Below are 69582 nucleotides of genomic sequence, written 5' to 3' on the forward strand. Positions count from 1 at the left end.
TCTGTAAACCACCATGTCAGTTAGTTCTCTGGTGTTCGCTGATCTTCTGGAAGTATCACGTAAACTTCCTCTGCGACGTATTCTGAATTCGAAATCACAGTAGTGTACGTGTTTACTCTTCGCTACGTCTTGACTCTTCTACAGGCAACATAACTAGGCTGAAGCGATACCGGTTCCCAGCATTTTACGATACTTGTCCCGTTGCTTTTGTCAAAGGTTGCTCTGCTTTACAATAAGCTACTTTTCAACACTGTAACATTAAACGAAATCAGGGTTTTTGTCTATCATCTTCGTTCCCGATTTTTAGTATTTTGGTACATATTCCTTAGCCATTTCCCCTCCCAACGCTGACTCACTGCTCCTGAATGTTAACAGGTGCTGAAGTATTATCAACAGCCGATGATTGCGTTGGTATATGACCTCGAGTCTTGACTCCGAAATCACGTGTTTAGCTAAGACTATGTTCGAAGAATTTAGTGTACTGGTAGGGATAACTGAGGTCATTTTCGATGGCGTCATGTTTCTGCTTTTTAAGTTCTGTCTGTGGTTTTTCTATACATTGTCGGCAAATGTACCCTAAACACGTAGAGAGGCGATTTTACATAACCCCGAAGTACGGTCTAGGTACTGCTGCATCACAGTGACAGTGGACCCGGCCACTACAGAAATCACATGCAGATGCCGAGTCACCGATTTTAACGAGTGACGAGTACGAAATACAATCACTGTTTTTTGTTCCGTTCCTCCCCACTATATGCCCTCAGCAGGGTAGGTCAGGACACTCTTTTTCTCCTATTTCTTCGTTGCTTTCTAGTCTTACTTGAAGTAAGAACCTGTGTAGAAGTGTGCTACTGATTACTTAGTGCCAGAGTCAGTATCGGTGTTTGGGTTAAGTGATCCACATCGTACAAATTACTTGAAAACTATTTTATGGTGCCGTTTTTATTATGTCTTTATGACTTGTTAATATATGTCGTGACACAACCCCAGTTAGGACACTGACTTATTGACCAGACCAGTTACGTATAAACCAGTACGAGTAGCCTAGAATCAACTCTGAGTTCACCGAGAAAGTAGCTTCTATCCAAATCCAGCCGGTATAGTCCAGAACACCACTACCAGCCTCCGCCATGCGGATCATGCATTTCAGACATAGTTTTATATGCAAACAAACCAGACCACATCATAATATAAAATGGGAAACAACAATTATACGAAATCATGCCGAAATGTGGCTGTGAGTGTGAGATACTGTAACTAATAAATTCAGAATAACTTAAGAATCGTAAATCGTGCAATAGTAGTCAATAGGTGAAATAAAAGCCTATAATGAAAGGAATATGAATACATGTATGTATAATATAGTCACTTAACAGTTAAATAATAAGAAAATACACAATAACAGTACATGAACAAATCATATTGGTAATTATTCACATATTCTTCGTCTGGGTATAACAGTTGTGAGCTTTCTTGTGGTCCTTTCACCTGATACGAGGGTTCTCGAATTATTAACGAACTCTAAATTAGGAGTACTTCCTTCGCTAGTCGTCCTTGTCGTTATAATATAAGTACTGGTGGCAATGCTATTCTGTGAATACTGATCAATAAATTAAAGTGTGAAGTGTGAGACAGTTCAAAGAGGTAGTAGGCTCTTCAAAAGTTTCGAAGGAGGAAAAATAATAGATATGTGTGAGTATATACTGCAAAAATATAGAACCTGAGAGACATGTAAAAGACTCTAGCGTAACCATTGGCCACCATAGTGAGTAAATTCACATGCATCCAGTTACTTATCTGTGTTTGCAGAAAAATAAATGCCTAGTTTCGACAGGAATCCTAGTTTTTCCTTCTCAAAGGAAAACTTTAATATAAGTCTCCAATTTATAGGTGAACGAACATCAGACGTAATCAGAAATCGTCTAACAACAACAACTAAAAGAACGTTTAATACGGCTAAACTGTGAATAACCTTCACTAATAAAAACTTGTTTTCTGTAAAATTAAAACACGAAGTTTAGCGAAGGGATCTCTTTTCAATGAATTTATTATCAAGCTGTACAATCGTATATATATGTATGAAAATGTTTTGTTAAAGTACTAATTCCGTGAAGAAATGTGAACACTAATAACCAAGATTATAATACTAGATTATGTAATACGAGTAGTTACAATAGATTTAAAGAATATAATAAGATGAATAAAACAAATAAAATGTTTTGGTTGCAATAATTAAAGGTCATTAAAGGTCATAGAGGTTTAAAAATAGATAAGGTGATATGATGAATATTCATGAATAAAATAATGAGGATATAAGATATAAGTAAAGGGGAATGAAGTAATAATAATAATAATAATGATAATAATAGAATGATAATAATAATATCAAGGCCATGGTAACGATAATGATAAGACGTACTTCTTTTCCGTATCCATAAAAGATAAGCTTCCACTTCTAGTAGCCTCCGCCGGCATCTACCAGTTCACCTGCTCTTGTGGAGCAAGGTACATTGGCAGAAGCCAGCGCTCGCCTTCAACTCGGATACGGAAACATATCCCAGTTCGGTTCTATAAGGGTGAAAGAAAAGCTGTTAGGGGTTCTATACTTGAACACCTAATCGACTGTAATCCACAGTTTGATTTTAAGGTTGTTTATATGATTCGTTCAAAGCTACCTAGATTTCTTCGTATCCAACTCTTAAAAATGGCATTGGATCTTACCATCCATGAGCTTAAACTAGAACTATGCGTACAAATGAAGCACATTTAGACCGTATTTTGCTGCAGTAAATTCACGAAATCAGTGCGTAAAGCATTATTTTCTCTTTCTCTGTTTTGTAGTGTACACGTTGGCTCTATTGTTGCTTCGTAACTTGAGCTTGCATACCGACTACTCTGCTGAACCTCACTGTTCTTGCTTAAAATTTGGTGGGTTCCTCGAAACAGCGTATTGAGAATAACTTAATAGTTAAAGATACGCGAAGTTTGTGTGAATCGCTGTTTTACGCAAGGATTAAGACGAAATGTCAAGTAACCAGTAATTCTTAAATGTTTGTAGTACTTTCTTCAGTTATTAAAGCACATTTACAAAGAATAACCCTTTTTAATAATTAATAAGTGCTGTCTGTAGTGCTCCGTGTTCAAGTGACATTTCAGTCGACTTAAGGGAGGTTTTCGGGAGCTGGATTGAATTTGATGGTGTGTTGAAGAAATTCCAAAAGGTATGGAAGGATAATTTTATTCACTCTCAGACTACCCATACCAATTACACTCACAACGAGAGTAAACTGCTGAAGGATATGAGATCTAAATACATGTTTGTGGTGTTTCATCGCACATTTGGTTATAAGCCTAAACCACAAGGTCTAAAAGTGAAACAAAAACGGTGAGAACACTAACTAGCATGTGACGTTTAAGGTCTAAGTATTTAAGCTGCCAATCAAGGTTTCGTGTAAAATTGGACAGTGAGAAATATGTTGTCAAATCATACAAGCTGTTCCACAATCATCCTTGTAGTAGTTCATGAATGGTTTATGATCCATAGACCAGAAGGTTGTCCTCAGGAGAAAAACGAAATTTGAAGCCAGTGATACTACAATCAACATCAACAGATGAATTAATAGAAAGTTATAAGGATCTGTAGATGGAGTCGAGTCGCGATTGACTATGATCACCACTACAGGAAGATTACGTGCCAGGTATCGACTTGAGTCCCTCGGTAGGTCAAAAACCAGAAAGGCTGTTGATGGTTGCAATGAGATATATTTGTTGGCGATCTCGTGGTATCGAAAGAATACCGAGACGTGCCGAAGTTTACGGGCAGAACTGCCGAGCGTAAGCAAGTTCGTGCAAGGCCACAGGCAACGGAAGAAGAAGTGCTTTTGACACAGTTAATCAAATAAGTACAATAAAATAATCACTGGTACAATTGGTTATGATAATAATAATTGTTTCTATTATACCAATCGCGCTCTCATCATAAAAGTTGGTCACTACAGATCGAACTGGTAAGCAGGTCACTGCTGCTGATGTGAAGACTGTGAAAGCTCAACTCTCCACAGGTAAATGTACAGAAGTATATTTTTCAGGTTCTTATACGCGACTGCAAGTATTTGATGTATTGCGGCAAAACTGTGAACTGAGAAAGTATTCAGAATAGGAATATATCACTAGAATCTGCTTTATTACTTATGAGCAGACAGAATTATATAACAAATATCCAGAAGTCGTTTGTATTGATTCTACTTACAACACCAATAATGAGAGGATTCGTTTTTTTAATTCTGCTTTGTAGATATTCGTTATTCCTGTTGGTATTAATGGATAGTTTTGGACAGGAGCGTCCTGTTCTGTTTTCATGGACACTAAAAGAATTTCGGACAGATGTAACCTCGATCATGGATAAATTCAGAGAAATAATCGGGAATATGTCAAACACGCAAACTTTTGTTATGGATTGCACACGAGCGGAAAGCGCGGCTGTCTGTATTGCACGCGGCAGTGCAAGTATAATTCTGTGCGTCTTTCACGTACGGTGCGCTTTCCATAAAAGGTTACGCCAATCCTGATCCAGCGGGGCCAGAAGATGAACATACAAAAGATTATTGAGGAATATGGTGAACAATTCGCGATGACGGCGGAAACGAAAATCGAAACTTTTTACTTAAGAATCATCATTAACTAGGTAAGACTGCAGTTTCTCAAACACATATCTTTGTGCGGTCCTCTTTACAATCAAAAATACGGTTCGGAATATAACAAGGTGTGGAGACGTGACAAGAAGTGTTTACAATAAAAAGTTCTTTGTCGTCGTATTTTTGACTTCACTATATATGCAACTTGTTAATTTATCTTTCTGTATTACATTTTGTTCTTCCCTTAGCAGTAGTAGTGATGCATCAATAAACTTTTGCCCTATTTTTGTTTTCATTTTCTTCATAGTTTCATGGGGAAGCATACAGATAATTTTAACGGGTGACTGTTGGTGAAGACTAAAAACAACTTAATGTTGGCTTTATAAGTACTCATTTCGTCAAGAAAACTCGCAGTACTGCATCATTTTAGAAACTTCGCCAAAATTTAGACTTTTATGTATAATTTTCACAGTTTCGGGACTAGTATTAATACCGAACTAGACTATAATTCTACATACTAACAACATTCATAGTGCAAAAGACAGAGCATACTTGTTCTACATATATTTAAATAATTCATTAGATGAATAAACGTGGCGGTAGTCAATATAAAACACAGTTTTCGGTAACTTGTAAATTGAACTTCCGTATAATCTTCTATATTCAGAAATTTACTATGTTGTTCACCAGCATAGATTTGATTACTAGAAAGGTTTGAACTTTTCAATTAGATGACAGAAGCTATAGATTGCATACCAGTAAACGTATGAGGACCGTTTCAGCTTAATATGATTCTGAAAAACAACAAATCAATCATGAAACAACCGATTAAACTTTGTTATCAGTGTTAAATTCAATAAGTAAATGGAATAGCAGCTAACAGATTGTACTTATAAGTGTTTTGCTTGTTGTGAATAGTGCTATTCATTTTCTAACCCTTCTATGATTTCACCTAACCATTTGGTACTAAAAAAACTACAGGCACCAAACAAACTATTCGGACACTTCAAAAAGTAATATAAAATTAAAAAAATCCAACTACAACCTTCATAATACCATTAGCAATTCACTCTTTACATACAATAATGACATCGCCGTTAAGCGCTCTTTAGATATTTCTCGTTAATATGCATTAAAACTTTGTTTATAATTTAGTAGTGATTGCGGATTCTCTTTACAGAAATTTATTCGTAAACCTTATAAACTAGTATTTGTTATGACATGATTTTGTTACCATGCGCAAAACAAACACGCATCGCTCTACTTATGAAGAATATGTGACTAATTATTGTGGCACTTACAGTAATGTTATACACAGTTCCTGTAAATGTTCAGAAAGCGGGCAGAAAATGCTATCAACGTCAATTGTTACTCAAATAATTTTTCTCAGATACGATGCACAATAATGTGTCACTTCAGTCGAGAACGTTGATACTTATGGCAGATAGAACTGTTTATGGTTGTATATTAGCAAGTTATATAATATCCATAAACAGTTGAGCGCTTAATTGCTTCAAACTATATTTCATTAACAACTAATAACACCCATGTTCATCAACACCATCATTAGGGAGGTGAGCCATTTGTAAACGGTTTTAAAGCTCATTTTTGCCTAAAACTCTGAATGCGGTCTATTTTTGACTTGATGAATGGTGAATTTCACTTGCCTGAATTCGGATTGTTACGGATAACCAAATTAGGCTGAACAAACATTCACCCAAGTTGTGAGCAAAAATTACTAATAGACTGAAATAAAAGCTATGTAACAAGCACAAAGATTAGGAATATTGACGTGTGGAGGAAAATTGCCGTTAATAGCTGATAAATAACAACATCTAAAACCCTCGACATCGTGTAACACGTGAGTGAGACCCCGTGCTATGACTTCTTGACCGTCCCATCAATGGGGCCACGTTAAAACCGAGGAGCGCGCCTATCCAATATTCATTATCTTTGTGATGAGTTGCCGTAAAACTCACACAACCTCCTTGGGGTTGTCTCGTGATCTTAATTAGTGATTTCTGATTTTCGGTTGCCTTAGTGCGATATATCAGACCGTTTGCATTTGAGAGCTTAACAGATTGGCAGTTCCAAGTTTGTTTCCTCTTTATTTTTTCTCGTATATTAATCTCGTATCTAACGCTTGCAACAAGCTCAGGATATCCCCAACGACCCGCTTGTGCGTGTTCTTTCAAAAGACCATATGCCGATTTTACTATAAAGGTTTAAACAGACATAAACCTATGGCGACAGATAATCCGAAAGATACATAAATTTAAAGACATCTGGAGATAATTGTGACCGAACCAGTTCTAATGAAGCTACTAGCTAATGATGCTCTGTAAAGCCCTGCCACTAGATCGGGCACTACCAGATTTTAGGCACTTCTCTTCTAGACAATCAACTCAATAACCTCACGTTTTCCTCTGCTTACAGTCAAATATGTTTTTCCTACAAATTATCCTAGACTTCTTATTTGATTGGTTTTGGTGTGCTCATCAAAGATTTGACCGACTTTGTCATATACAAAGTGTTTTTATCAAGTAAATTGCCCACAAACATGTGCTGTGGAATATTGACAACAATGACCTCCACGATTCTAGCCTTGATAAATTAGAGCAATGACGTAACCGAACGGAGTGAACAACGGTAGTAGCAAATAAATAACTAGAAAAGTTATTTCGGAGTATCTAACACGTCGTGGATAACTAACGATGACTAACTAGTTGCATGTCATGAACTTGTCCATTCAGCGGCTGTTCAACCCAGAACTCCTTTAATTTCTTTTCCCTGATACTTGAGGTTGCTGCAGTAAGATTCCAATCGATTTATCTAGTTACCAATGCGGATGATTCACCTAGCTATCGCAAGGTTATGTATTAACTGCGAATTCTGATTTTAAAGTGAGCTACTGGTTCACTCCATTCCCGTGAAACTGGAGTAAACGATCATTCACATATGTGATCTATAGACTCTTCTACTACTAGTTGCCATAAATTCAGCTTTTGTTTAAATGGTCGCTCGTTATTAAAAACGTATGGGACATCTGCTAAGACTTTGCCACCTTTTCATCACCTTTCTAGTAATTAAGTGGTGAGGATGAAGCTCCAAGTGCGTCCGATACTCGTTGTCTTGTGTGGCTAGTTTACACATTGATCTTTAAATAACTGTGTCAAGGAAATTATAATATTAGCAAAGCCCGTTTCGTTCAGTTGCAGCGAGGATTTCGCTTCATCATGGTTGAATTTGGAAGAGTGCATAATGGAGTCTGGTGTTTACGTGCATCGTAGACAGTGTGAAAACGGTGGGAAGAATGTCAAATAAAAATTTCAATGTTGTTACTTTGCCGTTGGTCTTCAAACTCTTTTATTTCACTATCTCACTGCCACACATCTGTCATCATGCATAAATGAATAGTGCTTGTGACCATGTAATTCCTACAAACTGCAAGAAACAATGAGTAAAAGGATAGGAGTCCTCGAATAAACTGTTTTGGTCGCTCTTCATTCAAATGGGATTTCTATAATCGTTCGATTAGTTGCAGTCGCCGTACAGAAACACCCAAGCAATATTCCTTGCCAACATCGGGCTACCGAGTGTAGTGAACAGAACACGACTGGTTGAGGACAATCGAATGTATTTAACCAAAAATTACAGACTATCTCAGTAAATTCTGACAACCATACAATGAACAGTCAATTTGCAAATTAACAACCAATAGTCTCGATCTTCACTGTTTCTTCTCTAATTCCATTGTTCGTCCATTTTCCTTCCGATTGCGCTTCGTTTCAGTTCTTTCCTCATCGGTCTTCTGCGAAAATACATTCTATGTCTGACCAACACCATATACTACTTATATGGATATAAGTAGACCACACCACACGAGTATTCGTTTCCAGCGTAAATGATGAACCGTTCCGTCAGATGGACAGTAACAAATAGACGTAAATCCGAAACCATTCGAATCAACTCACGCCACGGCACGGATTTATCAGACCTACCTGTACACCATAATTTATAATATCTAGGACTCACAACTACCTATACGGAGGAAGAGAAAGATCGGTATATTACAAACGCAAAGCAGTCAGAAAAATCCAATCAAAATATAATTTGAATAGGGATAACGACCTGAAGTGGGAACACTACTCAACATTTATTTAATGTATTTCAATCACCAAACTACGTAAATAAAATTTAATATTAAGGATAAAGCGATTTCTTCAATTATCTGGTCAAATAAACTGAAACTACGACAAATGGTCACAGCACAAGTAGTTCATGAAAGACAAATTCCACAATTCAAACGGGATCGAGATTCACGAAAGGAACCTGATGTTCACTGCACAACTGAACAGGAATCTAAAGCTAATTTCCCCTGCTAGCGTCTAATTAATTATAGAACAGCTCGGTACTTAGGAGTTAAATTTCTATTACCTCACTGATGGGAACGACCTCCAAGTATAGCGACCGCTGAATATATCCTACTGGCTCCTCCACCTCCCTACTTTATGAGCAAATCCTGTACGGGGCCTATCACCATTATTTTTTCCTTCTTGTTCACACACGCTTTATTTATCTAACTGGGAATTTTATGAATCTGTGTGGAACTATATTGTATGATGCATTTTACTAGTGAAGTAGACCTACTGGAGTTTATTCAGAATCATTGTTGTTGTGGTTGTACGAAGCTTGTCTTAATGACCATTTTAAACATCATTGACCGTTAGATCTGTTTGCAAGCTCTCGTTTTGGCTTATTGACCTAATTGCCTGTGAATTTTTTATATTCCGAATTTGTTCTTTAACTTGATAAATGTTTATCTATTACACAGGCCTTCCAAACATTAGGAATCATCTTGCGCTCCTCTCATTTCAATGGCTTTATTTAGAACCTGGTCTACCAACATGACAAACATCATGACAAGCGTCATTTTAACGAGTTCAAGACGGTCAGTAATGACAGACCAAACACTGTAGGAGGTCACGTCGGAATTCACTTTTTCTTCTGCCTTTGAGTTTGGAACAAGTAATACGACAAGACTCCTTATGGTGTTATAATTGGAACACTTGAGGATCTTGTCTGATAAGAGAACCTTGAAGCTTCTCAGATCATTTCTAAATCCGACTGCATAACAATGTCGAACTGACTACTGATCTCGAGAACTTGATCAAAAAATTTAACTTGTCTAAAAATTTAACTTTCGTCTAAAAAACGAGCTTCCAGACCAGACTATATAGTTACCGATCAGGCTAAGCAAGCAATTAGTCTATACAAACGTAACTAGGACATTGGATACATCTTGAGTGTTGATTGAGGTCGTTATTAGACATGCTACACTGATGAATCTTGAATAAGGCGTTATTTAGCTTTAAACTTTACACAATGGCATTGTTTTTTGAAATCACGTTTACTGTTTATAGCCTGGCGGCTTTCTTGAATTTCGGCTATTTGTCCTGAAAAGCATGTAGTGAATTCTTATGACTGAAAAATCTAACTTGCATCTTGTATTTTATGTTGAAAGTTAACAAAACACACCCATAATGATCCATTTCTTCTCATAATATGTCTTTAGAAAGCATGGAATGTAATGAAATGTGTGGAATACTACCCCCTAGAAAGATGTGTTTGGATCAAACCTCTGAACTTTTCTCACTGGAGGAGCTTGGACAGATACTTAGTTTATGCTCTTATAGTCAGGATCTCGGGGTCGTTAATCAAGAACTAGATTTGCTAGATGATGTAAGTACGAGTTATGTGGCGGACAAAATTGCCGGACTTACAAATGGACAACAACATACTTCTTACAATTCAGCGCGTGTTGCGGATTTTTCGCCCGGCACACACTCTATTTTTATTCCACGTCCGAAAGAAGACAAGACTGTACAAGATGTCCAGGTTCCTGAGGAATGTGAACTACCATCTAAGAACGAAGCTGTTCCCTCCTGCCAGGAAATCGTGCTAGATGCCAAACGAGAGGCTTCTGTTTTGCAGCAAGTATCAAGACTGCATAAAAAAGGCTTGTGGTCATCTGATCGTTTACCGAAAGTCATGGAGCCAAAGTGCGGAAGACTACACTACACACATCTCCTAAATGAAGCAATTTGGTTGTCAGTTGATTTTTGTGAAGAAATGAAGTGGAAGAAATATATGGCAAGTAAGGTAAGTAGTTTAAACTGCATATTTCTTGTGCAAACGTTTGAGCAATGGGAATCTATCCGTTTTTGTCAGTAATTTTTTTGTCGTTTGTTTCAATAGTTGTTTATCGATTGCCTGTAGACCCAATGAGCCTTGTCAGTATATTTGTTAGTATGAATAAATTGTGTACGACTTGTCGTATTTTGAGTCGACCAGGAGATCACTAATAATGTTTTCATTTCTTAACTGCCTTTCTGAATGTCGTCTAATTACATAGTTCAGCATAATCCGAGTTCATGTTCATTACGTTTCAGTAAAATGATAGCTATCAAGTGATCTAAACCGAGACTTTATTTTTTGAGATCATAACCTGTATTCGTTAGTACACAGATCAACTAGTAATACTTATTCATTTCTGTGTAACTACAAGTCTCCAGTGTCCGTATGGCCTCTAAAAATAAGTCATGTTGATTTACAGTCTTCTATATATTTCTACCGAATGTCTTTTAATACATGGCTTTTTTGTCACTGGAATATGTTTCAGTCTCTGTAGCGAGGCTATCCACGACATTCGAATAGACCAAAATCCAGATTGTTTCTACCATGTTCATGATTGTGACATGTTACAATTCTTACTAATCACTTGCATACAGTCTCCTGAGCATCATCTGCTTCCCTACCTGCTATTGGATAAGCTAAGTCACATGTTATTTTCACGTAAACGCTGTTCGATAACCTACGAACTATAAGACGTTTCTGGTAATTTGGACTTTGGTTATGAAAAAGCGTGATACACTTTTCAACATATGATATTTAGACGTATTAGAACATTCATCCTTTGTAACTAGGTGTAACGTGTTTCCTTGGTAAGCTATTTTAGCATTTATGCATACAACCGTTTGACTAAAAACCTTTCAATCATATTTTTCACTGAAATATATTTTCTGCGCACTTGTTAGAAGGGATGTTTTTCGAATAAATCCCTTGTTGAAGAAGTTGATGAGTTTAATTATTTTTTCGCTCGCCCTTCTCAGTGATTAAATTTTGTCTGTCTTTTTAATTTAGCTGGCTCGAGCTGCGCAACTTTACCTTATTACGCGCCACGAATGGAATCAACAGCTTCAGCGTTTTGAAGAGCAGCTGAGAATGGGAAATGCTGCTCGTGTGGCAAAGATGATCAAAGATTGGTGGGGTGATGTAGGTCAAGTAAGTCAACTCTTGTTTTATATCCGTCAACACAAACAGACTTCCAGTCGTCGGTCCATTCATTTCATCATGAAGTATTTAATCCAGTTTTGTGTGTAATCTCATTAGAAGCTACTTAGTGTAGTTGATGGTCTATGTGGATGCCCCGATGGGCTTACGTATCTGATTTCCCAGCCATGTTTTAGGCTCACATTAAATGACAAGTACCATGCACCAGTAATTTTAAAGGATCAAAATGAATGAGACAGTGTTTTAGATTATTAGAAGGTTTCAAGACAAAAACAATAACCAATACTTCGGGTATTTTGTTTTAAAGACTACTGGTGATTGTGTATTCTTCAGATTTACGGACTTGTACATATTTTGTATTACGTTACTATGTTACATTTGTCCGCTTCCTTTTGCTCATTTGTCCTAATTGTAATATTGTAAGTGTAACATGCATAGTTTCAGTACTATACTAAGTTTCAGTAGTTGAAGTGATGGATATGTTGGCTAGAGTCTGGGAGTTGAATGTAATCTCACCTAACTGATCTCGTTCACTGATCTTCCCAGTCTATAAGAAAAGACAAAAACTCTTGTGATAACCACAGTGAAATCTGTTTGGCTAATATGGTATCTAAATTTTCAACCTCTCAAATCGTCCAACAATTATTTGATACTCGTAAGTAAAACTAAAAAAAGGCTGGTTTCAGACTTGGACGTAGTTGTGTTAATTAAATATTCATTTTCCGTCAGGCCTTATAATGTAGACATACTTACCGACATCCGACAATAGTCACATTTCTTGACTTGAGAGTAGCATTCAGTTTAGTAGACCAAGAAGTTTTGCGGGGATGCTTGTCATTAAAAGGTATACCAAAGAAGCACATAAACCTAGTGGTTGACTTATTTTCTAGTGATTAACCCACTTTTTATTTCACTTCAGGACTTGAATCTTGTAAGTTTGAAAACTTCACAGAGACGTTGGGATTATGCTTATAAAGAGAACCAACATTCTATAGCTCACTTCTCTGATATGGGTCCAAGCTGGTTAGCTGCTGTAAAGTTTGACCTAGAAGATGCAGGTTTCCACGAATCTTCAGATATATCACATAATCTGGATGATGAAAGAACCATGTTATATATTGATGGCGATGGAGATATTGATGATAAAGATTGGAAACCAGATGTAGATGAAAGTTCTACTGGACCACATAGTTGCAGCCGGTCAACTAGCAGTAGTCTGGCAGCTAGTTTCGTGGATGATAGCGATATGAGTGGTTTTGGAGTCTCTGTTTATTCACCCACCGATCCTATATCTCCAGAATACCGTCCTGAAATCAACCTGCCTTCGTTTTCCAAAGCTTGCAATCAAGTCAACAAACATCTTGGATCAGACAGAAGACGAAAGAGTCAAAGCGAGCATTCATACACTTCCGATTGTGGACATTGGGAAGATGCTTCTGAAGAGACTCATGACATCACTTCAGAAGCTAGGATAAATTCGAATTCACCAGAGTCGTGCGACCAAAGTGTTGAAAGCAATGAAGTGCAAGGTTTAATATCTGACATGGAAGTTCCATTGAATCGCTTTCTTGAACCCTATATCGACCAAGGATGGTGTATCAAAAATAGAGTCACACCTAGGTCTGGATATCGTTCTTCAGATTCGGATATTTCAAACTGTGAACTTGATTGCTGTTCCTTCAATATGATTTCTCAAGTAAGCTAACTTTAGTTTGTGATAGGTTTATAGTCTTCTAGAGGTAGAAATAATCAGATCTAGGATTGTTTCTTTTTTAGTCTTCCCTATTTTCGAGATTCAGTGTATACGAATGCTTTTAGACCTCCAGAAAAAACAGCAAATAGTTTAAACAGCTAAAATCGTGGTCAATTACCAACCTTCCTATCGCATAATGTACGGAACTCTCCGTACAAACTCGGCTTCATTGCTACAGTACTTCTGTCTTTTTAATTAATTAGCGATAGTATGTCTGACCACTCATTTTGATGCTCAGTCTTATTTGGAATAGGAGTAGGTTGGGAAAAACCTTAAATGGATTAAATCAGGACATCTTTGGGTGTATCGCGTTTATTTATTTATTTAAACATAAATATTGGTACAAAGGGGCACCAGATACATATGCATCACACAAATCTCATTTGATTTGTGTGAGCACTGTGATACTACCCAGGTGCCCAAACCGAAGCAGGTGGTTTTCTTAGGGGAGCCACACCCGGAGCCTTTAACCTAGAGGTCCGATCCACAAGACAGTGGAGCATCGTGAGTAGATGCAGTCTCATGGTAGCCGGTGACCAACGATTGATTCATTCGCCATTTGCTCCCTTAGGATACTGGAGCCCATGTACACCATTGGTTTGGAATCAGGGTTTTCCAACTCGCCTAGGTGGACTTTCCATGTCTATCAATCCGACTAAAGCGCCGGACATTCGCTTTTCGTCATTTCAATTTCGTAAACAACAGTAGTGCCACGAAAAGGCTATGAGTAGGACTTCCCTGTCAGAGGCTACATACGCATGGCCATTTGAGAGCATTTCGAGAAGAGCCGACTCTCCCCACTCTCAAGCGTATCGTGATCATTTGTCTATTAAAGCATCGTTGTGTTTTGCGCGATAGCTCCCAACTGCTTGAAGGAGATAAAACCAGGTAGCCCCAGCTCTGCACCTAACACTGTCTGGGAGTATGGTAACATAAAATTATTGTAGATATATTGTGGCGAATGCTACTTATGTTGGCATGTGAGTAGTATGTAGCATCGATTGGAAGTCGAACGCCTGTCAGCAGAAGATTGAATTGAAGAGAATAGGATGGGGAATAGACAGCAATTGTAATAAGAACAAGATTAAAAGAGTCATGAAGCACGTACAGGAGAACTGAAGGAAGATGTACAAATGATATATTTAATGTATGGTTTTCACGTTTCACGAAGGCCCTCTGTAATTTTGCGTTAAACAAAAAATTGGTTTACCGTACCTAAATTCCCGTATACTACAATATAAATAGTTAACCGATTAAATTTATAGACCGAACACCTTTTACTCAGAAAAACTAACTAATAATTTTTGCAACTATCTTTGTACATTATTGAAACCACAGATTTTTTTAAGTGTCATATTGGATTGTTACATAGTTATTGGAGTTTTCGATTAATAGTTTCCCTGTCTTACCGTCCAACATTAACTAATGACTATCGCCAGGATACAGTCGTAAAAGCTTTCTACCTGAATGTCTTAACTGAATATAACATTCAATCATTTGATGATTTTTTTGGGAATTAATTCTTGAAAAAATAACCACTCATCATTTTTCTCTGATGACTAGCTCATGTATGTGATCCAGTTTTTCGGCGTGGCGCTAGTACTTCTCGATTTACTCAAGAATTAACATCTTAGGTACAGTTCTTAAGGATATAGACATGAGTTTCTGAAAAAATCATGAGGTTTTAAAGTCACAGATAACTTGATAGGTATCCAAAAATAAGAATGGTTTTATGTGGTACATACGGGGGAAGTATTAACTATTCGTCCATCTCACGATGCAATAGACTCTACAGTTTATTTTATGCGGCAACTTTAACGAGTACATTATCAAAATCAGAAAACAGTTTTTAAACCATTTACGTTGTTTACACGAAAATTAATTCATCTTCGTACTGTTAGTTATGAAAACATTATGCTTTCATATTTTATCATTAGCATGTTCAAAAAGAAATATCAATTCTTCGGAATGAAGCGGACATGCCTTTACATCAAATACTTCCTAGTGGTTACATAGATTTTCTTGCTAAAATGGATGAGCAAAAATGTTCTACTGTATGTAATCTTCAACTTTCTTCACAAAGTAATCATCATGTGAGTGGATCATCCAAAATTGGTAGCAAAATAGATGGAGATGATAGTGGTTCTTTATCTGCTACAAACGATACCTTATGCTTGGATAATGGTGATGGGGATCTCATGCAACTTGACTCGGTTAGCTCTAAATCGTCTGGAGTGTTGTCTTTGACAGATCGTGATCATAGTGAGTGTGGCAACTTGCCGTCATCAAAAAGCTCATTTCATATGAATTCCCGTATGGTCCTTGCACCCTGGTATTCTTCTCCCCTATCTTCTACACCTAGCCGATTGGCAGACCTACATGCAGCAGCACTAGAATTACTCCCATTAAAGTTAGTATCAATGGCAAGTACTGGTTCACCCCGTCTTATTCCTGAAGTCTGCACTCTTCCCTACAGTCCAACGCTTCGAATCCCTTGTCTTCCAACTCCTAGTCTTGGTGAGTTTGATTAAAAGCTATTTCAACATTATTAAGTAGAATTGTATGTAACATTATCTCATGTTCGTGATTTCTGCTGACTGATGGCTTCTGATCCCGATAGCTGGTTTGAGAGTAGGATAGTTTTACTGCTAGCTCTTCTGTTAATAATATGTAAAGTTATATGATAAAAAGCAACTGTAGCAAAATTATTATTTACTATACATTTGAATTAATCTTCTTTACATGTTCAGCTTCTGTGTTTGAAAAATCTTTTTATTAAGAAGCATTTAAACTCATTGCTCCTAGCTTCTCTTATAATAACTTGTCGATAGACTACTTCATGCTTTTGTCAAATAGACCTATTCTTTATCGAGATATCTAATTTAGTTCCCTGTTCCTGAGTTGTACAATTTCAATGTCGTAACCAGGTTTCCAACTTATTTTTAGGATCATCCGAAAATTTATTTTCATCTGCTTTGTTCTTTCAGGTGCAGCTGTCACCTGGATGCGGCATGCATTTGCACGAGGTGTTCCAGTGCTCTTACTAACTAATAGTCACTTGTCTGGTGATGCTGAATTGGCTGTAGCTGCACATTTCGGACAACTTTCAGTCGTTGATCCTCGACATTACTTACTCTCAGAATCATCTGGTGAAATTTGTAATAATACCGTCACAGGTGTGTGGGGTCCACATTTAATCGTAACTCCACGTTTATGCCTACCGGCTTGGCGGAGGCGTTTACAAATGTGGTGCCCTGGTTTTCGTGTTATATGTTTGGGTCTTGGTCGCAGAAGCGAACGACCTGGGACTGGACATCGCCTTCGTGACAGTGTAGCTCGAGGTTCTGTAAATATTTGTTTGATTAGTTATAGTGCTTTGCGCTCAAAACCCAGTCGTTTCACACGGATTCAGTGGAGTTCAGTCATTTTTGACCAGGTGAGATATCAATGTGGTGATGGATATTGTTTGTTATTCAAATATTTACAACTTTTGTGGATTATAATTTCTGGCTTTTTTTACTCGATAGATGTATGTTGTGAAATAGATCCTAAATGTGTGTATTTAAGTGATACATTGCATTTAAATCAATAATACATTCTTTGAAATTTAGTGAAACGAATATTGCATTAATCATTTGAGCTAGTCAGTGAGTTAAATATAAATACTGGAAATGCATACATATATCAGAATTAGGGTTTGTGGAGATTGTAATAATTTAATGGTTGAATTCATGAGTCGATTTAAGCTAGACCACTATGGAAAACCTGGAAGCACTAGACGGCCGTTTCATCCTAGTATGGGACTCCTCAACCGTGTGTTGTGAGACAGTTACCCACTGAAGACAATGGTGGACGGTCGCACAATATTATGTATTAGTTGAAGTTAGACATTAACACCGTCGGATACCGGCTCAGTGGTCTAGAGGTTAAGTGTTTGCGCACAAAACCGAAGTTCATGTGTTAAAATCCCGTGATCGTGGGTGCGCACTGCCGAGGAGTCCCGTGCTAGGACGAAACGACCGTCCATGGCTTCCAGGTTTTCCATGGTGGTCTAGTTTAAATCGACTCATAAATCCAACCATTAGAATACATATACTTATTTTTAGGTGAACTAAGTCTTTGTTATTTAAATTTAATAAAATACAGTTATCTGTATTAAATGATTCCATTAAGTCATTAAACAAAGAAACATTTATTTTCCGTTAGTTCCTCATAACTCTCAGTCAGTCAGTCAGCGACAACGTAGGACCAGGCACATATATGCATCGGTCCAAGTTGCCATACCTCGTTAGCACAACAAGATGAACACCGGATTCATGGAAGTAATTAATTTAGTGGTGGTAGTATATAAAGAAAGGTTGTATATAAGGATATAGTATAGGAAGGAAAAAAGTTATGAAGCAATTTTAATCTCAAGGTTTAAGGGAAGATAAAGAGTGTCTACACATACGCCATTGTGATCGATTCTGAGCCATGTCAACCAGAGTCTCCAACCATTGGTTACGATAGTCACGTGGACCCCAACCAGGTAGTCTGCATCTGCCAACATGGCTCAGACTAGAAGTTAGTGACTTCAAGCACTGATGCCATGTTTTGGTTTGGCCACCCCTAACTTTTTTCCAACCATCCCCTACACTAGTCAGCATTGCGCGTCGTGGTAATCGGTGCTCAGGCATACGTAACACGTGCCCCAACAATCTCAGTCGATGAAGATTCACAACCTCATCAACTGATTTACCATCATTCCCTAATACCCTGTGTCTAACCTCACTATTACTTACCCGGTTATCCCAGCAGATGCGAGCAATATTTCTAAGGCATCTGTGGTCAAATACTAGTAACCTACGAGTATCTTCTACTCTTAATGGCCATGTTTCACAGCCATAAAGTAGAACAGAGCGAACTGCTGCGCAGTATACTCGTCCCTTAATTGATAGACGGATATCTCGTCTTCGCCATAGGTGACGTAAGTTAGCAAAAGCCAAACGAGCTTTTTGAATCCGTGCTGAGATTTCGTCAGACACCAACCCATTAGGGCTGATCAGACTTCCAAGATAAGTGAAGTTGTCGATGCGTTCGACTACTTCACTCCCTATCCTTAGTTCAGGTGTTGACGCAGACCAGTCCTGGAGTAACAATTTACATTTGAATGGGGAGAAACGCATCCCAAACATCCTGGCATTATTACTCAGTTCTAACAGAAGACTCTGCATTTTGCCAGTGTCTTCACCAAACAGGACTATGTCATCTGCGTATTCTAAGTCGATAAGTGAACCTCCTGGTAGGAGATCAATTCCTGAAAATTCAGTCGACGAGAGTGTTATTTCCAGCAACAGGTCTATAATGAAGTTAAACAAAAATGGGGATAGTGGACAGCCTTGATGGACACCACTTGAGGTTGTAAAATCATATGACAGTTCGCCATAAGCTCTCACTCGACTGGTAGTGTTCAAGTAAAGAGCCTTCACAAGGTTTATGTACTTCTGAGGTACACCTTTCAATGACAGACACTGCCACAGAACCTCTCGGTCTACAGAGTCAAATGCTGCTTTTAAGTCAAGAAAAACTATCATTGTCGGACGCCGATAAGCATGTCTGTGTTCTAAAACTTGACGAATGGTGAATATGTGGTCGATACAGCCACGACCAGGTCTGAAGCCAGCCTGATTTTCTCGTGTTTGCAGTTCACGAGTCTTAGTTAGGCGCCCGATAATTATTGAGGCTAGTATTTTAGATACTATGTTAGTCAGACTAATACCTCTATGGTTATCAAAGTATGATTTTGGCCCCTTCTTATATATTGGGACAATCAGAGATTGTGACCAGTCAGATGGGATTACGTCCGTTTCCCAGATTTTAGCTAGAATATTAGTCAGCCTAATCGCTAAAATTGGACCACCATATTTAAAGACCTCTGGAGCCAATCCATCTGGACCAGCTGCTCTTCCTCGTTTCAGATTACTTATAGCCTTTTGAACTTCAAGTAGGGTCGGAGGGCCTACTTCAATGTTCCGTTCAGACTGTCTGGGAATAGTGGGTAGTTGTGCAGTAGCTGAAGGCCAGCTAAACTGCTCCTTAAAGTGTTCCGCCCATCGTTCTAAACGTTTGGGTTGAGAGCAGATAGGGGTTCCGTCTTTCTCCGAGATTGTCTCACTTACACTTGACTTCTTAATTCCGGTTTCTTTTATTAGTCTGAATAGTTGCCTGGTGTTGCCTACAGCCTCTGCCTTTTCCATCTCTTTTGCTTTCGTTGCCCACCACTGCTCACGATCGTTCCTTAGACTTTTAGTTAACCTAGATCTAATTTGTTTACGCTCTTCGTCGTGTTCAGAGCCTGATGGGATGAGTTTACGCGAATCCATCAGTGAAATAGACTTAGAAGAAATCCACTGGTTTTTTGGAGCCCTATGATTTAAATAACTAATAGATGTTACTGCTGTTTCCACAGCTGTTCGTGTGTCTTTCCAAGCAGCATCTGGGTCAGTCTCGTTTACAGAACTGCCTAGATGTGAACTCAGTTGTTTCTGGAATTCGCATTTGGCTTTCTCGTCCTCCAGTTCAATCCTAATGGGTCTTCTTAGTGTACTTTTCCTGCGTCCATTGAGGCGCAGACAAATGCGCGCTCGTATTAAAGCGTGATCAGAGTCTAAACAAGTATTCCAATACGAGCGACAATCTTCTAATGAGCCTCTCCAACGATGACTGATGACAATATGGTCTATTTGAGTCCATCGTTGGTTTGGTGAAGGTGGTCGCCATGTTAGACGATGTCTCTCCTTATGCTTAAAATTAGTGCTTGCTAAAAATAAACGATTGTCTGAGCATAGTTGCAACAGACGATCACCATTATCGGTTCGTTGAGCCGGAATACTAAAACACCCACCTAAATGTCTTTCTGTTTGATTTAAGCTGCCTACCTGGGCATTAAAGTCACCCGCTACGACTACTATGTCTGAGCGCTTAGCTTTCTGAAGAAGCTCAGAGAGTTTTCTGTAAAAGTCATCTTTTACTTCATCATGGCTGCAGTCAGTGGGAGCGTAGGCAGAAACGACGAAAAAGCAACGACGTGTGTCCCTATCCTTCCGAGTTCTTACGGAGCCATTTAGCCGGACAGCACACAGGCGACTGTTAACGGGGATCCATTCTAATAGTGCCTGTTCTGCCCTTGTACTTAGTGCTATGCCTACACCTGCAAGTCCACGAGAACTAGCCAACGGGTCTCCAGATACACGGAGGGTGTATTTCGTTGGCTGTCCATTTTGGCGAGGTGAGGTCAAGTGAATGACCACACTGGGATCCTGTATGCGTGTTTCGGAGACACAGCATACATCAATGGTACGAGATTCTAGGGTTTTAGCTAAGGAGGCCTGTTGACCGATTTGACTTAAAGTACGTACATTGAAGGCTCCAATGTGTAGTTTGGAGCGAGGTTTTAGTAGACCTGGGACAGCGTTTCGCGCACTAGAATCGTTGGCCATGGTGACACTTGAGGGGGAAACCGGAACAGGAAGTTTAGTGTTGAAAGTCAAGGTAGAAGGAATAGTAGGAAATGAAGGAGATTGATTATGAATACAGTGGTCTTGAGTGCTGTTAGAGGTATGAGGGCAGTTATCACTTCCCGGTTGCCCACACCGTGGAGGGGTTCTTCTAGGGGTACCTGAAAAGGAAATTGGGTTAGAAGTGGTCTTAATGACCTGAGAGCGTGACTGCAGTGCCCAAGGGACAACTGCTTGAGGTCGGTCACACACGACACTTTTGTGGGTAGTTTTTGTGTTAGCTCCGTTCTTCAAAGGACCTTACCGCCGGAGACGGATATCCGTGGGATAAGGCGAGGTGTGCATTTTTAGGGTCGACCCTTTCTAACCCCACCCCTCCTTGTGGGAAGGAAGCATCGTTGTCATGCTGGTTGTCTGAAGGAAACACCTTACTGCCGTCACACCTCTGTACAGTCAATAGTATGACTTCGCCTTCGGACCTTGGGATTGCTGCTTTTAGTCTTACCGCTCTTCAACCGACCTGTCTGGCATGGTAGGACCTTGAGGAACGATTGTTCCAGCCAGTATAGCTCGATTGCTTCATCACGATAGGCAAGCCCGACCACCACGTCAAGGTAGCAGCAACGGTCGGGGCTCATAACTCTACATTAACCTATATTAATTCAAATAGTCTAATTAAATTAACTCATCCATCGGATATTTGTATATGAGCTACACCCCAAGTGTGTGCTAATGATACTATCCAGTTGCTCAGAGCAAAGCAGGTGGGGCAGGGTTTTAACCTGGGACTAATTGGTTGGAAGTCGAACTGCCTAACCACTAGACCAAGGCTCCACCAAAAAAATATGGGACGCTTGACAATTTTACGTATCATTCTTACTCAGCGTCCATGCTAATCTCCTTATTTTAGTATGTGTACCGTTAAAGCGAGTACACAATAACATATTAATATTTAGGCTTCGACAATTAACCACTGAGTCAATACCAAATGCTGTCTGGTGTTTGATCAGTTTAGCAGTTTATATCTCAATATGTTCTCTAAATATAGTAATCAGTAAGTCAAGCAACGGATACTAAATTAAAATAATCGGTTAATTATTGGGACCAGTTGGGTAACTCATAATAGGAGTTGAGTAAATTTGAAATGAAGCAATCGAATATATAGGATAACTATTTATGAGGAAAAATAGACGGATAAAAATAACTGATTGGCGTTATGTTCATGAGGGCAAAAGTTTTAAAACTTTGGCAAAGTATTTCACACAAACGTGCATCTTTTCTAAAAACAACTACAACTTCATGATAATCGTCTTGTATAAAATTAGTTTAGTGATACATACTGAACGATGCTTAAACTACTTTTGAACGTTGTGATTTTGAATTTCGACGTCAAATGTTTGATGAAAATAGGCAGGAATAACGCATCAGCCCAATTTTCGATATGATTTTAAGTGACAGCATTTTATAGTGCCGAATTCTCGAGTCGACCTCCATCAACATTTTTAGGTTGGCCGGTTCTGCTATTAGTCCTTGCACAAACCGTGTTTCGCAAAACCGATTAAATAGACCTATAGTTGTGATACAACGGAGCGAGTAATGTGAAATTACAACTTTTGCAGCTCTGCTACAAAGGATTATTATTCATGTTTCTGTTATATAATTAATAGACTCATGGATTGTCATGTTTATATATTCGCCTATTTCTGAACTTTCTTTTGACCTAGGTATTATTGTCACGTCTTATTTTTTCATATTTGATATCGAGTCACCTAGACTAGTGACCACATTGCAACTTAGTCGATAGGATTCGATCTACACTAAGAAGGACCTGACATAAATGACATTGATCACCACCCAGTGATCAATCGAACTATGAAAGGCTAAAGAATATTCCAGCCAATTAGGAAACACTTTATGAACAACCAATGAAATAAATGAAAGAGATTGCTATAAAAACCAGTCACTTATAACTTAGTTAAAATAACCCAATGTGTCATTGAATAAGAATAGAGAGAATTCAGCGAGGAAATTTCCTTTTCGACGAAATCATCTACTTACATTCGTATTTTACAGGACTGTTCTCTGGAATTGTCTATTGAAGAAGGGTGTGCCTGAGAAGTTCATTAACATCTTAAAGGCCCTGTATACGAACACCTCAGGCAGAGTGAGGGCATACAACCACCTTTCTCCCTTGTTCCATTCGAGCAGTGGGGTTAGGCAGGGTTGCCCAATCTCACCATTCCTCTTCAACTTTACCATCGACGACATCCTGGAAACAGCTCTGATGGATGTAAGTAATGGCGGTGTGGATCTGCTGCCTGGAGAACGACTTCTCGACCTTGAGTATGCGGATGATATTGTCTTACTGTGCGATAATGCCCAAGGCATGCAATCCGCACTTAATCAGTTGGCAATCAGTGTCCGCAGGTACGGCATGTGCTTTGCACCCTCCAAGTGCAAGGTACTCCTACAAGACTGGCAGGATTCTCATCCTGTACTCACCCTAGATGGTGAGCAGATTGAAGTAGTTGAGAAGTTCGTGTATCTAGGTAGCTATATAAGTGCTGGTGGGGGCGTGAGTGATGAGATTGATACACGTATAATGAAAGCCAGAGCGGCTTATGCCAATCTGGGCCATCTTTGGCCCCTTCGTGATGTTAGTCTGGCTGTAAAAGGTCGGATCTACAACGCGTCGGTGAGAGCAGTTTTGCTCTATGCTTGTGAAACCTGGCCTCTCCGAGTTGAGGATGTTAGACGTCTCTCTGTGTTCAGTCATCGTTGTCTCCGAAGGATTGCTGGCATACAGTGGCAACACCATGTTAGTAATGCAGAGGTTCGGCATCGTGTGTTCGGGCGCAGAGACGATAATTCAATTGGTGTCACCATCTTGAAACACCGACTTCGGTGGCTTGGACATGTTCTATGTATGTCGTCCCAGAGACTTCCACGTCGTGCATTATTTGCCGACTCTGGGACTGGTTGGAAAAAGCGGAGAGGAGATCAGTGTATGACATGGTGTCGTGGTATGAAAGAAAGCTGCGAATGGCTAGCTTCTGGTGGTCCTTCACGACTCCCTGGTTGGGGTCCGAGAGATGGTGCAACACAGTGGCTAGAGAGGTTATCAGATATGGCTCAGAATGGAAGCCAGTGGCGTGCCTGCTGTAACCTTCTTTTACTTTCTTCATAAAGAGTGGCTATAACTTTCCTAACTGAGAGAGCTCTTCTGGTTGTACATTTCAGTTCCCCCCATCATTACTCTTCTCCTTTTCTTTTTTTCCTTCTTTTATAAATACACATCTTCTTCCTCCTCCCATTCTCATTATTTTGTGTGGCGTATATGTATCCGGTGCCCTTTGTACCAATATATATATGATTAAATAAATAAATAATTACAGTTATATGAATAATTTGTTTATAGAAGGATAGAATAGATGACATCATAAATTGATTCGAAACTAAATATCAAATGAGGTTACGCAATAATCAAGGGGTAAAGAAGGGAATATAAGGATGAAAATAATTTACGGGTCAGATAATTGTTCAATTGACAGGTATAGTGAAAAACAACAAACATAAAGGTCATAAATATATAAATTGAATAATAACCAAGGGTGATAATAATAACTGATTATAATCTGAAGGGGTTTTGTGGAGATTTCAGTATTTTTCATAGTTGAAATCATGAGTCAATTGAAGTTAGACCATCATGGAAAACTTGGAAGCACTGGATGGCCGTTTCGTCCTATTATGGGACTTCTCAGCAGTGCGCATCCACGATCCCGCACTGATTAGAGTTTAAAAATGCAAAACAATAATTTCAAAAATCAATAATGATCAAATAAAAATGAAGAAAAAAGGTGAAAAAAACCAAAACATACCAATAAAGAGAATTAAGGCCAAGGAAGGATGACAGGTTGGACGAATAGTTTTTTCATGCAAAGTTCAGGCTTAGTTATACACAAATGTTGCAAGTAGTATTTAACTTAAGGTACAGATCAGTTAAAAAGAAACAATCGAAAAAGATTCTTTTTAATCATAAACAAATGATCTCACTCTTATGAGAAATTCGATATAAAATCATAGGAGGATCACCACTGATTTATTTTCTGTGCCATGTCTCATAACGTCCCAAGCCATTGTTGTACAATCTTTAGGAGACTCCGACAGTGGAGTTGTGATGGGCTGATCGATATCAGGTTTATATAGCTATCTTTCATACCATGTAACATGTTACAAACTGACTACCGTTCTGCCTTCTGCATCTGGTTCCAGCATTGGATAATAATGCACCGATGTGGAGTCTCAGGATTATCATTGTGACCAATTTTTAAGATAACGACACTCATTGAATTATCATCACTTCACTCACACACACGTTCCCAAACCTCAAAGTTGCTAACTTGGTATTACCATTGAGTGTGAACAGTTCTCCGGAGACAATAATGATCGGGCATAGTTGCTGGATAACCTCATCTCGAAGGAGCAAGGTCTCACAAAGCATAGTGTAGAACTGCTCCCAACTACTTGTTATAACTCCAACTTTTTACAGCTAGATTGAAATCAAGCTGGATTCAAATGACGAACCAGCTTAGGATAAGCTACTTGAGCATTATGTAAATCAGTTTTATTCGCCACAGCACCACTTGGATGCACTTAAGGAATTTATGTTTTTCCATTACATTTTCTACCGGTTTAATTAGTTTAATCATATTTTCCCTTTACAGATTCAGCATATTATCTTACAGTCTTACAAATCCATTAATCTGGCTCATTCAAATTCTACTAATCGTCAGCCAGCTATTAGTAAGGCGAGTTCTCGGGATCACGACCCACAAAACGCACCGGTTCATTGTGAAACTGATAGTTTCCTTGAGAATGCAAGGGAGGATGTTAATATGAAGATGGCTATAGACCGTTGGTCATTTCCCAAGTCAACTAAAACACTAATCCACCGAAAATCAGAATGGTTTGATTTGATATTGAATAAATTAGGCCGAAATGGTCATCGTATATTGATTAGTTCATCTTCAGATATTATTTATCATAAGCATAGTCCCCATCTACTTGATCTTAGTAAACTGCTGTTGTTGAATAATTTACCAAATGATGAAAATTATGGTTCTTGGCTTAATGATTTCTTTCAAACTGTTAGTCTTCCATCACGTCAGGGTTGCTCGCCTAGTTTGTTAACAAAACCATCGAAGAAACAACTTTTAAAGGTGAGTAGTACGTACTTGGCATATAAATATATACTATTAATTAATCTTTAACTTAAAGGTCAAATTACTAGGCTTTCAATATTTGTGCCCCATGTTTGAAACACGTTTCGGAGAATTCGCTTTCCTAATAATTGTCATTCATCACCCGAACATTAATTTTCAAGATTATTCACTTAGCCGCAATCAACACATATCCTAGCAAAAAAGTGCATTAGCTCAAGTTGTCATACTGCATTATCAAGAAATAAAATTAACAAGATGAATCGCAAGTAAGGTCGAAAAAATTCGGTAGTAATGATAATTGAAAAGACTGACCATTCAGAATATATGAAAAGATAGAAAAAAGTAAAGGAGGTGTACTGAAAATCAGAATTGAGGGAAATATGAAGAATGGATCGAAATTCACCTTCGTAATCGATTCTGACTCATATCACTTGACTTCTCCAAATACTACTCACGGTTATCACACACATCTCAATCAGGTATTCTGTACATATGAACACGGCTCAGACCCATATTCATTAACTTCATGGATTGATACTGTGTCGTGGTTTTTTCGCCATTACTAGTTATTTCAGTGATTATAATCCATAATCATCTATATACAGTGAGGTGTAATTTTCATTTACACCAATGGCTTTCTAAAACAGTAGTTGTATCTATTTAAACTAATAATGCAATTAATCTGTGGGGTTCTGTTTAACGAGAGTTGGTTATCGGATGCAATTACTTGCAACCAAGCTAGAGTTCATGTCGTTTTATGTAAGTGCTTATTGACAGTCTACTTCGGAGAATAATGCATTTCGATTCAAGTAAAGCTTATTTGACACAAAATTGGTAAGAGCACCACATGAAAAGGAAGAGGAAAGATCATTTACTCATAACAGGAATAAAGATATTAAGGGATAGTTTAGATATAGATTCAAGGCAGATGGAATCAACTTATTTAAAATACAGATTTTGGATCATATTCAATCGCGTCTCAAGACAGTAAGTTTTACAGTCAATGAGACTTCATCCAAAAAATCTCGACAAATCAAGAGACACAAACAGTCCATAATTATCGTATAATAAACTGGTCTAGTCTTTGCTGCCGTCACCCACTTCTATTGATTGCAAAGAGTACTTAGTTTAGATGGCATGTGAGACGCTTGGCACAGAGCAGATTTAAGTTACTGGATTTGATTTTTCAGATTGATATCACCGGTTAAATAATAGTCACAGTTATTCCCAAACACACGTTGCCAAACCATAGTATAACTTACAATGTGTTGGCACGTAGTGATAATCAAGTACATTTAACTGTCTAATAACATTAGCTTAGAACTAAATTGATTAGGCTTAGTAAAGCATACCTATTCCTAATTAGTTTTAATATTTGACTCAATAGAGCGGTTATCTAGTAGTTAGGTCATTCGACTTCCAACTACTGGGTCTCGAGTTGAAGTCCCGTTCCCTCTGTTTCGGCTTGGGTAACCGTGTAGTAGTATTCGACCTCATCAGTTGTATTGGTTTTAATACTAACGCTTGGAATAGTTTCTGGAAGCTTAGGTAATTGACTAGTGTTAACAGGTTAATTCTTCATTCGGGTAAGTTCAAATAGTTCACCTTGCAGATATTACTGAATGTCACTCACGTTTTGTGCTTTCCCCACTTTTCTCTTTGTGCTATTGAATACAGTTGAATATTGTTTTTCTCCTTTCATGTTCTTCAACCGATCAGTTTCTAGATCCATTCGTCATACGTTTCGACGACGAAGACGAATGGGACTCACTTGTCAATGATGAAGTTATTGAATGCCGTATGTCTTCTATACAACAGAAACTTCATGATAAAATATTGAGTACAAAAGCGTAAGCTATTGTCTATTCTATCGTGTTACGTTTTTGTCTTGTACTATATCATTCTTATCCTTCCTCATGGTTTTTCTCTGGTTCACGTAAACTGTTGTGCTGATCATCAGAATAACCTGATTCCACTCACTTACCAGATACAGATTTGTGTACTTGGCCTCGAGCCATACTAAGTATGAAGGCTAGTACTACTTCTTTGATACTGCTATGCTTATAAATTGCTTGGATTTGTATCGACGTAAATTTTATGGTTCAGATTTTTAGATATAACATACTTTTAATGTTATTGTACACTCATTTTACTATGTGTTTAACTAAATAATCAGTTTTTTACATTTTGTTTTACAGTGCTGAAAATGCTCTGAAAACCGGAAATCTGTTAGATCTCTTACAAACAGTTTCAGTTGCTGTGCGTGCTTGCAATCACCCTTCTTTAGCTGGAACTCATCCAAGATCCTCACGAATGTTTAGACATACTTTGGGTAATTTACAGACTGGGGTTCATGCTGTACATGGTCCATATGTATTCAAATCTACGAATAAGTTATGCGATTCGAATAATCACTGCTATTCCAATTGTGGTCTTCTGTTTAGCACTCCAGAGTCAGTTTTGTTTGGTGTTAAATTACTTCGAGATACTGAATTATCCGACATAACTTCCCAGTTCTTCAATTTGTCCGAAGCTCTCAAACCATCTGCTTATATCCGCAGTCGTATCGCCAATCTTACACCTCAGTTCCATCAGTTATTATCATCACCAATTAATCATCAAACTTTGAGTAATAACAGAAATGTTACTATTTCAGAAAATGTATCAAACTCAGTGGATTTTTCGCCAGAATCTCATATTCCAAATGGGAATTTGGAAAGTAATCACTTCAAGAATGGAAATCAGTTAACAAATGGTTTTCCTCAGTCCCAACATTTGGACTCTGAAAACTGTGTTGACCCAGACATTGAAATTGTAAGTATCCCTCAGAGACAGAAACGACAAAGAAGTTCCGGTGTCGATCGGAATTCAGTTTATTCCAAACGACGTCGTGTGGAAGAGTACAGTTCTCGCCTTCCTTTTCTTGATTACACTGATATTGGATCTACTAGTTATCATAAGAGCTCCAACTGGTCGTCGAGTCACTTGAGTCTTAGTAGTGACCCATATATGGCCCATTCTGATCAGTTTAGAAGTACAACAAGTAAGTTACTTACTGGTTGTTTTTTGTTTCCTTATTTCTATTGTCATGTATGCTGTAAAGAAGGTGATATGTACATGACGTTCAGATACGGTTGCTAGTCTTGGATTCCTTTTTTGATGATTCACTTCAAATTTCGTCCCAGTGGCATGTTAACTCCTTCTTTGTTTATTCTCCTGTATATTTTCAGTACTTTATTATCCTTTATTTTTCGTCAGAGTTGGTTTAAATTTGTCTTTTTCTCAGGTTTCTGTAATCATTCTAAGCCTTGACTATATCTAAAAACAACCTTAACTAGGTCGGTGTATAAGATCACAAGACACACTGTAATAGCTAGTAATTATATTTGACTGTTCAAATCTCGGTAGATAATGTAGGTTCTGAATCCGTAAAGGACAATTTAAACTACTTTAGTGGCCTTGTATTTAAATTCTATTAGATCATATGATGATTGTTATCGAAATATATATGTCGTCAACCCTCATATATAATTATCGACTTAATTTGCGTTAGAGACTAACGGAATAAAACTAGCCAAATATGAGAATGCATTTTGAGTTCATATATTTCGAACACTCATTGATCCGGACAGACAATTAGAGAAACGGAGTGAAGAAAGTGAAGCAAACAAAACGAAACGAAATTGACGCTTCGAGGAGAAGGCGAGTAAGCCAACTCGTTTTGATTAAACGTGATTCAATATTTATATTCATACAAGAATAATTTACAGACAGACACGTGATGAATAGGGAAAACAATTAACACACAATCATGTAAGAACAGTCAGGAATAGTAAAGGAATAATTGACAAGGTTAAAATGTGGTATATTGTACCATCCACTACGCCACTACTAAGGTGTATCGATCAAACTGACTTATTTTGTCAAATTTTTCTTTTGATTGAGATCATGACTTAGTCATTTAGACCACCATTGAAAACCTGGAAGCACTGAGTGGCCGTTTCATCCTATTACGGAACTCCTCAGTTTTGCTCATCCACGATCATACACATGAGACTCAAACCCAGAACCTTCGGTCTCGCGCGTGAACGGTTAAACTCTAGATCATTAAGCTGGCATCCAACGATGTTAATTTCTAACTTCAATTGATTCATGACATTGCTTAACCATCCTACCATTATCTTCAGCGGGTATCTTCCTCATACTCGACACGGATTAGCTCCACTGGTCACGGCTTCTCACTAAAACTCTGACAATTATCTCTCCAAGCTAGTCTATTTTCTGTGAATTATTTCGTATAATTCAAATTGATTCATATAAAATGACAGGTTGTATATTTCCGTATCGTATAAAGGTCATGCAATCTTCTAGTAAAATAAATGTACTTTCGAGACCTAATCTGATAATACTTCTGTTATATAAAAATAATTTAGTGAATAAACAGAATTACATCTAGATGTTTATACATTTACATACATTATTAATGAAAAGATTTAGTTCATAGTTAACTTACTTGTCCATCAATTTTTTTTAATAACATACTTTAGCTTTATTTGTATTTTATTGACACTTATGTTCTTTTACAACAAATTTTATAAATCATTTTGTAAGTTTTTTTCCATTTAAGGATTTGTTGAATCTATGAATGAATGTTAATTATATTTTTCATAGTTGGAAGAATGAGTCAAATGAAGCTAGACCACCAAGGAGAACCTGGAAGCAATGGACGGCCGTTTCGTCCAATCGTGGGACTCCTCAGCAGTGCGCACCCACGACCTCGCCTCGCGAGATTCGAACCCAGGACCTGCCAGTCTCGCTCCAGAGCACATAACCACTAGACCACTAAGCTGGCCGGCATCCGGTGGTGTTAATGTTTAACTTCAATCAATCCACGAAGTTGAGAAACCGTTCACCAACAGACCTGGATGAACTTCACTGGTCACTTCTTCTCACTAGAACTCCAGGAAGTACCTCTTGAAGTCAGTCACTAGTGAGCATATGAAACGAAACGACCGTCCAGTGCTTCCAGGTTTTCCTTGGTGGTCTAGCTTCAATTGACTCATGCTTTCAACTATGAAAAATACTGAAATCTCCACAAAACCCCTTCTGATAATATTAATTATATTTGTTGTAACTATCTTTCTTTTTGAAAAAACAAAGAAGAAATTTAAGATTACAGATTATGACTTTTGTAGGAAAACTTCATTTAAGTATATTTTCATTGTGATACCATGATATTTTAGATATGTCCAATAATCTTTCTCATACTGTCAATCACAATAATTCCTACAACTCAAATGATCATTTAAACAATAATGGCAATGATAATAATTTAAATGTGAGTTTATTGTGTTTAATCATTTTTAGTATGATTTTGTTCAATATTTACTGGTTGTATGTGTATGTTAGTATGTATATGCAATACACGTAAACCAAGCTAACATTGACATTAGTTTTGTCCAATTTTTGGTTGTTGCTTTTACAGGTAGGAAAATAAAAATTGATTTTCGGATAAATTATTTCATAACAACATTTTTCCATACCTTAATTTCTCTTCTCAGTTCAATAATAGTAACTAATGGTCGGAGACTCTAGGTGACATGGCTTAGAATCGATCACCATGGCGTAGGTGTGTACACTATTTATCTTCCCTTAAACTTTAAAATTAAAATTGCTTCATATTTGTCTTCTTTCCTATACTATATCCTTATATACAATTTTTCTTTTATATATTACCACCACTAAATTAACTAGTTCTATGAATCCGGTGTTCATCTTGTTGTGCTAACGAGGTATGACAACTTGGACCGATGCATATATGTGCCTGGTCCTACGTTGTAGCTGACTGACTATGTGTCGTATATTGATCTTTCTTCTTCACTTTACTTATAGCGTATGTGTATATAATAAATATTTTGAACTCAGTGTTATCTTTCAGTTTAATCTTTGTTTTTCTTTTTAATGTTCGTTCTTTACTCATTTTGTTTCCGTTTTTACTTCGTTTACCTAAAATGTACCACTGTGGTGTGGTCTACTTATATCTATATAAGTAGTATATGGTGTTGGTCGGACATAGAATGTATTTCACCAGAAGACCGATGTGCAAAGAACTGAAATGAAGCGCAATCGTTTGGAAAATGCATGAGCAATGAAATTAAAGAAGAAACAGAGAAGATTGAAACAATTGGTTGTTAATTTGCAAATCGACTGTTCATTGTTTGGTTATCAGAATTTACTGAGATAGTCTGTAATTTCTGCTTAAATACATTCGATTGTCCCCAACCGTTGTTTTGTTCACTACATTTGGTGTCGCTGCCAACCAGAAGGAGGAAGGGTGCTGTTCTGCGGACGCCGCTGCGGGTCTGGAGTGGAGGTGCTAGTTGGGGCAGTCTGGTGAGGAGAGGTGGCGTCGAGTGGAGTGTTCTGGCGGGGCGGCGTTGGCTGTAGCGGGTGCTGTCGACGGAGAGGAGCAGTGGGACGTGCGGCTGCTGGGCGGACATCGGATGTAGATGGCTCAGCAGGCCGGTGGAGTACGGGTGTTGAACGTCCCAGGTGCCGGGTGGATGCGGATGTTGGTGCCCCGGCAGATCGACGGAGCTATGGAGGTCAGCGCGCCGCAGACTCGACATTCTGACGGAGAGTTTGGCACAGACTGCAGTGAAAGAAGATAGTGGCGTGGCGAGCAGAACCACCGCATGGTCGAATGCTTTAAAGGGGGGACGAGTGTGGTGTGGTCTACTTATATCTATATAAGTAGTATATGGTGTTGGTCGGACATAGAATGTATTTCACCAGAAGACCGATGTGCAAAGAACTGAAATGAAGCGCAATCGTTTGGAAAATGCATGAGCAATGAAATTAAAGAAGAAACAGAGAAGATTGAAACAATTGGTTGTTAATTTGCAAATCGACTGTTCATTGTTTGGTTATCAGAATTTACTGAGATAGTCTGTAATTTCTGCTTAAATACATTCGATTGTCCCCAACCGTTGTTTTGTTCACTACACCACTACTAAATTACATGACCAGTGTTTGTTTAGTAATAGGACTCATTCTGTCAAAACCTGTTTATATGAATGGATGTAAGGCGCTAGCTTAGTGGTTAAGATGCTTGATTTTCAGCCGTTATCTTAAAACACTGGCTCTGCAGCTTGGAAAGGTTTTACAAATGTCATCTGAAAGTCTCGCACATCAAGAATTAATTTCCAAAGCTGAGACGGAAGGTAAAAGGTGTAGAGGTGGTCAGTTTGTTGCATTGTGTTGTTGTAGTAAGAAAGAAAGCTATATAAGACTGGGACCTATCAACGCACAACAACTCCCTGGTTTGAGTTCTAAAGGGGATACAACTCGGCGACCAAGGATTTTAATAGAAGTGACTCGAAATAAAAACCGGTAGTGGCCCTTCAGTAATTTTCTACTATTTTCTTTAAAAAGGGAAGAAAATACCGTTAACCTCCTGAACTTATTATTGATTGTATTTTTAAGTGAGATTTACATCCTATTACATAGAATTCTTGTACTTCTTATCAACTCTCTTTCTTCATTTATTAACAATGTCACTGTTTTATATGTATTATTATTATACATATTAAGGTTTATCACGATACTTGCAAATTAGTGAACAGTTAAGCTATCCCAATGCGAATTATTCTATTCCGGACTCGATAACAGTAGCTGGCACACACGTTAGCAAATGGCCGGTAAGACAAGAAGGCAAAGTGTAGAAAGAACTTAATACTCAAGCAGAACAATTGGAAAAGAACATGATCATCACACAAAAAGTTAACGAACTAAAGGTAGTGGCAACTAATCAAAATTGTGAAAAGGTAGTGCGAAAAAATTGATTGAAGCAAGCACTGACGGTTACTGTTATTAGAAAGACTTTAACAAAACTCGAGTAATCTTGTGATCGTCTTGACAGTCGCCTCTTTATTTGTATCGTTCATACAATTTTGGTTTCCTATTGTTCCAGATTTTTTGTGATTAAATGAGTAAAATAAGATAGTTTACCGCTTTATGCACTGGTTTATCTATCTGTGTATTATTATTGTTTATCGTCATTGTTAAACGTAACAGTGTTCAACTTGATAACTTCCCTAATGGTGAAGTTAGAAACAGTAAGGAGTTATTATTTCTTTAATTATTGTGTGTTGTTAATTTCCTAGGAGAACGCATATCCTTGGCTAATAGATAATCATCGTAAATGTACTCAGTTAACTGGTTTTGCTGATTGGTGTTCCCAGGATACATGTAATCTTCTACGCTTAGATTTATTATCTGATAATACTACTTCTGATTCCAATGCTTATTCGAAAAATTCACAATTTAAGTCTTTCAATGTTTACTCTTATAAGAAAGAATCTGATATATGGAATATTGTTCTAAATCAATTTTCACAATGGAATAATATTACGAGGTAACATTTTTTATTATACATTTTTATTATACACTAGAACTCCACGAAATACCTCATGAAGCCATTTACTAGTGAGCATATGATTATTATCAGAAGGGGGTTTAGTAGAGATATTAGTAATTTTGTAGTTGAATTCATGAGTCAATTAAAGCTAGATCACCATGGGAAACCTAGAAGCACTGGACGGCCGTTTCGTCCTAGTGTGAGACTCCTTATCAGTGTGTATCCACGATTCCACCCTGTAGTGACTAATGGAGTTCAACCGGGTCTGTTGTGAGATCGTAACTCACTGAAGACAATGGTGGACGGTTGCTCTACTTCGTGGATTGGTTGAAGTTAGACATTAACACCGTTGGATGCCGCTCAGTAGTCTAGAAGTTATGTGTTCGCGCACCTGCATGATAGGTCCTAGGTTCAAATCTCGCGAGGCGGGATCGTGGATGCGCACTGCTGAGGAGTCCCATACTAGGACGAAACTGCCATCCACTGCTTCCAGGTTTTCGATGGTGGTCTAGCTTACATTGACTCATGAATTTAACCGTAAAATTACTAAAATCTCCGAAAAAACCCCTTCTAGGAATAAAATAAGTCAAATACGAGAATGAATTTCGAATATGTCTATTTTGTAAACTCATTGATCCGGACAGGTAATCAGAGAAACGAAGCAGGGAATACCAGTGAGCCAACTCGATTTGATCAAGTGTGACTCAATATTTATGACCAAAAATAAGCTACAGATATATGATGAGTAGGCTAAGCAATACACGTACATACGCTCATATAAAAAAAGTTAAGGTTAATAAGTAAGTAATTAACTAGTTCAAAATGTGACTCAAGAAGAATAGATAAACTGGTTTGTCCAGAAGCTATAATAACCCATATGGGCTTGGCATAAAACCAGATACTACACCATCATCATTGGCTCTTAGGAGGTAATATTTATGATTTTGGAAGATTCTCAATACTGCTATGATAGTTCATTCCGATAGTTTACATAATTGAATTTTTTGTTTTTTTTATTGTTTACTTTAGTGTCTGTAGTTATTCAAGTAGGAGGTGGGTGGGCAGATAAGAAACCTTTCATCTTTGCTTTTACTGCAAATTTGTCAAGGTGAAGTGTAAAACAGTAAACTGTCCAACTATATAACTAGTTCATTAACATTGTTAACAAAAAGCGATTTTAACTAACAACAAACGAGTGATTTGTTTACCAAATGACCATTCTACTCATATTTAAAGTTTCGCTTCCATAATAGATATGTTCTTAAGGGTTTTTTAAATCAGAGTATAGAATTATTCATCCTCAGTATTTTAACTCAGTTTTATTTTGTGATATGTATATTCGTAGAAGTAACACTGTTCTACTAACTTAATTATTAATCTACTGATTTAACATAAATCCTTTTTTATTTCATTTCAGCGCACTGTGTACGCGACCGCGTGTGATCGCCACACCTGCCCGAATAATATCTCGTGTTGGACCTATTAATCCTTTGCTATTGTTTGACAAAAAGAAAACAACTTCAATGTTATCCAATCTATATTGTTCACAATCATCTTGGTCATTTTTGATGTATTCATCAATTCTTTCGCGTATAAGTCATACTTTATATCCTCTAACAGAACAAGCACGTTGGTTGACACCTTCATGCTGTTCAAAGATTGGATTTCATTCCTCATTGTTGTCGTCATTTAGCAGCAACCCTAAATCATCTGTCGGCCAGTTGTTACTAGAATCAGGTGAATACATGTATAATCACTGTGACATTATGCAACTATTACGTTAAGCAACTACCCGATGAGTCCTTTTAATAATTGCCGAAATAGAAATTTTCACTATACTGAAATATATATATGATTTCATACTGTGTTTATGCACTATTATAGTTAAACTGTGGTTTCATTGCATTGTTCGATAGAAAAGAATTGTTGATAGAAGTGAACAAATTTCATCCATACGATTACTGTGGCAAAAATAGTTCCAAAGCAACTTCAACACACACATATATATTAAGAGATTTTGTTATGTAATACACAAAGCTTTGCAATGATGCAGATAATGCTCTTGTATCACATAAACCAAATCAGTCAACACATATAATAAGCTATGCTTTTTATGTAATGGTTATTGATTACCAGCGTATTTAAAATAGTTGAAAGCCTAGTTCTTAAGCTAATAACTCAAATGTTAAAATACTATACACTGTCAGTAATGTAACCGGGATACGATCACGCCATTGTATTGAACTTTTTAACTGACTGATCGAATCATGAAGAACATATTGTAAAAGTGACGTATATGATGATATTAAACTTATTTACAAGGTAAAAGGTTCAAGTTTAGTACAGGTAATGCGATTAGTCATTGTTGAACACTTTATCATTCGGTAATAATATCTTAAATCAATAGGTTGACAATGTATAATATTCTATCTAGTATGTTGAGATTTGTACACAAATATGTAAATTGCATGCAAATGATTTTGCATACAGTTATGCATATAAGTTTTGCAAAGAATCTAGATACGTAATACAGTGATTCTTTGTACATAACTTACAGCATGACTTTAGGAAAACTTGTGACAATTTAACACAGTTGCCTGTATAAAATAAAATGATATACTGTCAGCCAACTAAAAGTTGGTTGATCTAACTGTATATCATAATGTCATCTTGGTAGGTTTAATAAACTCCTCTATTCAACGCATTAGTTTAATCTTTTCAACCAGTTTGCCATTAGAGACTGTTAATAAAAGAAACTTGTCTTGTGCTTTCATAGTCACTTATTAGTCAGTGTGTTTCTAGGGGGTAAACAATTATAAATAATTATAATTGTCTTTTTTTCAGTCACTGTTTAGTCGTCACAGGTTCAATTCTTCATTAACCTTCTGATACACATAGACGTGCATGTGTGTATGCGTGTTATATTATTAAACCTCATATATAATATATGCAACTCAGGAACAGTGGCTTCGCTTGTCGACCTGATATAAGATCTGTTTTAGTTGTTATTCGTACAAGTTATGCAACGTGTGTGTGTGTGTATGTATGTGAATTCTACACGTTTTTCCTTCATAATTCTTCATATGTACAGAATCCACAATCGTTTACTTCGTCATTGTAATTGTTCTCTTTTTTTTGTTTCAGGCAAATTTTATAATCTACATCAGAAATTAACCGAATTGCTTGGTGTAAAATCTCATCCTACTACTACTACTACTACTACTACCAATAGTAATAATAATAATCTTGAAAAACGTCCTCGTTGTATATATTTTATAGCTCATCAAACTGCTTTTCTCGATTTATTGGAAGCTTATTTATCAGCATCATCGTGGCGCTTATTTCATCGTGTACGTATTCCATCAAATTATAAATCAGTTAATGCTAATACATGGTCACTAATTGATTGTATTAATAGTTGGCCACAAGGTACAATTGGTCCACTATTAGTACTAATACATGCACGAAGTCCAACTACATCATTGATTAGTTTACGAGCTGATTCAAATGTACATATTATCATATGTGATGTTGATTGGCGAGTAGAAGTCACAGATAACTTGAAAGCCATGTAAGTATGTTTGGAATCCACTTTTTTAGTTTACCAGGTTTTTTTGTTCACTTAATAAGATATTTGTGGCTCTCTAGTATTTATTCATAGACAGGTGCATTTGGAGTCTTGCTGGTGTGTTTTCGGACTATGAAGTTAGCACTATTGAGTTGAGACTCAGAGTAATAGATAAAAATAGTCAATCAGTTGGCAAGGTACTGAACTTTCATTGACATGAGTGGTTGGGAAATGCACTATGTACTTTCAACCACCGTCTACCTCTCTGCACGATTTTAGCTGATGTAGGAATGGGTTGGGAGGAAACTAAGGATGGCCTGGCTAAAGTTTGGCATTATTCCATGAAATTATCTTCTGTTGGACTCATTTGTGTAGGTAGGTGCAGACTACCTAGTTGGAGTCTACTTGATTGTCGTAATTGACAGTCGAAGACGTTGGTCGGTCGCAGTGGTGCGGATTGTTTTAATCTTTGTCTTCCTGTAGATCATGAGTGGTAATATAATCATATGCTTTTTATTTCTGCAAACTTGGTCTTCTTATAAGTATATTTTCTAAACTTAATGCCTTATATTACTATTAACGCCGTTACTATTTCTGCCATTCTGATATTTGCCTCGATAATTTTATCTTTCTGTATTGATCTAGTCTGGCAACTTGAACCGATCCTCATCTGTGCAACATATACGACTGACTGAATGACTAAGAATTGCTAGCTGCTGTTTACCAATTGGTCTAAAATTGTATTTGACTAAAAGTTTCAGTTTAAATAGTTTAAGCATTTAAATCCAGCCATTCACAATTTGAGTAGTTAGACATCATACAATAATTGTGATTTATTTCTTTAGTGAAGTGTATTCTCATTCAGTTCACTACATAGCTAGAATTTCGATGTTCAGCTTCATTAGTTGGTTTAAGCTGTTATATATTGCTTTAGATTTTTACCACACTTGACAGCATATGCTTTTTCCTTCTCAAAATTCTATCCAAATTTTGTAAGAGACATCATTTCAGAACTATCAACCGGAGGAAAATTTCAAGTTCTGCATTATAATTTTGTCACGTTCTGTGAATAACCCTACCTCGAAACCCCATACCAAATAATTGTGTGCATTTCTACAGAATTTTCGCTGTCGTCATTACTAGTAGTATCAACAATAGACTTGTTCGGCGTTTATTTATTTGATTTATCTCCCAAACGTTAGAAATATATATCAAGTCCGATTTACTAATCACGACATATCTAATGTTATTTATTTATTTATTTAAACACATAAATATATTGGTACAAGGAAGTGCCAGATATATATGCGCCTCACAAACCTCATTTCATTTGTGTGAGGGCTGTGATACTGCCTAGGTGCCCAAACTGAAGCAGGTGATTTTCTTAGGGGGCCACACCCCGAGCCTTTGACCTAAGAGTCTGATCTACAAGGCATTGGAGTATCGTGAGGAGATGCAGTCCCATGGTAGCCGATGACCAACAATTGATTCATACGCCATTCGTTCCTTCAGGATACTGGAACCAGCCTATGTGCACTATTGATTTGGAATGAGGGTTTCACAACTCCCCTAGGTGGATTTTTCGTGTACACCAACCCGGTTAAAGCGTCGAACATTCGCTTTTCATCCTCTCAATTTCGTAAACAACAGTAGTGCCACGAGAAGGCAGTGATTAGGACTTCCCTGGCAGAGACTATATATGCGTGGCCATGTGAGAGCATTTCGAGAGGGAGAGCTGACCTCAACTAGACAGCCATGAAAGACCAGGAAGCACTGGATGGATTTTTCGTCTTTGTAGGGACCCTTCAGTAGTATGCACTCACTATCCTAGCGGGGATCAAATCCATGATTTACATATCTCACTACAAGCACTTAATCTCTAGACCATGTTACATGTTTAACTTTGATTAATTTATAACATTGTGTGAGCATTAATGTGTAACTAACATACACTCGAAATGGTTGAACTCCGCTAGTCACAGCTCTCATTAAAACTTCTGGCATGATCTCTCAAAATTACTCACTGATGTACGCATCACCATTATTGATTTGTTTTTTTAATCTTTAAGATGGATTCCACTTAGACATATTCTCTTTTCTAATGAATTTTTTAATTATTTTTCCTTCATAGTATTCATAGTTGGATATTGAATGGTTTATCTTTCTATCCTCCATCATCATCATCTTCATCGTCATCATCATTATCATCATCATCATCATCGTCAATTTATTTCAATAATGATAAAAAACAAAAAATCAATATTTCTCGTTTATTATCAACTAATAATTATAATTATTCAACACATCGTATTAGTATAGAAACATGTTTATTACGTGGTGTATCATGTCGTTTATTACCTAGAGCTGTATTTCATGCTCATTCAACAACACATGTCAATTGTCGTTCATTATTATTTGCACGAGTTCAACCAAATGTTGTTAATGAATTATTATCTGGTATTATACAAATTAAAAAATTATCAAATCGTCAATTATTTATACAACAAAAAATGAAATCAATTGATTATGAACAATTAGATTTATTTAATGATCGTCATTATTTTGGATCTATACATCATAAACATGATACATTATCCCATTCATCAACATCATCATCATCTATTACTTCATCATTTTCATATATTGGACATGATAATCGTTTTAATGAATCTATAAATAATAATAATAATAATGATAAAATAATTAATGAAGATGATGATATATTATTATTTCATGAAAGAGAACCATTAAGTGAACTTTTAGTAAGTAGATGAATAAAATTATTTCTGTTAATAATAACACTGTTGGATGCCAGCTCAGTGGTACCCCTCAAATGCCCTGGTACGGCCGAGAGTGGGGAGAGTCCGCTCTTCCTTCTCGAAATGCTCTGATAGCTTCTAATAGGGAAGTCCTAATCACTGCCTTCTCGTGGCACTACTGTTGTTTACGAAATTGAGAGGATGAAAAGCGAATGTCCGGCGCTTTAACCGGGTTGGTGGACATGGAAAGTCCACCTAGGGGAGTTGTGAAACCCTGATTCCAAACCAATGGTGCACATGGGCTCGCTCCAGTATCCTGAGGGAACAAATGACGTATGAATCAATCGTTGGTCACCGGCTACCATGGGACTGCATGTCCTTCCGATGCTCCACTGCCTTGTGGATCAGACCTTTAGGTCAAAGGCTCAGGATGTGGACCCCTAAGAAAATCACCTGCTTCAGTTTGAGCACCTAGGCAGTATCACAGCCCTCACACAAATGAAATGAGGTTTGTGAGGCGCATATATATCTGGCACTTCCTTGTACCAATATATTTATGTGTTTAAATAAAATAAAATAAAAATAAGTTGTATTAGTAATGTGGGGGAGTCTAATGGTGGATTTTAATCTGTGTCGGTTGCGACAGTTATCTCCCGCTGGTAATGGGTGAAGGGTTGCTCAAAGTCATAGACTGATTGACGTTAGACATTAACACCGTTGGATGTCAACTCAGTGGTCTAAGGGTTTAGAGTTCGTGTGTGAAATGGCGAACCCTAAGTTCAAGTCTAGCGTGTGGGGTTGTGGATGCGCACTGTTGAGGAGTCCTATACTAGGACGAAACAACTGTCCAGTGCTTCTAGGTTTTCCATGATAGTCTAACATTGGTCGATGCATAAGTTCAATTATTAAAGGTGTAATCAGCGTAATAAGCAAATGAACTATAGTGATTTTGAATACAGTACTTTCATGGTATGAAATAGTATCAAACTTTACCTGTGGTGATAATGTCATCCAACCAGTCACTGGAATTCAATCATAATTGATAGTACAAACGTGTTACTAAACGTGGCTACACTGGTCGAATTTCTTTTTGAATGTCAATTAAATTTTACCTCAATTATTGAGTAAATTGAAGGTTAAATTGTCGACTTTGCCACTGGATGACATCCAAAATACCACCATGATCTATTACTTAAGGGTAGTATTTTAGTGTTTGCATATCTTAGCAATGATTATGTACTAAAGTTCAGTTCAGCTTACTTTGTCTAAAAACATTTCAATTTTTTAGACAAAATGTATGAGAAAGCCATGACCATCTGGAAGTTTGTATTCAAGTCTCAAACAGTTGAATACCTTGTTTAAGTTTATTTTATTTAAACATCTGATTGTTTTGTTTTTCTTCATTTCATTGAAGCTTCATCAAGCATTGGAACTTTTTGAAGATCCCATCGATACACAAGCATGGTGTTGTACAAATGCTGAAGAAGTAGCCATTGTCAATGAATTTATTTCTCAAGATGATGATAATACTAATGATGATAATATAACAGATAATTTTCATTATTTAATCGATGATGGTGAAGTTGACTTAGAAGATGATTTAAATCGTAAAATTTCTGATGAATTTGATACAAATTTTGTACAATTATCAGATTATAATGAACGAAAATCTTATCAAGATTGTCTAATGAAACAGTTAGGTTACACCGATTTAATTGGTTGGGAAGTTGCTAATTATGAATTGTTATCTCGTATATCACTACTTGAAAGTCAATTAACCGGTGAATGGAATAATGATTGGTTAAGTTATCATAATCATCCTTCTGTTAATCATAATGATGACAATTCTGTAGTTGGTCGAAATGAACAACAGCAGTCACAACATATTGAATCATCTACTTCTGATGTAATATCTTCCTACGCTCAACTTCCAGTGAGTTCGACTTATTATAAACTTTTATGTTATAAATTGTTCCGAGCACACTTTTTCAAGAAGGGAGATCTAAGTTATTTCCTCTTATAATGTAGAAAAGCTTATAGATATTCGACCATATTATGTCCGACAAATTGTTGTAAATAATAGTAAATCTGTGGAGTGAATAAACAATATTGGGACTAGAGATTTTCTGTATAAGTTGTGTAGACCAATTGTTGATTGTTGCGAAACTGGATCATTGTATGGTTTCAAGAAGGCGATGTTCAGGATGTGATACTGTGTGATCAATGATTTGAAATTTCAGTTCATAATCTCGTTTTTTTTCAAAAAAAACGTTTTAGTTTAACCATTTAATAACTGCTCTTAAATGTATTCTTTGAAGGTGTAGTAAATTTTAGATCTTGCTTATGCGATTAATCGGAATGAAGTTATCAGTAGCACTATGTCTTCAGTTTATCGTATTTTAACTAGAAAGAATTGTGCCTAGTTATTGATCAACTTGATTTGTTGTTGTTGTTTTGCACACTAAAAAACTGAATATAATTAATGAATAAAATTATTTCTGAAGGTCTATACCTTGTGACGTTTGTGCATCATATGTTTTTGTGTATGTATAATACACAAATACACCTTTTAACTGTTGTTATGCATATTAGGTAACGTGCTTACTTTTATCTAACTGTAATGCAACGGGGACTGTCTGTCATTTGCATACTAGTTTATGATCTCTTACATAGGTTCGAATTAAAAAAAGAGAATTATTCTATTTTGAAGGCATATTGAAAATCTAACCATCTTCATAGTGTCACCTCAATTTATGACTACAGATTCAAAAAGCTAATTCGAATTTTAGCGACTTATGTTACTTGTGATGGCGAAATATTTATCTCATAACCAAAGTGCGAGTTAACTGTCAAATAGTTCTTTCTGTTCTATTTTATGGCTGTGAAATACTTTTTAAAGTGGTGGATCTTCGTAGGTTCCTACTTTTTAATCATAAGTGCCTTTGAAGCTTTACTTGTGTATTTTAGGTCAACCGAGTTAGCAATGTTGAGGTTAAAGACAGTGTACTGTGTAAAGATTGCCAATCGATTGATAAAATAGTCAATCTTTGTCAACTGAGGTGACCGGGACATATATTACTTATGCTCAACCGCTGCATACCTCACTATGCAATGTTTACTGATGTAGGAGTAGGTTGAGAAAAATCCAGAAGTGGTTAAACCAGAGCGTCGGTTTAATCTGTGAAGTTACCAGCTGTTGAAATGAACCATGTAAGTAGGTTCAGACCACCTGGATAGAGTCCGCGTGATTATCTTAATCAGGGGTTGGAGACTGTGTGATACGGTTCTGAATTGGTCGCGCTAGCATAAATGCATTCGTTTTTGTCTGGAAATAGTCATACTATTTATTTGTTCTTTTTAAAGCATGTTGTTTATGACTAGTTTTGTTTACTGGCACTGATACTTCTACCTCTTGTACTATTCTGATGTCTTAATAATTTTATCTCACTTTAATTGATCTCTTGTTGGAAGTTGACTCGGTGCATATATGTTTCAGATTCCACGTTACTTGTGACTGACAGACTTTTATTTACAATGTCAAATTGAGGGATAGTTCAGTTGTATTCAAAATGTACCACTGTCATTTTTAATATTTATTTTTTCAAATTTATAATGACGAGATGGCAGGATCTCTTCTCATATTGTCATCATTACTATAATAAATAATAAGAATATTTTACACTTTATTATTCAAATCTTTTTAATAAATTTGGTAATTGTTATATACTATCATTTTTCTAGATTTGGTGTCCTTTCGAATCATATCTGAAAAGTTTGCATTCAACATCTGATACTAATGAGTCGATGATAGTAGCTGTTAAAGATGAATCTATGCATCCTTTAACATCTATTGAAGATTATTATTTATATTCAAATGATGATTGGGCTTCAGATAGTGTTGGATTTAATTTTGGTTATGAAACTGTTCCAATGACTGAAAGTGAACTACCTCCTTTGATTATACCAACACCATCTCCTGTTGTTCAAAACAATAGTAATATTAACAATAATAATAATATTGTTGATAGAAAGTCAGGGAGACGTCGTCCTGTTATGAATCATTCATCTTTATCATCATCAACATCATTATGTTCTAGACCATTAAATGATAATATTAATAATAGTATTGGTCATGTTACATCAGCATCATCATCATCTTATCGTAATGGGTCTCGATTGAATAACAGAAATCTTAAAAGACGAGCATTGACTAGTCCAACAAATTCACTTCCTCGTAAAAGCAATTCGTCATCAACTGCTTCTTACTATAATACCTTTGATGAATCATCCACTATGCATACTACAACAAATACGGGTTCAAATTTAGGTAAGTATATTACGTAATTAGTATTTATATTCCCCTCAGAAAATATATTTACAATCATTGTTTGATAATTATGAAGCAGTCGATATCGCAATGGAGACAATTCTTATTGCGTATGTAATTAATCAATACTTAAGTATATATTGAGGATAATGGAAGATATGATTACCATACCAAATAAGTTTTAATTCATGCTAATTTTTATTATAGTCATATCTTTCCCGAGTGTTACATTTTGGAATGACTAATTATTACATTAAAACACACTCGTTAGTGTATGAGTTCTTCGACTCAACAATCGTTTTCTTTTCAAAGAACAATAGACATTTTTAGTATGGTATACCATTACTATTCAGTGTTCAGATTAAATTTTCTACATTGATATTTAATGTTGTAACTGGCAATCAATAATGGGAAGACTCAAACAAACAATACCAAGTGAATAATGGTTCTTGTTATACTTTATTTTACTTATTTATTTAGACACATAAACATTGGTGCAAGGGGAGCATCAATACATATGTGCCACACAATAACCGTGAGGCCAGTAGTAGATATCATTGATTTGTGAGAGAGCTGGGTGCCGAAACTGAAGCAAGTGGTTTTCTTAGGAGGTCCATACCCCAAGCCTTTGACCTGAAGGTCTAATGCATAAGGAAATGGAGCGACTTTGGGAGATGCAGTCTTATCGTAGCCGGTGACCAACTGTTATAACTTGTGGCCGAGCGGATGCTAAGACTGTCAATCAGAGAGCAGCGAATTATCGATTGGAACAGTCACACACGAAAACCGTACGAGCATTCTAGAGTACGTATCGGTCCTGCTTCTGCCTAGCCCATCCAGTCAAGTCCAGAACACCAATAACAGCCTCTGCTGTATGAATCATTGTATTTCAAACATACTGAGTATATATAGCAAACAGACTGACCACATCGTACCAAGAAAATAGAAAATAACATTTGTACAAGATTTGGCCAAATGTGGCTGTGAATGTGGGAGGCAGTAATTAATAGACTAGGGATAACTCAAGAATGGTAAATCGTATAATAATAGTCTATAGGTCAAAATAAAGCTTATGATAATAGGGACACGAATGTGAATAGTTTAGCTATTTAGCGATTATACGATAAAAAAAATATATGCACAATATTGGTCCATAAATGGATCCCAAAGTTACCATTCACTATTGTTATCGGGACAGAACACCAACATTAGTTTCTTACTTCATTTGTTACTTTAGGATCCTGGAGCACATGTGCACCAATGGTTTGGAATCAGGGTTTCCCAACTCCCTAGGTGGGCCCTATGTATCCACCAACCCGGTTAAAGCACCGAACATTCGGTTTTCGTTCTCTCATTCTCGTAAACAAAAGTAATGCCACGTAAAGTCAGCGAGTAAGACTTCCATGGTATTGGCTGTATAGAAATTTCTAAAACATTCTTATGAATTTCTAAATCTATTCGGGTCAATCAAAACAATACGACACTTGAAATTATCAGTGACTATCTTAGAGAAATAGAAAAATAGAAAGCTGTGAATATGAAGATTTTAATCAATAATAATAACCTGTTTTATAATGTATTGTCTAATTAATAAAAGAAAACAATCGTATTTTCCATTTTTTCAATTAGTTCTGTCTGATTCTATTTTAATTGATGCCTTCAACTTTAAAGAGTAACAAATCCTGATCATGTTTTTATGTGATTGTTTGTTTTATTACATCAACCATTTATTCATCGATAACTTGGTTGCTTCACATTCAATATATATGAAATGAAGTATATAATATTTACATTCCCGATACAACGGTTGATGATTGCGTGTTGTGTCACTCAAATTATAGGGTTCGACGATTTCACTCATTTTTAGCTTTTAATGTGACTTGCTTACATTTAAATCATTGTGCATCCCATCAATTATAATTTGTTTTATATGATTAGTGTGTTTTACCCAAAATACGTTTTGGTCGCCTTCATACATGAACAAATTTTTGTTTTGTTTTTAGCTTCTATCGAAAATGAAGCTCGAAGTCAAGATGGTCGAATGGTTGGTTTCCAACAATCACATTCACGCGACCTTTCGTCTGTCGGAGTCACTATTTCATCAACATGTTCCACTGGAAATAATACAGTATCTCTTTCTCCTATTTCATCCAGTACAAATATATATACAAATAATTCAATTGTTCTATCACTACATTCATCAATAGGTAATACTAGTGGAAATTCGGCTACTTTAAAATTACATATTCCACGAGCATCTTATAATAAAGCAGTTACTAATGCTCGTATTCATCGACTTCGTCGTATAAATAACACAAATATCGGATCAGGTTCAGACGTTGCAACGGTTGCAGCAGTAGCTTCTTTAGCCGCTGGCGCCCACTTACTTCAACAACAACAGCATGTGAATGCTGTATCCAGTGGATATTCTGATCATAATCATCAACATTTATCAAATACTGTTATGGCAGCAGCTGCCTTTAATAGTTCATGGAGTTCAGTCTTGACTAACCCATCTATTCTGGCTCGTTATGGATATACAACTGGTCATGTTGGACCAGTGAATAGTTTATCTGGACGACATCTTTCATCTTCACTTCAAAATTATATGGTATATATCATATGTAAATTTTATGTTTTATAAAACTATTGATTGTATTATCTATATATTATGTCTAAAGTTCAAGTCCACTGGTGATAATCTCTGGTAACCTGTATTGTTCTGTTCTAGAACCGTTAAGATTTCCACTGTATTTCTGATTAAAATTATACATGATGCCAATAACTGAATTGATTCGATTCATCCAGTTCCATCAGAGAGGAAGTGTTTCATGCACAAGTAATCTAAGTGTAATGTACAAAAGAAAGATACGACAAACTAAGTAATATCTATTGGTATATTCAATTCGTCAATGTCAGGCAACAAATTAGAACAGGCACTATACTCACTAAATATGGAGATTGGTACAAAGAAACTGATGATTAGTAAAATCACAAAAAATGGAAACAAATTAGTAAGGATATTGTGAGAATACAGTTTTAATGATAAATAAATTGAAAGTCATGAATTCATGTTCATGCTTAGAGCACGAAACAGAAATTTTATAAACTTCATGTTCAAAAATGAATAATAATGATGTAAGCTACTGATTATCAGTAAGTAATATGTATAATTAACATCGAAACTCTGAGCTGGAGGTGAAAAGAATAAGTGTTTTCAGTGCTCTGTCAAACTATTTCACTGTTTCTGTTAAATACCATACCCTCTCCACATAAGTTCTCAAATTTTTCTTAAATTAATTCCTAGAACTTCAGCTTGTTCCTAATTTTATATGCCTACCAAGTGTGTATCGAAATCATTTATTGTGGTTTTTGCTTTTAATTCTCTTACAGCAAGCAACTAATAATTCACAGTGTCATCCATTGAAATATCCTGTCGGAGGTGGCGGTGGCACTAGTGGGACAACATCCATTCTATCTGTAAATAATAATTCATCACCATCAACCAATAATGCAGGTCAGTTAAATAATGTAACACAAATGGCTAATCAGTTATACGTTGGTAAACCTCCTGATTGGTTGATTTATGAAGAAGCTGCATTATACTTAGTAAGTTGTTGTTGTTATGACTTTTGTCGACTGTTTTCAATTATTCTTTGTATTTAATTATAAGGAAAACATTTGTCACCCTATTGTTGATGATGTTACTAATTTTGTTTAAATAAAATAGTACCTTTTACTGTCGTCTATAAATAATTCTATATTATTATCAGAAGGGGATTTTCTGGAAATTTTAGTAATTTTATATAGTTGAAATCATGAGTCAATTGAAGCTAGACCACCATGGAAAACCTGATAGGTCCTGGGTTCGAATCTCGCTCGCGGGGTGGGATCGTGGATGTGCACTGCTGAGGAGTCTCATAATAGGACGAAATGGCTGTCCAGTGTCTCCAGGTTTTCCACGGCGGTCTATCTTCAATTAACTCATGATTTCAACTATGAAAAAAACTACAGTATTGTTTCGTTTTGTTTGACATACATATCAAACTATTCTGATATATATTAACTGTCAATTATAAAATATTTACATTTAATTCTTTTATTCTTTTAGTGTATCACAAAATTACAAGAATTAAACTTTGAAATTAATAATTCCAATTCTAATCTATCTACATCTACACCAAATTATCGTTTTGCTGAATTTTTCTTAAATAATTATCTTCCTAATCGAAGTTATCGTGGTGCTCGACAATGTTTATTAGTTCATTTTAAAATGCAAAATATTGTATCCTCTGCAAATATAACTACATCATCATCATCATCATCATCATCAACAACATTATCTAATAGTAATAATAATAATAATAGTGGGATTAATGGAGGAGGATGTTCAATAAATAATCCTTTTACATTTAATCCAGATGATTTATCACATTCAATATCAGGTAACTATTTTAATTTTTATGTATTAGTTTTCCATAGGGTTCTATTTCATATTGTTATATCGTTTGAATGCGTGCCTTGTTTATATATGAACGTTATACGACCACCCAATTAGAGACCAGTTAATTTTATTGATCGCCCAATGATACACAAAAGCCTTATGAACAGTCTTGAGTACTTATCAGTCCTGTTATCTGCCTAACCCAGCCAGTTAAGTTCAGAGCACCAATAACAACCCCTGCAATATATGACTCTTTATTCTCAAACATACTGAGTTTATATACCAAACAAACTGACCACATTTTATCATAAAATAGAAAATAACATTTGTACAAGATTTGGTCAAATGTGGATGTGAATAGGGGGAACAGTAATCAATAGACTAGATATGACTCAAGAATGGTAAATCGCATAATAATAGTCTATAGGTCAAAATAAAGCTCATAATAAAAGGGACACGAATAAGAATAGTTTAGTTACTTAACAATTATACAATAGGAAATATACATATCACGTTAGTCCACAAATAGTCCTCAAAGTTACTATTCATCAATCTCTACGGGATATAACACATATCCTTTTTTCTCTTGTTATCTAAAAGTTTATTTTTTATCCTTCTGAATTTTTGTCGGGAGCTTTCTGTTTATGTTTTGAAATAGATCAATAAGACTAGAGCTACTGTTTGGGAGAAAGGGTGATATATCAAAGTTAAATAATGAGATGGTCTTCACAATTCCACTTAATAATCATTAAATTAGTCTTCAATGGTACTTTTCAAAGGAGTGTCCGTTAAAATGACTTTGATCTTATAAAAATATTCATAGATTGGGTATCTTTATGGTTATACAAATCTTCATACAATTTGACATTAGAATGCTCAGTTACTTCCTAACTTTCTTTAAATCTAATTCAATTCCTATTCACTTAGTGGCTTTATTCAGTAATTTTATTTAAGTTTTACGGTATACTTCGATTTTGAAAGCAATAATCGACCGATGGTAATTCAAGCAACGCGCATATAAATTAAAAATTGTATGTCTACAGGATATGGAGCTTTTATTAATATTTAATCGATGAATGTTTTTTTATACAGTTAGGCACAATAACTTATTCCCTTGCCATTTTAAACCCGACCGTTCACTTCAGAACAGAACCGATGAAGAATACAATACATACATGACCGATGTATAGCATTTTATGAAGATTAACAAGTTTACGGAAATACATGAGGTTAATACACACCCAAACATCTGTCCGCATCCACTAACCAATCGCATGACCGGACATACAAGCATCTCTGCCGGTTTGTATCCTGAGCTCTGTCTGGTGGCTTCTGAACCACTGAGTTACATTATCTCTAGGATCTCGACGGGGGAGTTGTAATTGACCGATAGATTCCAGTCGTATGTAGTCATCCTTCATACTACGACGATATATTATAAATGCCTGATTTTTTTCTCCAATCACAGTGTCGACAACTAAAAACTGATGTCGAAGTCGTTGGGATGATAGTAGAGATAAAACTACATGTTAACTAGTAAATATTTGATCAATTACTCTCTTATTATTCTATTTTTAAAGATATGTACATACTTCAGTGGTTACATTTCTCACTTTTTTCAATCTTGATCATGGGATTATTTGATAGTTTCCGGTCAAATCTACTAGTTTTTATTTTTACCTTTGTAATTTATCGACAAAATGATATGTGAAGTCAATATTAAAATCTACTTCAATCTCTCAATTCTCTCTCTACGTATTTCATTCACAGTAAATCCGATTTCTAGCCTACATCATCATGGTCCAAGTAGCCGAAAAGTAAAAAGTAAGATGAAAAGTGCCGCTGTAGCTGCTGCTGCTGCCGCCGCCGCTGCAGCCGCCACATCTTCGTCTGTTATTCCTGGCAGTGTTGGTGGGACTTCTCAATTCTGCAATAACGTAAGTGGAGCGTCAGGATCTGTGTTTGGTGCTGGAGGTGGTAGTGTCGGAGGCAGTGGAAATCCAAGTGGTGTTGCTGCTGGTGGCAGTGCTGCTACATCAACCGCATCTGTGGCTGCCGCTCTGAATCGATGCAGAGGTTATCTATTTTATCAGGTAAATATCCTTGTGTTGATTATGTATCTTAGTAGCAATATCTTTCATGTGTTGATATCCATGTTTATTATTCAGAAAGTAGGATTATTGGTGTTGGTTGGCGTATCATTAGTTAGCTCATGGACAAGGTAATAGAAATCGGTATTCTGACTAATGGTGTTGTCACGTATTATTTGACGGAACCATAAATCATAACACAGAAACTAGTGTTTCAGAAAGAAGAGAGACTGTCAATAAAATATTTATTGGATTGTTTCCTATATCATTACATTCTCGCCTTTGTAAGCTTTATTTTTTTCGCATAGTTTACCAAAACATCTGGTTAATGCCTACCGAATACTCATCAATAGTAGAATTCACATTTATCTATCAGTTTCTCCAGTGTTCTTGTTACTATTTAAACTGTTACTAGATTTCATTTTTAAAGCGGATAAATTTATATAATTAGTTTATCATTATCATTACTGACTGTGGGCTTCAGTTGTTTGAACTTTTAATAAGAGTTTGTAAATTATGGGAGTGTCGGTTTTTCTCTCGACGACATTAACAAGTATTAGTGATTAGAGAATCAGTCAACCAGTTATTATTAACAGTGTAGAATCTAATACAGGTGTGACTGTTCAATTTTCTTGACACCACATCAACACAATAGGAGGAATTCACTATGTTGTGAAGGATAGGCTAGAAATTAATATCATAAATAGTGATAATCTAAGTGAGATAAGAAAACGACTCAAACACTAATGTAGTTCAACCAACCACAGTATATTATCAGACGACGCATCACGCTCTTTGGATACGCAATATTCAATCAATGGATTCTTCTGTAAGTTGAAACATCTGGAATACTGTTCCCAACTATCTTGCTGGTATTGAAGTGTTATTGTTTTAAAACTCAAAAGCTCTAACTACACTACTTTTATAACGAGGTTATTTTTTACGTTGTTGATAGAATAAAACTGAACTGAAAGAGATGTCCAAATAAGTAATTTACGCAAGGAACCTACAAACGTGTATCGAATTAATCGTATCGATAATCGTTTCCAGAATGTATTATTATGAACAACTGTAGATGAACTACAGCAATTTAATAAATATGTCAGGAGACCTATTTTTATAATCTTTCTCCTGTTTAATTTATTCATGGATTTCGTTCTAAAATACTCCGACTAGAATATACAGTTTGAACCATATAGTAACAGTATTAGAACTCGTGAGAATATTTTTGGATGAGCTAAATTCCTCTACATATCCTTCCATATTAGTAAATTGATTGCAGTGTTTCTGTGCTCAGTTGGCTCGACTGAAATACGTTTGATTCGGATTATCGGTCACGTAGCATAAAGCTCATTTGGTCGATCAGTAATAAATAATACTGGATCAATTTGAAATTTTCAAGGAGACACTATCGAATATAAAATATTAAGCGTAATAGTAATGACCATCTGTTGGGCTTTAATAGTTAGATCTTTGTTTTTTTTTAATCATACAGTCTAGCCATGAAAGCATTCAAATTGTCCCATATAATTCGCTTTGACCATCTGAATAGAGTGTCATTAACTATAAAATAGAAAACAAGTGTAAATCACAATCTTATACCCAAAAATGTGCTTATTAAATGTGATAACTTCCAAAAAACTTAACTTTTTCGTTTGTTCATGATTCTTTTATGTAGCATTTACAAGCATGGCTCAATCTAATGTTATCACTTGACCGTAACGATACCAATCATACTAATATTACTACTGACTCCAGTAACAATATATCAGCGCATTTATCACCAATCATTCATGCTTTGAAATTTGCTGAAGATAGTCAAGCATCATTTTTACGCAAAGCTATTCGAGATACATTATCTGTGCCGTCTGTCCAAATCCCTCCTATTTATCGTTCATCTGGATCACGTAGAACTTGTGTTGTCGGTGGTGGTAGTAGCAATAGTAGTACTAGTGGAGGAGGAACTGTAGGAAATACATCATCGTCATTATCATCAACTGCCTCATCAGCTTTAGGATATCATCCGAATACAAATACTAATGTTAGTGTTAGTGGTACTGGTACATCCACTACACATTATAATATTCATCATGCATCTAACTCTGGGCAACTTTCCTCTCATAGTCTAACAGGTCATTCCACTATATCTAATACTCCTGCTTTATTAACACATCATCGTTATCGTCATCATATGACATATGATCATGGTCAAAGTCAAAATCCCAATATTACTACTGCTGATCTAAATTCAGCTTCTGGGTCCACTACAGGTGTTGTTCATAGTGGTCCAATTATTCAAAAGAATCCCACACATATTGCTGCACTTCAAGTTAGTTTTATGTTTTGTGCACATATGCAGATCACTTTTTTTCTTCTTTTTTTTTAATACTACGATTCAGACCCATCTACCTGTAATTAGTGAGTCTTTTATGATCGTTTCAATTTAATTACAAAAATTGTCTAGTTCTCCACATACGCTATAAAGCATCGATCAGAATGTAGATTACTTCCCAAAAGCCTACTGACGTGAAGTGATATTAACGTGTTTGTGTTTGATGTAGGCTTTCTATAGTTAGATGTGTTTTACTTACCTAATTCACTCTAATTAATTAGATTTCTAGCATATTGTGCGGTTGTCCGAGTATTGATGCTGGCGTCTTGCCTAATTCTTCTGTAAACAAATCGACAAAAACACGGTTCTCCTCTTCACCTGGATTTGGCCATCCACTTTCGTTCTGCTATAAAAAGTTCAGTCTACGAATCCACTCATTTAGTTTAACGTTATCGTCTAACGACAATCCGCACGAAGCATAATCCGTAGGATTCTGTTTACTTTTAACATATCTTCATTGACTTGCTGTAGATAGTTCGTGAATCGTTGTTAATCTATTGCTTACGAATCTCTCAAATCTTTTGGTTGTATTTCTTATACAATGAAGGACGATTAATGAATCCGTCCAATAAGTGACAGAAGAGATAGGGATACGCAGTTGTTGTTCCACGTGTTTTCCAATCTTAGCACATAGTACAGCAGCTGTCAATTCCATTCTAGGAATGGTTATAAGTTTCAGTGGGGCAACCCTGGACTCAGCTAATAGAAAAGAACAAGAGACATCTTTAAAACGAGCATACGCCACAACACCATATGCAAATTCCGAGGCATCGGCAAAGCAATGAATCTGAGTAGTCAGTGGTTTGTACGATTCTGGTACGAGACATCTGGGAAGTAACACTTTACTTAGGTGCTTCATACCTCTGAGCCAACAGTCTCATCTCATAAAACACTCCCTAGGAAGCTATGCGTTGCATGCCAGATTTTGGTTCGTCAGATTTTCCCACTGTCTTCTTTTTCATCTCATGTGCCTCAGGTACATTGCACCCTATCAGTACATTGACGTCTTCATTGCCAACTGTTGGGAGGGTCACACCGCGCAAGTGAGACCACGATGCCATCTGAGATGTTGTTGGTACCGTACTACATAACATAGGTAATCTTTCGACCGTCCACAACGTTAAGCATAATCAAATAGTATATGTAATACATAATTGATTTATGAGTAGTAATATTCTTTGTGTTGAAATTTTTTTTATATGTTTTGATTAAAGTTAATAAGTAGTATAAAAGGATTTTTTCTGTTTTCTCTGAACTATCGTCTCTGTCTTATAATATTAATTAATACCAGTGCAATTGTAATTTCTCACAAATCGTCATCTGATAATTAGAGATTTTGTAATCACTGTTTCGAATTTGACAGTTATCTCTACAACAATGTATTTATCTGAGACTTTCTTATACAGTTGACTGTCACTTGTAAATAATCTATCATTCCTATATTATGAAACATTTTTAGAATATAATGAAATGATATATTAAGTGACCTTGTACCACTGCAACTAATAGTTAACAGAAATTTATTTTATTTAAACAAAAACATTGATTCAATGAGGCACCAACTATATATGGGCCACACAAATCATTCTATTCGTATGAGGGACAGAATACTGCCTAGGCGCCAAAACCGGAGCTGGTGGTTTTCTTAGGGGGCCACGCCCTGAGCCTTTAACCTACAGATACAATCCACAAGACAGCGGAGCATCATGAGGAGATGCAGTCCCATGGTAGCCGGCGACCAACGATTGATTCATGCACCATTTGTTGCTTCAGGATAATGGAATCTATGTACACCATTGGTTTGGAATGAGGGTTTTCCAACTCCCCTAGGTGGACCCTCCATGTCCACCAACCCGGTTAAGGCGCCGGACATTCGGTTTTCGTCTTCTCAATTTCATAAACAACACTCTTGCGTTGAGGAGGCAGTGCGTAGGAATCCCCTGACAGAGGCTAAATACGCGTGGACATGTGAGAGCATTTCGAGAGGGAGAGCGGACTCTCCTCACTCTCAGGCGTACCAGGGCATTTGGGGGCAGATAACCTCAGTCCTTATTTCTTACATTGATGAAAGCTTTTGTTGTAGAGATATTTTGGAAAGTTAGTGAATTTTCTTTTTCTTAAGTTTGAAGGAGTGATTTTCAACGATAACATTTACAATTGATGTAATACCTAAACAATTTAAAGCCTCTACGTATATTTTTCTGTTATTATCAATAATAAAAAACGAACAAATGAATAGGAGCATAATATCAATCCGGATACATTAATTACACCTGCAATGGTAATTAAAAATAAAGAAGAACGTGAAGCTCGCCAACGTGCTGAAACCTTATCAACTGCTAATCAAGTTGTTAACTTATCAACTACTACTACTTCTTCATCATTATCAACAAATAATTCGAATTCAACAAATTCCACAGTTGGAATTTTTCAAGGGGATAATTCGTCAGATTTATCGAATTCACAACAAACTGAAAATGTTTGTCTACATTCTCACACATCACATCCATCATCATTATCAGCATCATCATCATCATCGGATCATGTATATAAGACATCTACTTACTCATATTCTGGTCTTACTAGTGGTAGTGAATCGACAATATCCACATTTAATCTTCTTAGTTGTTCAACTACTTCTAGTTCTTTGCCTACAACTTCATCATTTTTAAATGGACGAACAAATGCACAATTGTCTTTTGCGCATAATCTGTCTCTCATCGAGGAAGTAGTGTTATGGTATGTTTTCTTTTGTGTTGAGTGCTTTAATTATATATATATATATATATATATATATATATATATAAAATTCTATGTAGAATTACACACCAGATGAAGCAGTTGATCATCAACCGCACCAAACACATGGCATCAGTCCATGAATTCATTGAAAATTAGATTGAGCAATATTACTAGGTGTAGACTATCTGGTTGGAGTTTGTGTGATTATCGTAACTAATGGTTAGAAACTTTGAGTGACATGTCTAAAAATCGTTTGTAATAGCACAGGTTCATTAATTCGTTGCCTTCCCCTAAATTATAAGGTTCTCAATTTTTCTTAACTTTTGTTATCTCACTAATGTATGTATGTTTTTCGAATCGTATCCTCGATGCTTAATCTTTTCAATCACCACTCATACTGTTACTATCTCTACTATTCTGGGATTTGACCTGACTATTTCCTCTCTCTATGCTAATTGGTTAAAACAACTTGAATCGATGTATATACGTACTAGTTTCTACGTTGCTACTGATTGGTTCTTCAATAACAGATGAAGAAGATGAAAGTGAACCATAGAGATTAATTTTAGTTCGGTTTTTTATTTTTTCTTGATCATTACATGAGTTTGCTTATTCTCAGACATCTATATTTGTGTGTATTACCTTCACATGCATACACTGAACATTTTTAAAAATCAGTTATATTTATAATATTCGTAACTTGATAATTCCATATTCTACATTTTTTTTTCACGTAAAGTTACCAATTCGTTCTGGATTCTGTCCTAGTACCGTTACACCATCAGGTTCTGTTTTATCATTTACCAATCAACAGCAACAACCACATCGTTTACTTGGTACACAGAATACTTCATCATCATCAGTTGGTCATTATCAATTCCAACCTCGACAAACATTATTAAATTCTTCAGTTGGTCGTCTTACCCATTTAACTTCAGGTGCATCAATTGTTAATGCACCTCATCTAACTGGCACTCATCATGTAATATCGTCAGGAGCAGTTGCATCAGTATCATCATCATTAACAGATGACAGTGGAAGTACAAGAAGTGTAGATTTGAATTCTGGTAGTATTTTAATTCCTGGCAACTGGCGTACATCAACAAATCCACGATCACTTAACGTTCAAGTAAGTTTATCTAGTTTTCACTCTATACATTTAATTAAATCCTGGTAAACATCATTTCTATTCATTTTGATGATTGGGTTAATTTTATTCACCTTGTTATATTATTCAACATAGAAAATGCAGACTACATTTTTATTAAGATCGCAGACCAGCTTAAGTTAGTTCAACAACCATTAGAAGCCAGAAAACACTGAGTAGCTGTTTCACTCTAGTATCGGACTCTTCATCAGTTCTCATCCACAGTCTCAATAACACTCAACATTCTCCACTAACCCCTATACTGATAATCATCATATAATCACTAGTGACTGATTTCGTGAAATAATTCCTGGAGTTCTAGTGAAAAGTCGTGACCATATTGGATATGAGGTAGTTACTCACTGAAGACAATGGTACATGATTGCGTAATATTGAGAATAATTAGAGGTTAGATATGTAAACCATAGAATGGCATCTCAATGGTCTAAACATTAAACGTTAGCTGCGAAATCTGAATGTTTTGACATCTATTTCTGGTGGGGTCGTGCATACTCACTACCGAAGTTCGGTTTTAAAATAAAAAGCTGTCAAGTGCTTCCTGATTTTCAATAGCTCTTCAACTTTGATTGGTTTGTAATCTCAATAGCATTTAGGGATTTCCACAAACCCCTATACTGATGACTACGTTTCGTGTGATGAAAATAATTCTGTATTTTCCATCACTGAACGAATAGTTATTATTGTTTCAAACAGATATTAACTTTTCTCATTTTATTCATCATATAGACAATTGTTTCATCCACACCTACCGTTCTCCGACGTTCTGCTACATTCACCGGAATTGGTTTAAGTAATCAATCAACCAGTGGACTTCAAACTTGTCGATTGAATCCTGCATTGTCTAGTATTTCACAAAGTTTATCAACCACTCCATTCACTGGTACATATCTAAACACACAAGTTACAAAACTTCCGAATTCCTCTTCTACAACAGGACAATCTAACTTTTATATACATCAACGTCCACAATTTTTGTCCAGTACACAAACATCTGGTTCTTCATCTGGACATGGTGTTCTTACTACACCATCGAATATTGCTGTAATTTCTGGTGCATCAAATAATTATTCATCATCTGTTACACATATACCACAAATTCTTCGTCCTAGAAATAATGCTGTAAGTTATAAATTGTTTTTATTGACAAAATTATCATTATTCATGGTTTAATAAGTAGTTTCTATGGGTAGTTTGATAGAAACTAGGCACTAAATATATAAAAGTATTGACAATATATATTCCGTACATGTTCGGAATAGTTTTCGTTAACTATATTTAGTTTCATGTATTCTACATGTTTTCATCGTTGTTTATGGCTTTTTTCAGCTTCGTGGTTCTATTGTTCAACCAACATTTGTACGAACATTCTCAACTACCGGTGTTAGTGGTACAAGTGGTTCAGTTATACCTGTCCCAGTAACACAACATGGAACTCGTTTATCATCGAATGTGGTTGGTGGTGCATCTACAACAAGTATGTTTCTTGGACGTGTTGCTACACTAAACGTTTCTTCAAATAATCCATCTGTTTCTAGCATTCTTAATGCTTCACGTACTGGGACACAACGTAGTGTATCACCAACTGTTTTTCAGTCGTTACGAACATGTATTTCAGGTGGTGTTGTAAACTCTGTTGGAAATGAACAACCTCATTCATCGTCACAGAGTAGTAACAACAATAGTAGTATTAGTGGTAGTAATAAGTGATAAATTGCAATATTACCATCTTCTTTTCGACCTAAACTAAAAAAAGGGTAATAAATAATTATTTATTTATCTATTGTACATTAATAACTTTCATGCAGTCAGGGTAACCTAATAACCAGTGATCTAAGAAGAATCCGTACTTTTTTCCTCTTGATTACCTGAGAAAAAGAATACAGTCAGAGCTATTGTTGTGGTTCTGGTTTGTGGTTTCTCTCTTTCGCTCTCTAATTATACAACCTAATAAAAAAACATTGACCTATCATGTAAAAGTCATATTGTATGTACTATGTATTTATGTTCACTTTCACACACACACACACACACTTGTCAACATGACTTATTTATGGCTCTCATTCTATTTCACTGTTATTTCCTCTTAATTCTATATGATTTGTTGATCATATATGTTATATAGTCCATCTGTATATCATCTTCTGGTTTATAGTATCAATTATTTTCATTGTTATTCTTTCCATTCCTTTCTATTGTGCAAAGTTCTTTTCCATACATTGTTAAATAGTATCTGCATTTTCATTTGTTCGCTTAGCCCATTGTAAAGAAAAATATATATGTAAACTGCAAGTTTTTTGTTTTTGGTTAGTTGCTCAACTTCGTCAATTGGTTGAAGTTAGACATTAACACCGCTGGACGCCGGCTCAGTGGTCTATCGGTCAAGTGCTTTGGCGCAAGACTGGTAGGTCCTGGGTTCGAATCTCGCTCTCGAGGCGGGATCGTGGATGCTCACTGCTGAGGAGTCCCACAGTAGGATGAAACGGCCGTCCAGTGCTTCCAGATTTTCTAGAGTGATCTAGCCTCCATTGACTCATGATTTCAACTATATATAATAATTTGATATTTGTTAAACTGATTAAATTTAGAATTTGTTGACGGTTACATGATTTTGGTTAAGGTTTAACTTATTTATACGTCTGACACATATACGTGCTTATTATTAATCTGACTTAATGATATGAGATACACGTAATTTTATTCTTGAAAAAGTTTGTGTACATATCTCGATTCATGTCAACTAATAAAGCCTCCTATATGTTCATTGTCCTCTCACTCTTATAGCTGATTAGTCTTGCGTATATGAAACGTATATATCACTATGGGAATCGGACGATAGGCGCAACACAACGAAATTCAGTTCTTAATAGAGCCATTTCCAGTTGAATTCATGAGTTGATCTAAGCTAGACCACCTGGAAGCACTAGACGGCCATTTCGTTCTAGTTTGGGACTGTTTAGTAAGTAGTGCAAATCCATGATTCCTCACGTGGGACTCGAACCCACAAATATTTATTCTGATTTTTACATGTTTCGGTATGGTTTGCATAATTATCGATGTTTCATCTGGCCTTCAGAAAGCGGTAAGCATCCTACCTATTTGTACAGCATAAATAAACGCATACATTGTTTTTGACAAAGCAAAACATACATTCATTTTACAAGTTTAAACTAGTCTAAGACAGATGGATTGTAAAAGAAATTCCAAGAAAATGGTTTAGTGCTAAGCTGAAATGATTGGTAATGTTTTTTTTCTTTGAAATTTTAAACATTCAAACACTATCCTCATAGATCAGTTTCAACACCCATATTCAAATCTGAAAGTATCTTTGATTACCATATAGGTCATTAGCAGGTGTTCCTGTATAAGTAAAAATCATTTCACTGAAAGTGATTATATCTTTTTGAATTAAGTGACCTAAGTAGATCTATTAGTTTTCCAAGGCTTATGATTAGTTTTTGGATATAAATTATATAAAGTTATTGCCACATAACATCAGTAATATGAGTGTGAATTTATTCACACTGAAGGTTAATTCTCTTTGGCCATAAACAATATCAGTGAATATCCAATGTTCCGGTAAATTCTTTGTATGGAGCTCTCCTACAGTGCACGTCTACGATTTTGTACGCGGGGATCTGACCTAACATCTTCGGTCTTACGTGTGAACACTTGACCTCTAGACTGCTGATCTGGCATCTAACAGTGTTAATGTCTAATTTCAGTCAATCCACGACATTGCGCGACCATCTTCTATTGTCATCGATGGAATATAACGGACTACAATAATTTAAACCCAAATACTCAAACAGTTAAACGATCGCTTTCTTGAGCCCTATGCATTAGATTTTGAATTCAGTCATTAAAACATCAAAGGATTGCTTCATAATAATTTGTAAATCAGATAGAGATTGATGTTACTTGTTGAATACTTGAAGACATATATTTTGTAATCATATTTAGAATAACATTTCAGGGAAAGAGGGAAGATAGCATTTATTCATAGTTAGTGAAGTGTATTATCTAAAAGAATCCCCTGATCATCAAGTAGCTTAATAGTTTAGTCTATTCTAAAAGTGTTTGAATAGCCATTGCTATCAAATAATTTGCATTCACTGACAGATTTGTATCATTTGCTTAAAATAAGTAGAATGCGAATATCGTATCAAAATGGTATTTCATAGGTAGTGGGGAGATACATTGTTTTAACTATTACTACCGTATAACTTTGTACTACTCATTGAGTAGGTCAACTAGATTCTGGGCTTCTTTGTTCAAGACAAATTTATGGGAGATAACACGATTGAGGTAATAAGAATAACAAATTGTCATTGAATTCGACAAATAACAATATTCATTGAAAGTGGACTGTTTATTGGACGTTAAGAAGCCACATTTTTGATAAGTCTTAAAGGCACAAAAACAAAGGGTGTATGGAACGAATGTTATACCCTTAAAAAATTTCACTCTCCATTTTGACACTTGCCTTTGCTGATATGGATCTTTTTGATGCTCAAACATATTGATGTGACTTTTTGATAGTTCACCTGTTGCTCGCCCACAAATGCCCTGGTACGGCCGAGAGTGGGGAGAGTCTGCTCTCCCTCCCCAAATGCTCTCACATGGCCACACGTATACAGCCACTGTCAAGAAAGTCCTACGCACTGTCTTCTAGAGGCATTATTGTTGTTTACAAAACTGAGAGGACGAAAACCGAATGTTCGGTGCCTTAACCGGGTCGGTGGATATGGAGGGTCCACCTAGGGGAGTCGGAAATCCTGATTCCAAACCAATGGTGTACATGGACTACAGGATCCTGAGGAAACAAATGGTGCATGAATCAATCGTTGGTTACCGGCTACCATGGGACTGCATCTCCTCACGATGCTCCACTGTCTTGTGGATCAGATCTTTAGGTTAAAGGCTCCGGTTGTGGTCCCCTAAGAAAACCACCTGCTTCATTTTGGGCACCCGGGCAGTATCACAGTGCTCACACAAATCAAATGAGATTTGTGTGGCGCATATATATTTGGTGCCCCCTTGTACCATTGTTTATGTTTTAAAATAGAAAATTAAATATTAGTGGACACCTCAGTGAAGTATGTCCATCTCCAAAAAATCTGTCTTTAGATTACGGAGGTTTTAAATGCAAATGTTAACCAGATTAATATCTAAACTTAATTCATTTATAATATGTATTGTATTATTTCTCACGTGTATCTGTGCTTCTTGATTATTTACTCGTAAATCTTCGTAAAATACTTTGAATGTTGAAGGCCTAAAATTAGAAACACTGAGTCAATTAGAGCCTGGCAAAAATGTCTTTTAGCGTAAGTTGCAATACCACATTAGCACAAGGAGATGATATTATTAAGATAAATAGCAAAGTTGTCAAAAGAATGTAGTATCAAGAATAAAGAATAAGCATTAAGATCATAGATCAGAGAGACAGAATGGAAAGGCATATAGAAAGGTCTTCTGGAACTCAAAATCTAGATTAAGGTAAAGCTTGAATAGATCTATGCCATTATGACAGATTCTGAGCCAACTCATCTAATGTCTCCAACTATTGATCTTGGTAATTTGGTACCTGGTCAAGTGGGCTACATTTAGCAACATGGCTCTGACCAACAGTCAATAACTGTATAGACTGGTGCCACGTCTTAGATTACATTGCCTCTAGATTTCTCCGAACACCAGTTAATATTGCCGATCGAAGTAAGTAGTGGTTAGACATGGGTAACTCATGTCCCAACCACCTCAGTTGATAAACATTTACATTGTCACCAATTGATTTACCATTTATGTATGACCACAGCGTCTTCCACTTGGTTGCTTTACGACAAGCGAGTGGTACTCCAAAGACACATATTTTGAAATACCTGAAGCCATCTACACGTGACTTCTGCTTTCATAAACCATGTTACACCACCATAAGTGAATACAGAGTTGGTTAAAACCATCCGAACTTTTTTAATCCGTGATGAGTTTCTCCAGATATTAATCTAGTAGGGTTGATGAGGAATCTAAAATAAGTGAATTGGTTGACATACTAGATTACTTGACCATCAATTATTCACACCAGTCCTGAAGCAACGATCGAATAAATGAATATCTAAATAAATTACCAACTACTCTTTTAAACAGAGATGGATAGTGGCTAGCAGTGGAATCCAGGACGCGCGTTTCGTCCTATTTGGGACTCGTCAGCTGGATGGGAAGATTCAAACAAACAATACTAAGTTGAATTTACTCTTTTAAACGTTTAAAGAGACATTTCAAAAATATGGGTTCTCTATTTCTAACCTAGATACATAAAAATCAACTTTGGTGATGAAATAGTTTCCCTAGCCCTCATCCATACAATCTAGATCTGAAATTTAAGACTGATTCACACTTGTAGTTTCACGTTAAAAGAGTTCATAATCGTAATTTTTCTTTGTTGGTGGGAATTGAACAGGTAGTCACGATTAAAATAATTTAATTTCAAGGAAACTGCATACAATAAGGATATAAAAAAATCATGATCAGATCTTTAGTGAGTCATGCTTCTAACGGACTAATTTTATAAATAAAGAAAACAATCCCTGTAAATAAGAACACGACAAACTGAGTGTTTGAGGTGAATTCGAAGCACACAATGAAAACTGACAAACCAGGCAACCTTTTTTTATTATCCTCAGAAGTTAGTAAAGCATGTATATGTATTAAAGTAAGAGTCAAACATTTAAGTAAAAAATTGAAGTCTAGTACATGTGTTGATTGTTAATACTTCAATAAGCATAATTTCATGGTTTTATGGAAACTATAACGGTTTATCTCGATTTATGTTGCAATCAAGTAAACTACTGAGTTACTTTTAAGTAATACCTAATATATAATATAATATATTATGTACATATTATATAATGGGAAAAGGTTTTTGTGGAGATGTAGTATTTTCATAGTTGAAAGCGTGAGTCAATTGAAGCTAGACCACCAGGGAAAACCTGGAAGCACTGGACGGCCGTTTTGTCCTATTGTGGGACTTCTCAACAGTGTGCATTCACGACCACGCCTCACGAGATTCGAACCCAGGATCTACCAGTCTCGAGCCCGAGCGCTTAACCTCTGGACCACCGAGCCGGTATCCGATGTTGTTAATGTCTAACTTCAATCAATCCACGAAGTTGACCAACCGTTCACCGATTGTCTTCAGTGAGTTGATATCTCACAACAGACTTGGTTGAACTCCACTGGTCACTGCTTCTAACTAGAACTCCTGGATTTACCTCTCGAAGTCAGTCACTAGTGAGCATATGATTATTATTATCAGAAGGAGTTTTTGTGGAGACATAAACACCCTCGGATGCCGGCTCAGTGGTCAATCGGTTAAGTGCTCTGGCGCCAGACTGGTGGGTCCTGAGTTCGAATGTCGCGAGGCGAGGTCGTGGATGCGCACTGTTGAGGAGTCCCACAATAGGACGAAACGGCCGTCCAGTGCTTCCAGGTTTTCCCTGATGGTGTAGCTTCAATTGACTCATGCTTTCAACTATGATAATGGGAAGAGTTATAAATTAGTGAAGACGAACTAACAATAATAATTTTTTCATTTCATAGCAACTCTTAATCGTTTCCCAGTTGAACGAACATAAATGTTAACAACAAAATTCAACTAATCTATTATTCAGGTAACTGAATTAGTCTAGATACCACAGAACATTAACAAAGACGAGTGGCTAATTTAGTTGAATTGAATTTTGGTAAAAAGGGGAGGTGTAAAACAGAATAAGAATTCTAAGTAGAGTAAAATAAATTTATTTGTGACAGAATAAATTTGAGCATCATTTCAGTACGTAGCTAAACTATTGGAACATAATAGTTTTCCATTATTACTATTCATCATGAGACTTGCGTTTTGGTTAAAACACAATTCGAGCGCTCAAACAGAGAAGGACTTTTCTTAGAGTGGCCTTTGAACTACAAGTCTAATCTATAAGAGATTGTAGCGACGTCAACAGATGAAACTTCATAGTAGCCAGTTACCATAATAGGTTCAAACCCCGTTCTCTCAGGACTCTAGACTCCTATATACACTAGTGCCTTGCAGTCACGGTTATCAATCTAACCTAGGTGGACCTTTGGTATCCGTCAATCCCGTCTGAACATAAAAATTTCGCCTTTTGTTCTCTCACTTTTGTAAAAAAACAACTCTGGGCATGAAGATGGTGAGTATGACTTCTCTGAGCAGGGCTAAAACGCTCAGTCTCAAGATGACGTTACGACAAGGACAGTGGACAATTTTAACGCTCATCCGTACGAAGAAAATAAGAGGCACATTATATTGTGCTGAATGTAAAGTTAACAAATTTCCATTATTTGGTTACTTATTAAATGATATTTTGTACAAAAGAATTCTGAGTCAAGTGAAGTTCTAAAGACCATGGAATTTTTTCGAAAATAAAGCACATAAATACCGTATTAATGTTAATTGCCAAAAAGAAGAATTCATATCATAAATAAAATCGTACCAAAGTTTCCTCATACTTCTGAGAAAAAACAGTAATACGTAACTAATGAGTAGTGAACAGTACTTTTAAACAATATTGATCATTTATTAAGTAAGCTAATCATTTAACCCTAGTTCAAAGATAAGATCATAATAAATGAAATTCAAATGATCAGTTGAAGTTGGACACTAAAACCGTTAGATGCCAGTTCAATGGTCTAGAGGTTAAGCGTTTGCGCGCGGGACCGAAGGTCTAAGTTTCGAGTCCCGCACGAGGAAATACGGATGCGCGCTGCTGAAGAATCTCATGAAAGGAAAAAACAGCCATCCAATACTTACAGGTTTTCAATGACGGCCTAGCTTAAATTGACTCGTGAACTCAATTGTTAATTGTGGGTGGAAATACAACAGCTTTGAGCTGAAGAAGGAATCAAGAAAAGGTGTTAGAGGTTGGTAGGACTTACGTAGCGGAAATCAACTAACTGCATTAGAAAGCAAGTCCAACTTGAAATCTCGAAGGGGAAAGGGGAAAAGAAAGACCAACAAACGCGTTGAATCGGAAACTGGAAGCAGAAATTAAAAGAATGCATTAAAACTGGGAAACACTGTAAATTATTGCCCAGAACAGGGTTCAATAGAGAATTCAGAAGGAAGTATTTACTCCTCCGTGAGGAGTAACAGGTGTAAGTAGAGCAAGTTAGTGACACTCTAAAATCTATTCTAGCAATTAAAACATTTTGAGAAATCCTTCACTTCCTGAATTAATGTCCTGGCAGGAAAATTTCCTAGTTAACTGGGTTCCATAATCACAGAAGCACCGAATAGGTAACTTCAGATTACAAATAAATCAGTACAATTTTCAAATAATGAAAAACAGTATTGAAATATACAAAGTATACGACAATTAAAATAGATAGTCACTACATAGCAACAAAAGCTACCAGTATCAAATTGAGTGCTTTTGAAGTGCCAAATATTAAACATTAAATCAGTAACATACTCTGTATCTGTGAGAAAAAACTGATTCAGTTACAACTCATATGATTTGGCAATAAACAAAATAACTACAGTCAATTCATTTAGGTTATCATCAACATTCCACATTAATTTATTATATGATTGTGTCAATTCCAAACTAATTTATGGTATTTGTTTAGTTAATAAATTCAAATGAACAAATTTCATCAAAACTATTGCCATTCATTCAATAATTAGTCTACTTCAGGTCAACAATCTCTAATTTCTTTTTACCTTCTTTGTCTATGTTGAAATGTCTTAGTGTAATTACACTGTGGTCATATACTACTATTGAATATTCAAAAGTTCTAATCAGTCTGAAACGTAGTTGTCTGGTAAGATTTAGAATAGAAGAAACTTGAATTGAAGTAGGAAACAACATCTAACTGAATTTTCTAAATGCATCGTTCCAACAAGATTGTTAATCATGAATGGAGTGATGATGGCCTCTCCATTCCTAATGATGAAACTAATGGTTCATGCGTCATCATCATCAGAATGACTACTCACATGATATGCACAATATACACTTCACACAAATATTTAGTGTTTTAATGGAACAAGAGTAGGAATTAGTTTAATGTGAAATGAGTAACTACACACACACTGAACTAGTGTACCTTTTAACCAACAACTCATACATCTAACACTCTCGGAAGTGATGAAGAATGCCAATCAGATTGTAGTTGTGAATATGATCAGATCATCATCAGACCATACTTATGCATTAATCACCGTTTAATATTTCCAATCAACAACAGTAACTATCTGCAACACAATTGAGTACAAGGTGAATGCTTTCACTTTAATAAGCTATGAATGTACACAATCTGTCCCTCTATAATAATTGTTGTCTAAAGCATTGTAACAAGTAGTTGCATATTTCACTGATCAAAACGATAATCTGCATTTCATTTCATACAACAAATCCTTGTGAAATATCAAACAACCTAATCGAGTGAAACATTTCATCAAATAACACTTGACTACCGTCATTTCCATGATACAATCAGTGAAACACTGTTTCCTGATAACCTTGTGTCCAGTAAGATCACTGTTATATCCCCTGGTGAATTATGAATGGTAACTCTGAGGACTAGTTATGGACCAATGTAATATGTACATTTCTTATTGTATAATTGTTGTATCATTAGCTTTATTTTGACCTTTGACCTATTATTATACGATTCTTGAGTTATCGTCAGTCTATCTATTACTTTCCCCCTATTTACAGCCACATTTGGCCAATTATTGTACGAATGTTATTTTCTATTTTTTGGTACGATGTGATCTGTTTGGTTTGTATATAAACCTAGTATGTTTGTGAATAATGATTCATATTGCTGAGGCCGTTATTAGTGTTCTGGACTTAACTGGCTGGGCTAGGCAGAAAGCAGGACTGACAAGTATCCAAGAGTGCTCGTACGATTTTATGTATCATTGTTCCGATCAATAAATTCACTGCACTCTAACTGGGCGTTCATATACTAAAGAGGGCACTCAAGCAATCGATATAACAACTGGCACTTACACGTTACAACAATCACAACACTCATCCATCAGCACAAATCACATCATGATGACGATGATGATGATATTTGTTACGGGTTGGTGATGAACTGTGAATAAGTTCGATTTTCGTTTCACTCTTCATTTAATCATGATTCTAATTGAGTGAGTCGAATTCTGTCTCTTATTTCTCTGTTTGGTCTA

The 69582-nt window shown here is 36.3% G+C and overlaps 1 protein-coding gene and 1 pseudogene across 2 annotated transcripts; both read left to right on the forward strand.

Moving 5' to 3' along the window:
- Nucleotides 1-3299: 3299 nt before the first annotated feature.
- Smp_148840 lies at nt 3300-4159 on the forward strand (annotated as a pseudogene). Its single transcript is given in 2 exon segments — nt 3300-3386; nt 3392-4159. Coding segments are annotated over 2 exon segments (855 nt in total).
- A 6055-nt stretch (nt 4160-10214) lies between these two features.
- On the forward strand, nt 10215-60113 carry Smp_148830 (hypothetical protein; the record flags this gene model as incomplete). The annotated part of the gene is made up of 28 exons (XM_018791166.1): nt 10215-10796; nt 11838-11978; nt 12907-13683; nt 15678-16072; nt 16103-16257; nt 16728-17176; nt 25961-26455; nt 28178-28308; nt 28657-29501; nt 31702-31796; nt 34624-34874; nt 36295-36614; nt 38157-38448; nt 40760-41103; nt 41158-41207; nt 42619-43137; nt 44946-45185; nt 45237-45531; nt 47535-48142; nt 48925-49140; nt 49643-49976; nt 51746-52068; nt 53744-54394; nt 56697-56936; nt 57012-57188; nt 57939-58328; nt 59094-59486; nt 59694-60113. The coding sequence occupies 28 exons, from the start codon at nt 10215-10217 to the stop codon at nt 60072-60074; spliced, it is 10089 nt and encodes a 3362-aa protein (XP_018645679.1). The 3' UTR covers nt 60075-60113.
- Nucleotides 60114-69582: the final 9469 nt, after the last annotated feature.

This window comes from Schistosoma mansoni (genome assembly GCF_000237925.1).
Source record: "Schistosoma mansoni, WGS project CABG00000000 data, chromosome 4 unplaced supercontig 0032, strain Puerto Rico, whole genome shotgun sequence".
Classification (NCBI taxonomy): domain Eukaryota; kingdom Metazoa; phylum Platyhelminthes; class Trematoda; order Strigeidida; family Schistosomatidae; genus Schistosoma; species Schistosoma mansoni.